Here is a 72,089-nt window from a genome sequence, read left to right on the forward strand (position 1 = left end):
TTCAAACACAGTGCTGTGCAGCACCTTTAAAAAAAATTAACAGCTTTGTCAAGGCATAATTTACACACCAAATAATTCATCCATTTTTAAGTGGACATTGGATAAATATTAGAAAGTTTACAGAATCATGCAACCATTGCCACAGTCCAATTTTTAGAACATGTACATCACTCAGAAAGATCCCTGTTGATCATTTGCAATCATTCCCTGTTCCCACTCCAGGAAACCACTAATCTACTTTGTATCTCTATAAATTGGCCTTTCCTGGACACTTAATATAAATGCAATCATATAAAATGTGATCTTTTGTTGTAGGCTTCTTTCACTTTAGCTTAATGTTTTTAAGGTCCATGCATATTTAGCATATAATAGCATCTTACTTCTTTTTAGTGCTTAGTGTTTTATTGTATAAATGTCGTTTATCCATTAATCAGTCGATGGCCATTAATGGTTTGGTTTGTTCCCACTTTTGAGGTATTACGAATAATGTTACTGTGCATCTTCACACACAAGTCTTTGTGCAGACATATGTTTTCATTTCTTTTGGGTAGATATAAAGAAGTGGAATTCCTGGTTAGTATGGCAAATTTATGTTTAACATTTTATATAGCTCCAAGCTGTTTCCAAAATGATTTTTCATTCCCAATATTCAGGATTACTCAAAACCTTCACATTCCCAAGAAAGATGTGTCATTAGGACTGACCCTTGGCTGGCTCTTGGGAGGTGAACTCAGTTCTTGGAATATTCTGTCCGATAAGGGTGTCTTTTTGTATGTCTGATACATTGAGCTATCAATTTGATGAGATGGTTTATGCTAGCAGTGTGATTTATAGAGAACATCTGTTTTTGCTCGGAGAGGGGTGGGTGCTGCAGTCTGAGCTGAGGTCAGTGGCACAGAGGTGGCATGCCAACACAGCTGATGTCCCATAAAAATCCCTGGACACCAAGGCGCAGGTGAGCTTCCTAGCTGATAACACCTCGCATGTGTTGTCACACGTCATTGCTGAAAGAATTATGTGTGTCCATGTGACCCCATTGGGAAAGGACACCTAGAAGTTTGTACCTGATTTCTCCTGGACTTCATCCATGTGCGTTATTCTTTTGCTGATTTTAATCTGTATTCTTTCCTTTAATAAACAGCAATCATGAGTATAACAGTTTTTTTAGTCCTGTGAGTCTTTCTAGTGAATCATCAAGGCTGAGGATGAGCTTGGGTACCCATGATACACAAACCTTTTCCCATTTTTCTTTTTTTTTTTTTTTTCAGTGAAAAAATTTATATTTAGAATTAGCCAGCTGAACTCAGTTTAGATGAGCCCAATTTTGTTGGCAATATCCAAAGCAGCATAGTCAGGAGCCAGTCGAACTTATGCCTGCTTCTCTCCATCAGGCCTGATCAGGTTGCTGACCTTGTCTCTGTCAATGTCATAGAGCTTCTTCATAGCCTGTTTGATCTGGTGCTTGTTGGCCTTGACATCCACGGTGAACACAAGTGTATTGTTGTCTTCCATCTTCTTCATGGCTGACAGGGTAGTCCGGGGAACTTGGTGATGGCAGAGTGGTCAAGCTTGTTCCTCCTGGGGGCGCTCTTCAGAGGATATTTGGGCTGCCTTCTGAACCAGTGTCTTGGGCCTTTGGAAGGTGTGTGACAAGTGGATCTTTGTGTGTGTGTGGCTGTGGACGTCTTTCAACTCTGCTTTCTTTGCCTTCAAAGCCTTTGCTTTGGCTTCGACTTTGGGAGGGGCAAGGGCTTCCTTGGCATTGGTCGCCATCTTCGTGAGAAACCTCCCATTTTTCTATTTTGTTTTTCATCTTACTCATCTTTTATAAGATGTTTGTAAGTAATTAAGAAACTTTGCTTCAGTCTGTGATATAAATTATAAGTATTTCTCTTATTTTTTTGTCATTTGACTTTGTTTATGTTGTTTTATTCAATGCAAGAACTTTTTACTTTTGTCGAATATAATTTATCATTTTTATGGCTTCTGTGTTTTGTATCATAATTAGGTCTTTCCCAGTCTGAATTTATTGAAAATTTTTGTATATTTCCTTTGTGCTTAAAAATTTTTTAAATCTTTGATCCATTAAGACTCTCTTTTGGTTATAAGGTATGAGGTAGAAATCTAAATTACTTGTTTTCAATATAACTAGCCTTTATTCCAAATTCAGCTATTGACTAATTAATCTTTTCTCCACTAATTTGACATGTCTCTTCTGTAATACATTACTTTTTAAAATGTATTTTGGCCTATTTTTGGAATTTCTTTTTGTTCCATTGATCTGTTTGACTACTCATGCCAAACTCTTTTAATATTTCACTTTATAATAAGTATCAGTATTTTATTGAGCTAGTTATCCCTCTCTTCTGCTTATTACTTTTCTGTTTCAAAAATTTACTGGGTATTCTTACTTTTCAAGTTTTTAAAAAAGTTTTAACCTTTGGTTGCATAGCTCCAAAACACATCCTATTGACATTATGAATTAAATTGTATTAAATTTATAGATTCACCTACTAAGATGTTGAATTTTCCTATTTAAACAAATGATATGCTTTCCATTTGTGCACATCTTTTTGTCTTTCAGAGGTGTTTTAAATTTCATTTCATATAACATTTGACATTTTTAGCTAAGTTTATTTCCATTTCCTTTTGTTAGCATACTTTATCTTTCCACAATGCAGATATCGTGTCCTTGACAGCTATTTAGCTTTTCTTTTTCTTGACCATATGATTGGTTACCTACCTAATCCAAGGCAACATTATTCTAATGAATTCTTTTGTAATTTTTTGTTTCTTCACTCATTTTCTTGCCTCACAAAATATTTACATAGATTCTATTCTACCCTTGAATGAGACGGGTTTTTTTCCTGGAGCAATTATTTTCAGGATTATTGAAGGGCGCGTGAGGAAGGGACCTGTCACATAATGTTTCATGTGTTATTCGGTTCTTTTAGACTTTTCTTTCCCCACAACAACTAAGACATGATTGGGGCTGCTAACAATGCAGAATACTTCCCCTTTATCTCACCTCAGTTTCTTACAGATGATTCGTCTATGTGAATCTTCACTTCCTACATCTCACTCATGCCTAGATCTTTCTTCCTAACTAGTTGGTCCAATGACTCCTGCTGCCGATGCACACACATTCTTCTACTATTGCCTTGTATCACTGTGAGAATTGTGCTTTGCCATAGTTTTCTGAGACCTACCATGTAATCATCCTTTCTCAGCAATCCCATCCTCTTCCCACAATCCCATTCGACCTCCCTCATATAGTATGATTTAGAATTAATGGTATCTCCAACTTTCAGTAGAGATGGAGTTTTCACTTTTATTCTTGTTACTTTTATTTGATTTCCAAGAGAAAAAGTAAAACTTGTCACCTTGATTTCACAATTGAAAAATGGAAAGTCGAGGGACTTCCGGAAAAATGGCGGAGTGAGGTGAGCCTCTGTAAAGCTCCCCTGGAATCTACAAAGAATCGAACAACAAAAACTCCACAAAGGACTCCCTGCACAGCAGACAGGCAAGACGAAGAGGCCCACTACCGACTGAAATCACCTACAGGTGGGAGATTCGCGCGAGTGGAGGGAGGAGGGAAGGGAGAAGTGCGCGGAGACGGAGCCGCGCGGGCGCAGGACGCAGACCTCGCTCAGTGCACCGAGCTCGCTGCTTCCCGGAACTACTGCAGCTGCGGGAGAGGGAAGAACTCGGACTGCTAGGGCTCCGCTTGTGGCCCACGGGGCTGAGGGGACAGCATATAACACGGCTGAACCCAACGCTCACGGCAGAGACCTCGGAGAAAAGACTGAGGGAAAAAGGCTGAAAACGGTAGTTTAAGCCGCACTGCCGAGCAGAGAATGGAGCCTTAGGCACTGAGACTAGCCGCCCCCTCCCTCCCCTCCCAGAGCTCGCCCCGCCCCCACCTGCCCGGTGCTAGAAGCGAAACAGTAGTAGTGTCAGATCAAAACAACAGAAAATTTGCTATTTTGAGAACTGTGTACCGCAGACACAAATTCACAGCCCAACTAGTTCCGGCAAAGGGGAGAGACCTGTGGAAGCAGGACCGGCTGTGGTGGTGGTCGCCGCCATTGCTCTGGGCCACCTCTCACAACTCACCCCGCCCCTGACCCCACCTAGCTGGGCGGATCCCTGCAGGAGTAAACAGAACTGCTGAAACATACGGGCTCTGAATCAGGAGCTGGAAGAGCTTTGGAACATCAAAAGCTCTCCGCATACCCCCCGGGACACTGCGCCCTGTGACCTAGACGAACTATAAATAGAGGAGAAGCCCGTCTCCCAGGGAATCCCCCCATTGTGTGAGAAGTTGGAATAGTGCAGAGAAAATAGCACTACCATGTGGGAGAAGAAAAATAAGTTGCAGTTGGAGAAATAATAAAACATTCTACCAACAAGTACTGGCAAACAAAAGAAAGACCGCTTCCTATCAACCTGTTGCAGAAGTCACTCCTGTAGATGTCTAGGAAGAGAAATAGTAAACCAGTAATCGCCATGAATAACCAAGGCAACAAGATAGCTCAGAAAGAAAGTGAAAAATCTCCAGAGAAGGGACTTAAAGATACAGAAATATGTGACTTAAATGACAGAGAATTCAAGATTGCAGTTCTGAAAAAACTCAACGAGATACAAGAAAACACAGATAGGCAGTTAAATGAACTCAGAAACTCAATCAAAGAACAGTATGAGCATTTTACGAAAGAGATTGAAATCTTAAAAAAGAACCAAATAGAATTTCTGGAGATTAAGAACTCAATAGAAGAAATTAAGAATGAAATAACCAGCTTAGGTAGTAGAGTTGACCAGATGGAGGAAAGAATCAGTGACATCGAAGATAGAAACCTGGAAATGACACAGATAGAAGAAGAAAGAGACTTGAGACTTAAAAGAAATGAAAGAACTCTACAAGAACTTTCTGACTCCATCAGAAAGAGCAATATAAGAATAATGGGCATACCAGAAGGAGAAGAAAGAGAGAAGGGAACAGAGAATATATTCAAACAAATCGTCGATGAGAACTTCCCAAATTTGTGGACAGAACTGGACCCTCGAATCCAAGAAGCAAATAGAACACCTAGTTACCTCAATCCAAACAGGCCTTCTCCAAGGCACATTGTATTGAAGCTGTCTAAAATCAACGACAAAGAAAGAATCCTCAAGGCAGCCAGGGAAAAGAAGACGGTAACATACAAAGGAAAGCCCATTAGATTATCATCAGATTTTTCAGCAGAAACTCTACAAGCCAGGAGGGAGTGGAACCAAATATTCAAACTATTGAAAGAGAGAAATCATGAGCCAAGAATAATATATCCAGCAAAGATATCCTTTAGATATGAAGGTGGAATAAAGACCTTTCCAGACATACAGAAGCTGAGGGAATTTTCTAATACACGACCTGCACTACAAGAAATACTAAAGGAGGCTATTCGACCACCATCAACAGGGACAATTTGTGGCAAACAAAACTCAAAAAGGGGGAGAGTAAAGGCCTGAACCGGAATATGGGAATGGAGAAAGTAAGCGTGCTGAAGAAAATGGAATACTCTAAATATCAAACTTTCTTTTACATAAACTTAAGGGTAACCACTCAAAATAAATCCAGAATTGAAATATATACTGAAATAAAAGAAGAAACAGAGGGAAACATCATAGAATACCACCACACAGAAATAATAGACAACAACAAAAAGGCAAAGAAACAATGGAGACACAGCCTTACCAGAAAACTAAAGATAGAATGACAGGAAATCCTCACATGTCAATAATCACCCTAAATGTAAATGGACTGAACTCACCAATAAAAAGGCACAGAGTAGCAGATTGGATCAAAAAACTAAACCCAACCATATGCTGTCTCCAAGAGACACATCTCAGCTACAAGGACAAGCATAGACTCAAAGTGAAAGGGTGGAAATTGACACTCCAAGCAAATGGTACCCAGAGAAAATCAGGTGTAACCATAATGATATCAGATGAAACAGACTTCAAGGTGAAAAAGATAACAAGAGATAAAGATGGACATTTCATAATGGTGAAGGGGACTGTACAACAAGAAGACATAACAGTCATCAATATTTATGCCCCCAATCAGGGAGCACCGAAATACACCAAGCAACTACTAACAGAACTAAAGGGAGAAATTGACCAAAACACAATTATACTAGGGGACTTAAATACATCATTGACAGCTATGGATAGATCATCCAAACAGAAAATAAATAACGAAATAGTAGCCCTAAATGACACATTAGATGAAATGGACATAATTGACATTTATAGAGCACTTCATCCTAAAACATCAGACTATACATTCTTTTCTAGTGTACACGGAACATTCTCAAGGATAGACCATATATTGGGACATAAAATCAGTCTCAACAAATTTAAGAAGATTGAAATCATACCATGCATATTCTCTGATCACAAGGCTTTGAAATTGGATATCAACTGTAAAAAGAAAGCGGGAAAAAACACAAATACATGGAGATTAAACAACATACTTTTAAAGAAGGACTGGGTCAAAGAAGAAATTAGAGAAGAGATCAAAAGATACATAGAAACAAATGACAATGAAAATACATCCTACCAAAATTTTTGGGATGCAGCGAAAGCAGTTTTAAGAGGGAAATTTATCTCACTACAGGCCTATCTCAAGAAACAAGAAAACTCTCAAATAAATAACCTCATGTTACACCTTAAAGAACTAGAAAAAGAAGAACAAGTAAAACCCAAGGTCAGCAGAAGAAAGGAAATAATAAAAATTAGAGCAGAACTAAATGAAATAGAGAACAAAAAGACAATAGAAAAAATTAATGTGACAAAGAGCTGGTTCTTTGAAAAGATTAACAAAATTGACAAACCCTTGGCTAGACTTACTAAGATAAAAAGAGAGAAGACACTGATTAACAAAATCAGAAACGTAAAAGGGGAAGTTATCACGGACACCACAGAAATACAAAGGATCATCCAAGAATACTATGAAGGACTATATGCCACCAAATTCAACAACCTAGAAGAAATGGACAAGTTCTTAGAAACATATAGCCTTCCAAGGCTGAACCATGAAGAACTGGAAAATCTAAACAGACCGATCACCAGTAACGAAATTGAATCAGTCATCCAAAACCTTCCCAAAAGCAAAAGTCCGGGACCAGATGGCTTCACTAGTGAATTCTACCAAACCTTCAAAGAGGCTCTAATACCAATTCTGCACAAACTCTTCCAAAAAATTGAAGAAGAGACAGTACTCCCTAACTCATTTTATGAGGCCAACATTACCCTGATACCAAAACCTGGTAAGGACAGCACAAAAAAAGAAAACTACAGACCAATATCTCTAATGAATACCGATGCAAAAATCCTAAATAAAATTCTAGCAAATCGAATACAACAATGCATTAAAAAGATTATTCATCACGACCAAGTGGGGTTCATCCCCGGGGCACAAGGATGGTTCAACATACGAAAATCCATCAATGTGATACATCACATAAACAAAATAAAGGACAAAAATCATATGATTATATCAATTGATGCAGAAAAAGCATTTGACAAGATACAACATCCATTTATGATTAAAACACTTAATAAAATGGGTATAGAAGGAAAATACCTTAACATAATAAAGGCCATATATGACAAGCCCTCTGCTAATCTCATAATTAATGGAGAAAAACTGAAGCCCTTTGCTCTACGTTCAGGAACACGACAGGGCTGTCCCCTATCACCTCTGCTTTTCAACATAGTGTTGGAAGTCCTTGCCAGAGCAATCAGGCAAGAGAAAGAAATAAAAGGCATCCAAATTGGGAATGAAGAAGTTAAATTATCACTCTTTGCAGATGACATGATGCTATATATAGAAAACCCTAAAGACTCCACCAAAAAGCTATTAGAAACAATCAACGAATACAGTAAAGTTGCTGGCTACAAAATCAACGCACAAAAGTCCATTGCCTTCCTATATACTAACAATGAAATCTCAGAAAAAGAAATACAAAAAACAATTCCTTTTGCAATTGCAGCAAAAAGAATAAAATACCTAGGAATAAACTTAACCAAGGATGTGAAAGACCTATATGCTGAAAACTATAAGACATTTTTGAAAGAAATTGAAGAAGACACAAAGAAATGGAAAGACATTCCGTGCTCATGGATTGGAAGAATCAACATAGTTAAAATGGCCATATTACCCAAAGCAATATACAGATTCAATGCAATCCCCATCAAAATCCCAATGGTATATTTTAAAGAAATAGAACAAAAAATCATCAGATTTGTTTGGAACCACAAAAGACCCTGAATAGCCAAAGCAATCTTAAGAAAAAAGAACTATAATGGAGGTATCACACTTCCTGACTTTGGCCTGTACTACAGGGCCACAATAATCAAAACAGCATGGTATTGGCAGAAAAACAGACACATAGACCAATGGAATAGAATTGAGAACCCAGAAATAAAACCACATAAATATGGACAGATAATTTTTGACAAAGAAGCTAAAAACATACAATGGAGCAAAGACAGCCTCTTCAATAAATGGTGCTGGGAGAATTGGATAGCCACGTGCAAAAGAATGAAACTGGACTGCTATTTGTCACCATGTACCAAAGTTAATTCAAAATGGATCAAAGACTTAAGCATAAGACCTGACACAATAAACTGCATAGAAGAAAACATAGGTACTAAACTTATGGACCTTGGGTTCAAAGAGCATTTTATGAACTTGACTCCAAAGGCAATGGAAGTAAAAGCTAAAATAAACGAATGGGACTATATGAAACTTAAAAGCTTCTGCACAGCGAAAGAAACCATTGACAAAATAAAGAGGCCACCAACTGAATGGGAGAAGATTTTTGCAAACAGTGCCTCCGATAAGGGGCTAGTATCCAGAATATACAAGGAACTCATGCAACTCAACAACAAAAAAACAAACAACCCAATTGAAAAATGGGCAGAGGACTTGAAGAGACATTTCTCCAAAGAGGACATACAAGTGGCAAATAGACATATGAAAAAATGCTCAACATCACTAATCATCAGAGAAATGCAAATCAAAACCACAATGAGATATCACCTCACCCCAGTCAGAATGGCTATCATCAACAAGACAAATAGAAACAAATGTTGGAGAGGCTGTGGAGAAAAAGGAACCCTCATACACTGTTGGTGGGAATGCAGACTGGTGCAGCCGTTATGGAAGGCAGTGTGGAGGTTCCTCAAAGAATTACGAATAGAATTGCCGTATGACCCAGCAATCCCTCTCCTGGGTATCTACCCAAAAAATCTGAAAACATTTAGAGATAAAGACACGTGTGCGCCAATGTTCATTGCAGCTTTGTTTACGGTGGCCAAGACATGGAAACAACCAAAATGTCCTTCGATAGATGAATGGATAAAGAAGTTGTGGTACATATACACAATGGAATACTATTCGGCAGTGAGAAAAGATGATATAGGAACATTTGTGACAACATGGATGGATCTTGAGAGAGTAATGCTGAGCGAAACAAGTCAGACAGAAAAAGCAGAGAACCATGTGATTTCACTGATATGTGGTATATAAACCAAAAACAACAAAAGAACAAGACAAACAAATGAGAAACAGAAACTCATAGACACGGACAATAGTTTAGTGGTTGCCAGAGGGTAAGGGGGGTGGGGGTGGAGGTGAGGGTAAGGGGGATCGAATATATGGTGATGGAAGAAGTGACTCTGGGTGATGAACACACAATGGGATTTATAGATGATGTAATACAGAATTGTACACCTGAAATTTATGTAATTTTACTAACAATTGTCACCCCAATAAATTTAATTTAAAAAAAAAAAAGAAAAAAAAAAAAAAGAAAGAAAAATGGAAAGTCTACCCTCCCTGTGAGTGCATTGTTTTAATACTTTAATAATATTTAAATATGTGCAAAGTTTATTTTTATTGGGTTGGGGAAAGTAGGAACTGAGGTAGAACCAATGCCATCTTCTGAGTTCACTTTAATGACCCAGAAATACTCAGGTGGCTTAGCTCATTATTTTTCTGGCAGGGAGCTCCCTTTTGCCTAAATGTTTCCAAATCTGAAAGCATAAAGCTTTCCTTTCTTTTTCTTCCTCGGTTATTAATCAAAACTCTCTTTAGCCAGTGAGATGAACTGGCATAAGTTAGCTTTTTCTACTTCCAGTAATTTCCTCTTTTGACCCTAATACTGCCCTCTTTAAACTTTAACAATCAATGTCTATCTCTGAAAACCTGTAACACACTCACCTGTCACCTGAGATATCTGACAACCCATGGGCTTTGGTTCCTTAGGGTGATTCTTAAAGTGGCACATTTCACTTTCATTATACTTATTGGCCAAAGCAAGAAGTCAGGTGACTAGTTTGGATTTTAATGGGAGGGAGTACTTTAACCCTCCCCCAGGAAGAAGAAAGGGAAGCAGATATTGGTAAGTAGCAATACAATCTGGCATTTTGACAAGTACTTCTTTTTTCTATCTATTAAATTTATTGGGGTGACATTGGTTAGTAAAATTATATACGTTTTAAGTGTACATTTCTTATAACACATCATCTATAAATTGCTCACCACGCAGAGTCAGTGGTCCTTCTATCACAATATATTTGACCACCTTTTCCCTCTTCTACCAGACATATCAAGGAGTATACAGACATTTTTATTTTTTGAAGTAATTCTAGATCATAATAACCTCAAAGTGATAGAGCCATGACATAGAAAACACAAATGAATCCTTGAGGTGTCTCAGTTCTGGATGGAATTATGTTGGAAGAGGCTCAGTTCAACAATAAAAGATAATTTTAAAAGCATTTTTTTTATTACTAGCAATTAACAAAGATCCAATTCAAAAGCTAGACTAGCAGTTTTTGAACCCTCCCCCCCCCACACACACACACAATTCCTCAGTTTTTTTATACACAGGGGAGGGGCATCAGAGCTTTTCACAGGTGAAAACTCAAAGGGTCTATAGCATCCAGTCTCGAGCAGTCCTTTTTTCCCTCTCCGCCAGTCCCATATCCCTCTTCTTGAGCTCTTACTAATGAAGACCAACCTGACCTCCTTCCCTTTTAGTGAAAACCCTTCCACTTTAAGAAAGGATTTGAGCGGAAGTTCAGGAAGGAAATTAGATTTGAGTTTGCAGGGTGCTCTTTTTCAGATTGTCATAGCAGCGGTAGCCCTTAATCAATCAGTGATGTCCTTTTTCCTCACATTTTGTCTGTTATGATGTATCCATTCTCATTGCAAAATCTATATGACGAAAACTAACTTTCTAAATCACGTTATACACAACAATAATGCTCAGTTGAGCCAATAGATTGCTGATCTAATGATAAAGACACTTTTAAAAAATACCAAATATTTAAGATTATTATGACACAGTCCACCAGAGGTCTGGCTCAAAGAGGGCCACTTTGTTAGGCAGGCTAGTGACATTATGTCCATGCAAGTGTTGAAAGAAGCACCTAGATCGCCAGATAACTAGCTAGCCTACTGCATGTTTAAATATTTGTTTAAATGTTTTATGGAATAAAACTATAAATGAGAACATTCTTGACAAGAGAATGTTCCTCAGTATGAGAGCAAATGCCTCAGGTTTGTCATTTTTATAAATATCATGCATTTTATTACAGCAGGGGAGATGGATGGCCCATTTCAAAATACTTTTCCATTGTCATTACTCCTTTAATTAGACTGGATAAAACTGGTCTTTAATAATGGGAGTGCTTGAGAGTTGTCTTAATTCTTGCTGTTTGTTGCTTTTTTATTCCACCCAAGTAAACTACCTCCTCACCCACAGTCAGCACATTCTCTGTATTTTCCACCCAGGAGATAGAAAAGTTTATTTTTTTGAATTTATCACTGTTCTCCATTGCATTATTTTATTTATTTTTTTATTAGTTTCAGGCATGCACAACATAGTGATCAGATATTTACATAACTCACAAAGTAATAAGCCCAACAAGTCTACTAACCACCCAACACTGTGAATAGTTATTAGAGCATTATTGACTATATTCCCCATGCTGCACTACACATCCCTGTGACTATTTTTTTAATTATAGTTGACATTCAGTATTATATTAGTTTCAGGTGTACAGCATAGTGGTTAGACATTTATATAATTTGTGAAGTTATCTCTCCAATAAGTCTACTACCCATCTGACAAATACATAGTTCATACAATACTATTGACAATATTCCCCGTACTTACTTTACATCCCCATGACTCACCTGTAACTATGAATTTGTACTTTTTAATCCCTTCACCTTTCTCACCCAGCCCACCAATTCTCCTCCCACCTAGTAACCATCAGTTCGTTCTTCATATCTATGGGTCTCTTTCTATTTTGTTTGTTCATTTATTTTGTTCTTTAGGTTCCACAAATAAGTGAGATCATACAGTATTTGTCTTTCTTAGTCTGACTTATTTCACTAAGCATAATACCCTCTAGGTCCACCCATGTTGTCGCAAATGTTAAGATTTTATTCTTTTTGTGGCAGACTAATATTCCATTATATATATGTATATCACTTTCTTTATCCAATCATCTGTTGATGAATATTTTGGTAATTTCCATATCTTGGCTATTGTAAACAGCACTGCAGTGAACGTAGGGGTGCATATATCTTTTCAAATTCGTTTTTTGGATTTCTTCGGATAAATACCCAGGAGTGGAATTGCTGGGTCATAAGGTAGTTCTGTTTTTAACTTTTTGAGGAAACTCCATACTGTTTTCCATAGTGGCTGCACCAATTTGCAGTCCCACCAACAGTGCACAAGTGCTCCTTTTTCTCCACATCCTCACCAACACTTGTTTGCTGATTTGTTGTTGATGGTCATTCTGATAGGTGTGAGGTGGTATCTCATTGTGGTTTTTATTTGAATTTCTCTGATGATTAGTGATGTTGAACATTTTTTTATATGTCTATTTGCCATCTGCATGTCCTCTTTAGAGAAGTGTCTATTCAGGTCCTCTGCTCATTTTTTAATACGATTAAATGGTTTTTTGGTGTTGAGCCATATGAGTTTTTTTATATAGAGATTTTTGGATATTAACACCTTAGCAGATGTATTAACACCTTAGCGGATGTATCATTGGGGAATAGCTACTCTCATTCAATAGGATGTCTTTCTGTTTTGTTGTTGATTTCCTTTGCTGTTCAAAACTTTTTAATTTGATGTAGTCCCATTTGTTTATTTTTTCTTTTGTTCCCCTTGCCAGAGGAGATATATCAGTAACAATATTACTAAGGGTAATGTCTGAGAGTTTACTGCCTATGTTTTCTTCTTTTTATCATTCCCCATTAAGTATGATGTTAGCTGTGGTTTCATCAAATGTGGCCTTTATTATGCTGAGATATGTTCCTTCTATTCCCAATTTGCTGAGAGTTTTTATTATAAATGGATGTTGGATTTTGTCAAATACTCTCTGCCTCTGTTGATACAATCATATGATTTTTATTTTTTTATTTTGCTTCTGTGGTGTATCACATTAATTGGTTTGTGGATACTGAACCAAACTTGCAGCCCAGGAAAAAATATCCCACTCAATTGTGGTTTATAATCTTCTAAAAATATTGCTGAGTTTGTTTTGTTAATATTTTATTGAGGATTTTGGCATCTATGTTCATCAAGGATATTGGCGTATAATTTTCTTTTTTTGTAATGTCTTTGGCATGGAATAAGAGTAATGTTGGCCTTATCAAATGAGCTTGGGAGGCTCTCCTCCTCTTGAATTTTTTGGAATAGTTTGAGAAAAATAGGTGTTAATTCTTTGGATATTTGGTAAAATTCACCCATGAAGCCATCTGGTCCAGGACTTTTATTTGTTGGGAGCTTGTTAATTACTGATTCAATTTCATTTATAGTAATGAGTTAGTTCAAATTTTCTGCATCTTCTTGATTCAGCCTTGGGAGATTGTATGCTTCTAGGAATTCATCCATTTTTTTCCAGCTTTTTCAAATTTGTTGGCATATAATTGTTCGTAGGATTTTCTTAAATTCTTTTTGTATATCTGTGGTGGCCATTTTTACTTCTTCTCTTTCATTTCTGATTTTATTTATTTTGATCCTCTTTTTTTATGAGTCTGTTTAAAAGTTATTCAGTTTTATATGTCTTTTCAAAGAACCAACTCTTGGTTTCATTGATCTTTTTTTTTTTTTTTTTTTTTTTTTTTTTGTAGCCTCCATTGTGTTTATTTCTGCTCTGATCTTTATTACTTACTTCCTTATACTCACTTTGGGCTTATTTTGCTGTTCTTTTTCCAGTTCCTTTAGGTGTAAAATTATATTGTTTATTTGAGATTTTCTTGTTTCTTGAAGTAGGCCTGCATTGCTATGAATTTCCCTCTTAAGACTACTTTCACTGTGTTCCACAGATTTGGGGATGTTGTGTTTTTATTTTCAGTTTTCTCCAGGTAGTTTTTGATTTCTTCCTTGACTTCATTGTTTACCCATTCATTGTTTAGCAGCATGTTATTTAGCCTCTATGTGTTTTTGTGTTTTCAGTTTTTTTTTTAAATTGATTTATAGTTTTTTAAATTGATTTCTAGTTGTTGTGGTCAAAGAAGACACTTGTAATTTCAGTATCCTTAAATTTATTGAGACTTGTTTTGTGGTCTAATATGTGGTCTATCTTGGAAAATGTTCCATGTGCACTTGAAAACAATGTATATTCTACTGCTTAGGGATGAAATACTCTAAATATATCAGTTATATCTATCTGGTCTAGTGTTTCATTTAAGGCTCTGTTTCCTCATTGATTATCTGGAAGGTTTGTCCATTAGTGTCAGTAGGGTGTTAAAGTCTCCTACTGTGATTGTGTTACTGTTGGTCTCTGCCTTTATGTTGGTCAATATTTGTTTTATATATTTATGTGCTCCTATGTTGGATGCTTAGATGTTTACTAGGGTTATATGCTCTCGTTGGATTAATCTCTTTATCATTATGTAATGCCTTCTTTGTCTCTTATTATAGCCTTCATTTTAAAGTCTATTTTGTCCAACACAAATATATTTGTACCCCAGCTTTTTTCTTGTTTCCATTTTCATGAAATATCTTTTTCCACTCCTTTACTTTTAGTCTATGTGTTTCTTTTAATTTGAGGTGGGTCTCTTGTAGACAGCATATGCATGAGTCTAGTCTTGTTTCTTTATCTATTCAACTACCCTATGTCTTTTGATTGGAGCATTTAATCCATTTACATTTTAAGTGATTATTAATGGGTACATAGTTATTGCCACTTTATTATTTATATTTTGATCTTCTTTTGTTTGTTTTCACACTTCTTCTAAAAGAAGTCCTTTTAACATTTCTTGCAATACTTACTTGATGGTATTGAATTCCTTTAGTTTTTTCTTGTCTAGTTGGGTAGAGTTATCTTGGTTGCAGACCCTTGTTCTTCATCACTTTGAATATTTCCTGCCACCGCCTTCTGACCTGCAAAGTTTCTGTTGAGAAATCAGCAGATAGTCTTATGGGAGCTACCTTGTAAGTAACTAGTTGTCTTTCTCTTGCTGCTTTTAGGGTTCTTTCTTTGTCTTTAACCTTTGCCCCTTTAATTATAAATTGTTTTGGTTTGGGCCTATTTGAGTTTATCTTGTTTGGGACTCTGCACTTCCTGGGCTTGTATGTCTATTTTCTTCATCAGGTTAGGGAGGTTTCTTCAAATAGGTTCTTGATTCCTTGATGCTTCTCTTCTCCTTCTGGTTCCCCATGATGCGAATGCTGTTACACCTGATGTTGTCCTAGATGTCCCTTAAACTATCTTTATTTTTTTAAAAATTCTTTTTGTTATTCCAATTGGGTGTTTTCTGCTACCTTGTTTTCTAAATCACTGATTCAATTCTCTGCTTCATCGAATCTGCTTTTGATTCCTTCTAGTGTGTTCTTTATTTCAGCTACTGTATTTTTTATTTCTGACTGGTTCTTTTTCATGGTTTCTATGTCCTTTATGCTTAGTATCTCTTTGTTGAAGTTCTCACTAAGTTCCTTAAACATTCTTATAACCAGTGTTTTAAAGTCTTTCTCTGGTAGGTTGATTGCTTCTGTGTTATTTACTTCTTCTTCTGGAGTTTTCTCTTGTTCTTTGATTTGGGACATGCTTCTTTATTTTGTCATTCTGGCTGCCTCTCCATGGTTGCTTCTGTTATTGGGTAGATCTCCTATGTCTCCCAGTCTTTGCCAGGTGGCCTTATGTAGTAGGTGTCTTGTGTACAGGTGTATAGTAGCTCAGTTTCTCTGATCACCTGTGCATGTGTTCCAGGAGTATCCTTTGTATGTGTTGTATATATTCTCCCATTGTAGTTGAGGCTTAATTGCTTTTGACACGTCAGTAGGTGGAACTGACTCTCAGGCTGACTGGCGGTGAAGATTGGTTATGCCCACACTGTATGAGCTGCTGTGTGGAGGCTGACTCCTCATAGGGGGATTCACCTGAGTGGCACTTGTACCTGTTGATACTACCCTTTGGGTGTGCCACTTGTGGGGCTAATTGGGTAGTGCTCTGGTGTGGTCTGAGGCCAGCCTCTGGGTGTCTTGTTTCTTGTGGCTCTTGAGCGGGGCTCCCATACAGGCCAATTTCAGCTTTGTCTGTGACTGGTCTGGAACTACCTGGTAGGATCTACAAAGCTATATGCAATTAGTTGTTGCCTATGTTGAATCTGGAGGCATGTGGGGGCAGTCTTGCTGTGAATTGAGGTCAGCTGCCACCAGTATTGGGCCTGGGGCACCTTAGCAACAGGTGCAGAGCCTCCTAGGCCTGTTGCCACCTGCCGGCTGTCCATAAGGCTCAGTGTCTGAAAGAGCGTCCTTAGGTGTGCAGTTCAGCTGGTTGACCTGGTGTTGACAGTGACCCCACTGATGACGCCTAGGTTGGGTGGGGTGGGGTCCCAGGGATTCATGGGGTGTGGCCATTGGTTTTCACAAAGTTAATACGGATTCAGTTCTTGTGCCAGTACTGAGCTTATGGACACTCCACAAAATGCCCCGAGAACACCGTGGCTAACTGTTATTTTCCTGAGGCCCACAGAACCCCAGAAGCCACCCCAGAAAATATGCATTGTGATCTAGGGCTGACCAAAAGCTTCCTTGGCCACTGCAGGCCGAACACTGCTGTACAAGCCTCCTGTAGCTTGCCTGGTGGGACTGGTCTCCCAGGAGCTGAGGGTGCCTTGGGTGATGCCACACTAGCTGGGTCAGGTCCAAAGGAGTCACCGAGATGGTGCACACACATGCAGATTTTACCAGACCAATGCAATCTCAGATTTGGCCATATGGGAGTGGTTTCAACATAGGAAAGATGGCATCCTCCTGTAGGTTACACCTGAGGGGGGCTCCACAAAGGGATAATGGCAGCTTTGCTTTCAGGCCCCACCCTGAAGCCACACAACTCAGTGTTTCTCTGTATGTTTCTGGTGCCTCTCGAGTCACCATCCCTCCTCCAAAGCCCAGGGTGAGTGCCTATGAGTGATGGACTCTATGCATGGGCCCTTTAAGAAGACGTCTGATTTTCCAGCTACCTTCTATCTCACCAGGATGCACAGACAGACTCTTCTTTTATTTTTAGTGCCAGATGTGGACATTCCTCTTCCTGGCATAGGACCCCTGGGCTGGGGATTCCCATGTGGGGCTGGGATCCCTCACTCTTCCAAGGGTCCTCTGCCACCCGGGTGTCCCTTCCAGTGCTCAGCCACTACCGGCAGGTTTGGGGTCAGCACATTTCACATCTCCATCCCTCCTACAAGTCTCAATGTGGCCTTTTCTTTATATCTTTAGTTATAGGGGTTCTATTCAGGTAATCTTCAGATGATTCTCAAGGTTTATTGTTCTATAATTTAGTTGTAATTTTATGTGATCCTGAGAGGTGGCAGGCATAGCATTTACATATTCTGCCATCTTGGACCTTCTGTCCATTGCTTTATTGTTTTAACAAAACTTAGCTAGATTTCAACACCATGAAGATTTCAGTTAGAAGGTTTCTGTTTTACCTTCACTAACATTAGCCTGTTTTGATAATTACATGGTTCATTACAAAGAAGACAGGCTTTGTTTGATTGCTGTGTTTTTACTTATTTGCTTTTATATTCAGTACACTTAAAAGGAACTTTATTATCCTGATGTTCTCAGTTACCTAGTGAATTAGCATGCAGTTTGTTTTCTAAGGATTGTTGGTTATTTTCTGTAAATGCAGTCATTAGAATGTATTCTCTGCTACTTAATTGGGTGGAAATTGTATTTCTGGTTATTTTAGTCTAAAGATTACTTTTTAATGTAGCTTGCAATGTTTTTCTGTTTTGTTTTATTGTGTTGTCGTTGTTGTTTTTTTGTTTTGTTTTGTTGTTTTTGGGGGGAACTACTAGATATAAGCCATTCTACCATGAGGGAAAAGCTGTTGTAGAACTCTGAGACAGCTGGTAAATGAACTTGTGAAATTTCAGGGGAATCAAAAATATCATTGTCATACAACAGGGCTGAGTAGTAGAAACATGCTCAAGGTCTAGGTTATGGAACAGGATTGCCCAGAATACAGAAAAGACCCATGTATCTGATATTTACAAAACCAGTACAGAACTTTGGATGCTATATTGTTTATAGGTAAGTGATGTTTGAAAGAATAACCTTGAAGCAATTTGAATGTTTCAGGAAATTGCCAAGAAAGACTCAAGTATTTTGCACAAAACTTGTAAGGATTATGTTTTGTTACATTCAAATTCTTTAAATCATACATTACGTTTACATCTACACATACAGTATATTTTATATACTAACTCTCAAATAATGAAATGACTGTATCTCTTAGTCACTCGGGACAAATTAGTTTGCTGTAATGAATATGTCTGTAATCTAAAAGAGTCTTAATCTGTGTTCTACTGAATTTTGCACTATAACAGATGGCATCTAGAGTGAGTTCCAGTTTATTAAACACTCATGCCATGATAATTGTAACAATTAATCATTACTATTACTATGTATTTTAAGTTTGGATGAATATGAATTTAATTCATTAAAATAGTAGAGGACTCACTGACTTTGCATTAATTTGTTCTTAGATTAGTAATTTCCTGTGGCTATATGTTCACATGCATTGTTTTGTCTGCACTTATCCACACATGATTGATATCTGGTCCTTTCTGATGGCTAACTAGTATTGTGAGCAATATTGAGAAATGAGCTAATTAACTCATACTATACAGTCATGAGCAGCTGAAATCAGCTAGCTGTATAGGAGAGACCGGCATCTTCAGACTTCTCTGAGTGCTGCAGGTTTGTGTGGAAATTTCTTCTTTTGATTAGCTATATTTCTTGAGTGACAAGATGGGATTTCAAGTTTATATATATTTGTGTGTGTTGTGTGTGTGTGTGTGTGTGTATGTGTGTATGTATGTATGTATGTGTACTTCTGTGTATTTTTTGGTGGGGTCTCAACATTATTATACATAGCTATTTTTAAAATATTATTTCTATTATGTAACTAATTTTCAAACACAAACACATTTTCAGAAATCTAACGAATAAATGATAGTGTGCTGCTCCAGTAAAAAGTGGCTTTCTTATGGGGAACTGACATGTTAAGCAAACCCAAGCAGCAAAAAATTAATTATTCATGTAATAGCTTTACGCTGAGTGGCAAATAAGCATTTTGTGTTGATGCAATTAGATAAACACAAAAAAGAAAGATTACCTATTCTTTTCTTAAAATTTTAGAGATTTAGCTGTATTTAATGAAACTGAACTTGATTGATTTTTTAAAAATATAACACACCCACTTTTAGCAGAATAGAGTAATATTGTCCAGTTTTCTTTATGATGAAAACTATGAAGACTAAAAGTAATAGGATTATTATGTGATGGGCCTGATGAACAGGCGCTCAATAAATGCTTGTTGAATGAACGAGCTCACCTGCAGCCAGCTGGCTCACTCAGCCATTGCAACATTGTCTGGAAGGTGTCAAACACACATGCCCTAGAGTTCATTATGTTCTTCTCTAAGAGAAGTAGTCTTTACGGTGGCTAATTTAATTAGTATATCATATTACTCCATTATAATTTTAGGATCTGGGCTACTTTGGTCAGGGAGTGAAGTAAATCCATTTTAGCTTGAGCTGTGAGGAAAAAAAATGTTCTAGGTTGATTTAAAGCATAACTTTTGACCTCTGAAGGGAGCTTAGGAACTCAGGCTTTCTGTATCACTTCTCTCCAGCCCCTTTGCTACCCTAAGGGGAGTCCAAGACCCTGACTGTGCTTACAGCGGGTGGAGATTGAGGACGGCTCCTATCCATACAACCCAAGCTTAGATGCAAACTCCACTTGAGGTGTGGAGGTGTTGCAGGGTAAGTGACAAGTCAGCTTTGGTTAGAAGCTTGCACTGGCTTACTTGGTATAGTAAAAAGCTGCCATCATGGCCCAGTCTAAATTATATTGGGTATTTGGGTCCAAATTCTAGATGTAAATAACACGTTATTTTAATTCAGAGATTTCACAGGTAGGCAGATTACTAGACCAAGTCAAGATTTCAATACGTATTGTTGGGCCCATTGGTCAAATAGCATTCTAATTTCATCTTAAAGTCACCATCAATCCTTATAATAACAAACCCAGGGAGATATTTAACTATTTGAGAAATATTATTGTAAGCACAAAATAGCACCTACTTCTATTCCATATCTAACAATGATATCTAGTATTCATGTAGTACTTCAAACACTGTGTTTTACACAGCATACTTTATCTTCAAAACAATCCTATCAAGTAAACGTTATTACTCCTATTTTATAGATAAGGAAACTGAGGCTTATAGAAGTACCTGCCAAAATTTCCACATCTCAGTAAATGATACGGTATCACTATTTATCCAGTTACTGAAACCAGAAATCCAAGGGCTAACCTTGAATACTCAGTTTTCCTCACCCTGCATCCCATTCATCACTAAATCCTGGTGATTTTATCACCAACAGATTTCTTGGTTTTGGCCTCTTTGCTTCACCTTTGTTCGACCATCCTGATCTTATACCCACATTATTGGAACAGACTTCTCACTTGGTCTCTTCACTTCAATGCTTGCTCTTCTCCAATCCATTTCCACCAGCAGCAGAAGTGGTCTTAAGGTGCAGATGGAATTATGTCAATACTTCGCTTAAAATCCTCCTGTGGCTTCCCATAACAAGGAAATAAAATCCACACTGTGTACAGAGCCCACCATTCCCATCCTTTGGCCCCTATTTATGTCTCCACTAACTTTGTTCCCATTTCACCATCGTCTAGTCACATTGGTCATCTTTCAGCTCTTTGAATGTGCCAAGTACATTCCCACCTCAGGGTTTCAACATAAGATCTCTTCTTTGAATGGAATGGTCTTCTCCCCACTTGCCACATTGCTAATTCCCTCTATCCTTTCAGGTTTCAGTCTTAAATATTACCTCCCCACAAAGACCTGCTCTGACCTAACTATCTAGTTCCCCCATTCTCATTCTTGACCTTAGTCCCTTCTTTGTTCCTTTTGTAACATAAATTAACATGTCATTTTATTCATATATTTACTTGTCTTTTTGGGGGAGCATTCTGTGTCTTCCCCTAAAATATGCATTCCAAAAGAGCAGGTACTGTCGCTGTCTTCTTCCCCATTGTTCCCTCAGCAAAATCTAGTACCGAAGAAAAGATACTCAATAAATAATGTTTGGATGTATGAAGGTGAGTTGTTCCCAGATCTTGAATTTTTATCAATGTGATATTTAAAACAGGAATTTGTGAGAATGAACATTATGTTATTGAATATACTTTTTACCCAATAGTAACATAACATTAAAACATACATACATATATATATATATATATATATATATATATATATATATATATATATATATATATATGTGTGTGTGTGTGTGTGTGTGTCTGTATATATATATATATATATATATATATATATATATATATATATCACTATATTTTTGTTATTCATGATATTTGTTTTCTATAAAGTTGCTGGGAAAACTGAATTAGCAAATATTGAACCATTGCTTTTAGGGAAATTACAAGGTTAGGTTCCTTCAAGCCCTCTGGTCACAACACTTTTATCAATTAGTCATACATAATTTTTTCTCACGTGTTTCTGATTAAGGACACCTTATTTAATATATTTGTTATTTTGCTAACATTGAACTCACAGCCAACAGCTCTGTATCTCATGTCTGAATAAAGCATATCTAACGCATGTATTTTCTTCATAAGGCACATCATAACCTCATTGTGTTTAGAAACACTAGTTGAGGTGCTTAGGGGCAATTTTAAACAGCAAAATCATTAACAAAACCACAAAAATACAATGGAACTAAATGGACTGCAAAAAGGACATGTTTATTGTATGAGAGCTGAAACAGGAAGGCAAAGCGTGGCCTTGTTTGACATCAATGAGAATGTGCTCAGTGAGTGATTCAAATTTTTCTTGGCTCCATGCAGGGCTGCGCATTTTGGCATGCAAGACAATGCATAAAAATGGAATCCATGAGCAACGAGGATAGACTGTGTGCGTATGGTGGGGAAGGGAGCTACTATCATTGTCATTCTTGAAAACAAAGAAAAGTTTGAAAAGTTAAGTGAATTCATGTTCACATAAAGCTTGTCACATTTTCCTTATTTTTCTCATTTGACCATGAACCCATAACAGCTTCATCCTGTAAGGATGGGGGAAGCATTGCTCTGGGTGAGAATAACTAGCAACTTATTCTCCACCAGATTTATTGAAATGTAACAAAAACTTATGTCTGTGATGTTCATGGTAAATACTGATAAACATAGAGTGATTGTAAGAGATTATCGTATTCTGAAAAAACAAAACGATATCCACCTGGAGTCCTAACATCCAGCAACTTCCTCCCTTATATCTGGTCCTTGCCTTTGACAAAAAAATTGACCACATCACTTGACTGCATGAATACATAAAACAGATATCTTTTATTGCAATATCATAACCGGAGTGCAGGCTTTTACTTTTTACATTTTTCTTATAAGTAATATTTGTTCACCACAGAGAATTTTGAGCCAAAAAAAAAAAAAAAGTTTAAATTATCAGTCACCACCCCTTTCTAGCACACAAGGATCACCAGTCACTTAATTTTTCAGTGCATGTCTTTCAGTATAAAACTCGCCTACACATGCTAGCTTTCCCCTCTTTAACCATCACTAAAGTCTGTCTATGTTAGACTGGAATTTTGTAACATTTCCCTTTTTTCTAGGTAATTCTTTGAGGATATCTCATTGTCTTCTCTTTTCTATGTGTGGTCAGGGGCAGGAATACTTCCTTGTTTTCAACTTTCCACTGGAGAACTCACTATAGTTCTCTGGTCTGATCTGACTACCCACTTGCCAGGGTGGGGTATTGGGGCACTGACAGAGATCAGTCAGTCTGGACCACCATTTTCAGATGGATTCCTGAAAAAAAAATTCAGTGTCATATTTAAGAGGAAAATGATACATAATTTTCCCTTAGAGCTAGGACTCTGACAGTCAGTTTGTGTCTTCAGCTTGTATTTGTTTTCAGTTTACTTCTTCATGATGATGGATCTGGAGATACAGCTTGTGTGCACACTTCTGAAATGCTAGGGGGAAAAAAGCACTAGACAGCTGACACAAGTAATCTGTTCTTAGAAACCAGGGCCAAACACCAACAAGTTACCAATAGAAGACATCAAGGAAAGTGACTTAAAATAGCAATACAATTTCTCATCTAGGTGACTGAACACTTTCTGACCTTAGCATATGAAATTCATATAGAGGAGGCATGTAATATGCATATGAGTGAAGGTATTTTTCAAATGTCTAACTAGATTCTGTTCTAATACATTTTGAGAAAGTATGAGGAAGACAAGCCGGCAATTTTATATTCTATTAGGCTGTCTCTTCAGCCTCCCCAGTAATAATTTTATAAAAGTCAATTACTGAGCCAGAATTAAGTTCCTGAATGATTTGATGATATTAACTTCAGGTAAGTCACATTTTGATATATCTAATAAGGATGTACATACTAAAATGCATTCTTGAAGGCTGCTGGAGATATCGATTACACATCAGGAATGCATTTAAACTAATTCGTGAAATTTTTATCAAATTAGTGGTCTGATATGATAAAAAAATAAATGATGATTGATTAGCAAGCATCACATTTAAATATAGAGAGTCTCCCCTAAAATCCCTTCTGTTACGTTGTATGGACATGCTGCCTTGATGAAATAGTACATCGATTTGCCCTTAATCATGATGTTTGACTCATACATAACATAGACAGGACTGGTTATTCTTGTGCTGTTCACCAAGTTGAGCCCAGGTGACCCGATTTATTTATGTCTCATTTACTTTTACTTCTAGCAATGGCTATTTACCATCTTGCAAAATACAGAAGTACATAAACTCTCTGTTGATATTATATGATTCTGCACATCTTTGCACTTTATAGATTTTATTTTCACAACCACTATTTAATTTGATAAATTTAATAATCACATGGAATAGAGATTCAGATACTTTACATAATGAAAATTGAAATTCTAAAGGATTCAATGACATGGTCAAGCTATTAGGTTGGTGCAAAAGTAATTGCGGTTCAAAAGGTTAAAAATAATTGCAGAAACCGCAATCACTTTTGCACCAACCTAATATCATAATTAGTAAGTTTTAAATCCAGCTCATATTACTTTTATGCTAGAGTATTCTGTCTGTATTATATTTCATCATTTTGTGCTTAAGGGGCTAATGAAAACTAAAATAAATTTTGAAAAACAAGATAATTTTACCAAGTGACCAAATCTCTTATGCTCTTGAGGGTAAAATAATTTTTAATGTCAGATATAAAAATGTCATGGAAGTTATTATTTTGAGCCAAATCCTAAAATAAACAAAACATTATAAGTTTACCTGTATTATAATAAAGAAAAAAAAAACACACAAGAATATCCATTATTGAAAAGGCTTTCACACAAAAATAATTGTAAATATGCTGTAAAATGATGAATTCTATCCAATTAAAATATAGGAACGTTCAGTTAATTACCAAGGTGATCCACAAATAATGGAGTTTGGAACTGGTTAAGGTAGTAATTAGGAAGTTCTGAATAACACAGACAAGGTCTGCATGAAATAGAATGGTTGTAACAGGAGCTAGACAAACCGATAAACTTCTCTGGTTAAATTAGCCATTTGCAGTCCTGCTTCTGACACTTTAGTTATCTGAAGGGATGCTGCTAGATTCTCAGGAAAGAAAAGCTTTTACAACCTATTTTGTTTCAGTTTACTGTAATTATTCAAAGTATACACATACACACATATTATTGCATATCTGTAGTAAGTGTTGCAAACTCAAAACAGTGATATATCTTTCCCATTCCAGACTGGATAGGAAGCACAACTTGATATCTTGATGTGATGCACGGATACTCACCCAGCCTCACTTCAGCAGAGTCTCTCTTATATTGTAAAGAAATCCATCCCCTCCTAGAGGAATCCTGGAAGACCTCCTTGCTATTTCTCTGAAGATGCAAGCTGTCCCTTCCCAGCCGTGCTCCTTCCTAGAGAATCAGCCCCTAAGCCCTACCTGCCCTGTACCCTGTGACTTTTTAACACCCACCCAGGGCCATTGCTAATTAAACCTGAGCCAATCAGATTCAATCAAGAATCTGAATGACATGGAGTCTAAATCAGTCTGGCATACTAGTTTGAAAAGGACATTATGCATAGCTGGGAAGGCCATTTTCATTTTTCTACCAGGTAAGCTCTACAGCAGAGAAAGTGGACACCAGTGAGAAGCAGGAAAGGAAACCAAAGATTACGTATCACTTTTACCAGAGACATGAAGAAGGAGTTCTCAACGTTCCAGTTCCCAGTTTCCCTGTTGGGAATTCCTGCCCAGGGGTTCCCTCTGATTCAGTAAGATATCTCTGTATTACTTGGCTAAGGCATGCTTAAGCTTGCTTAAATGATCCTCTGATCAAATGGATCCAAAAACAGTAACAACTCTGTGCCAAGGGAAATCTCCTAATGGCCATGATGCCTCAGACAAGGTTTCAATTGAATTGAATGCCAAGTCAGCCCTCCACACAGTTCACTCAGATTGATAACCTTTCAGCAGGACTTGAAAAACAACACCGGTATGTATCTTACTCTCTTACTTATAAAATTGCAGCATTTTCAACCTGGAAAAAAAAGCTTTAGGGATCAAATCCAGCATCTTTGCTTGATAAATGAGAAAAACTAAGAAGCAGAGAGGTTAATTGCTTAATTCAGGGCTTGGGAAATTCTTTGGGTCCAGATTTGTTCACCTGGACTCTCTCTATAGAGCCAGTCTATTGATAGAAGAGTCTTTTAAGTTTTCTCCCCTTGTGAAAAATTGAAAGGTCCAGCTGCCCATACAACTTCTAGCTAACTTTATGTCTCCAGTTAGAATCATGTTCAGCTGCATAAAACAAAAAGTCAGAGAGAACAATGGCTTAAACATATGAAGACGTATTCCATTTTCATCCCACATAAAATCAGTTTGGAGATGTGCCATCCGGGGTGAATGTGGTGGTTCCACGATTGTCAGGGACCCACCTTCCATGTCTATTTCTGCTTTTCCATTCTTAGTACCTGGCTTCCATGTTCAAGCTCCTCATTGGTCCAGTATGATGTGTACAGCTCCAACCATCATATCTGCCTTCCAGGAAGCTGGGTTTAATAAGGGAAAGGGCAAGAGGCACACCCTAGCTGCCTGTCTTCTCCACCTAATAGCTTTTGCTGACAGCTTACTGGCAATAGCTCGGTTATATGGCTCCTTTAGTACCAAAGGAAACTGAGGAATGCATTATTTTAGCTGGGCACCTTGCCACCTGAGTAAAATTGGAGGTTTCTTACAAAGAAAGAGTAAATGGATGTTGGGACAGTAACTAGAAATCTATGCCACGCCTTCCTAGAATTTTGTCACCAATTCTTCCTCCAAGGATATCTTTAATGAGTATCTCAGAATATCTCCATAATGAGCAGGCATCCTAAAACTGTAAGGTTCAAATCAATCCTTCCTGAGCTCTCTCCTTTAGTTATAAGAATCCCCCAGTATTATCTGAAGTTCTGCCTAGTTCTGGTCTCCATTCACTATCAGCTGACTCTTTTAATCCTCTCCTGGCAGGGATTTTGCTGCAAGGCATATTGACACTAGCAATACTAAAGTGTATACCTCAGATATGTTCTACCTACTGTTGAAACTATTTCACGTGTCATTGTAGAATCCTAACTCAGGGAAAGAGACTCCTAAGTCAGTGGCAAAGCAGTCTGTACCCTTTATCAAAAAATTATCTGCAAATGGCGTATAAGAATGGTTTCGACCTCATAAGATTTTTTATGTTGATTGAATGAGTTAATACATGCACAAAGCACTTAAGACACTGTTTTGGAGCAAAATCAGTGCTTCATGAATGTTGGTAATTGTTATTATTCAGTATTATTATTTTTATCATCATCATTGCTACATGATTTTTTTTTTATACTGAGGAATATTTAATGGGAAGCTAGGAAGAAGATGTTTTTGTCCCCAGAACTGAAATTGCTCCTAGGAGAATCACTAATGGGTCTAGATGACAAGGAAGAGACATTATGTTCAGGAAGCCACTACTCAAATGGCTACTCAAATACATAGTTTATCAAGTCGCTCAGTTGGTATGACAGTCCCTTATAGTGTGAGTGCTGGGAGACATGTTTCCTATAAAGGAAGTTTCACATCTCTGGAGGATGGTACCTGAGCCAAGGATGGTGATGACGTGGCTAGGAGGATGTTTTAAAGACAACAAATGCACCAAACCAAAAGGGAGACATGCTAAAGTTATCTTCTTCACAAGTTTGTATAAACCCATTCTTGGTAAATTGGGTTCCAGATGTCTCTGGATGAAGCTTTTGCTGACAATTTAGTTTCTTAACTGCTTTCCAATAATCCACATATAGTTTTGAGGGCTGAATGAAATTTGAGTGTTGTTCTAAGTAGAGAAGAGAATAAGAATGTGTTAATTATATGTCACAATGAACCAAGTGTAAAAGCTGAAATCTTTAAGTTTATTCTTTGAAGCATACTCCTAGTATATTACAAAAAAATGAAAGGAAGGGAATGATGAAACAACTTAGTGCCTGAAAAACCTGTCACTATTAGAATTGTACTTTGAACGCTGTTAACTTATGTAGTTGTTACTGAGAGGCCGATGTGCCCTCGGTAGTGATTATAATTAAAGCCTCTGATTTGGGAGTCTTTTTTCTTCCTGAGATAGCTCTAAGAGTGTGTGACAAAATTCTGAGGATTGACATTTTGAAAGAAGCCGAGTGACTTTCTCTAGCCTGAATAAATCACTTCCAATGAATAGTGAGAATTAGAGACAATGGCATTAACAAACAGTATAAGAAAAAGAGGATCTTGGGTGAAAACGAAACATATAATTCCATCAAAATCATTTATACTGACATGTTATTAATACAAAGGCCCATATTACCTGGCAATCACTTTTTGCAACAGGTCTAAGAGAAAAGCTTCCATGAACTGAAATTCACTTTGGACACCTCTTTGGCTCTTCTTTATCTGTAGTTCACTTGGGAGTGTGTAAAAATAGATCCTGGAGTAAGAGTCACCATTCCCCATTGTTGGTTAAATGACAGTATCTCACATGAAGAAGACTAACATTAAGCCCTTTTTAGTTGAGGAGAAAGAAGGCAAAGATTATCAAGGAAGATCTCCAAAGACCATGGAATTGGAATTCAGGAAGTTAACTTGACTTCTCCTTAATTAACTGCCTTTCTTTTACTCTGTGGCCAAGTCTCTCTCCTGCTTTCTCAGAGGTGATTCAGGTTCCCCAACGAAAAATGAGAATCATTCTTACCACCTAGTTCATCTATTAGAGTCAAATAAAGGTTCAATAGGTAGAAGGTGCACATGTCTTTTACATGTCAACATAATGACATAATCTGCTGATCTTGCAAATTTCCAGCACAGTCTAAAAGACAGGAATATAGATATAAATATAAATGGTATAGTATGCTTCATAATCAGTGTATTATCAAAGTCTGATATTGGTTAGTGATCATTTACTAGGTAGTAACCTAGTTTTTACCTAATCGGTAAAGATAGTTTAGGGAGCAGGTAGAGAGTTACATAGCAGCGCTCTGCCTTTGAAGTAGAGAGAGAGAAAGACCAGAGAGATGCAGATGGTATTGAAGTAGGACTATTTCTTTGTGCATCCCCAAATTATGTAGGGGACTTTTGAGTGAGTGAGTGCCGGGATCCTGTCTCGTGAGAATGAAGACTGGAAACACGGACCCAGGAGAGGCAAAGAGTTTTAAAAAGAGGACAGTTTTATTGAAAGCAAAGGGTCAGAGCTCCTGAGTGGGAGGAGGTCCCGAATAGGGGTGCCCAGTGAGTGAGGCAAAAGCTCTTACTTTTATATCTTCCCTTGCCTGTTTGGGGAAGGGGAGCTGGCGCCTTTTAATGAAATTCATCTACCAGGTTTGTTCTGCTTGTCCATCCTGAAGGAATTAGCAAAATAACTCAGTGGGGACAGAGCCCCAGAGAGCAGTTTCCAGGCTCTCGGCCTCACATAGAAAGGTGCTGGCTCAGGTAGTAAATGGCCATCAACTGTGGCTAGTTGGCCGTCAGCTGTAACCAGTTAGCCATTGGCCACTAATATAACTGTCGTGGCTATGCTAGCAGAAAATGGGGGGCTAGCAAGAAGATGGTGGCTGGCAAGCGCGGACTGCAGTTAGCATGGCGGAGTGTGGGTTGCAGATTGCAGAGAAGTGGACAGCAGGTTGCAGACAGTGTGGCTCCTTCTTCCTGTGTCTCCAACCCAGCCGCCAGCAAGACTATAGTGGTATGACTCCCCTACCTATGGCTCCGTGGGTGTTCCTTTTTGGCCTCACCATATCCTGCATTCTTATGTGGGGAGCAGGCCCCACACATGTGGTCTATGTGCAGAGACCCCGCAGGCCGTCCAGCATGACAAACTCACTCTTATCTATCAGATCTGCTCCATTTGTCAGGCCAAAGGGAATTTTTTGGTTAACCTCAAGGCGTTGTTACATTTTGTCTGGGAGCGAAGGAGTGATTTTAAAACCTGGAGTTTTAGGATATGGCTGTCTTTGTTTATTCCACCAGGGACCTCCCGTCTACCTAGCAACATACTAACTAACCTGTCTCAGTATCAACAAACTGCATTTGGATTCTGAACCACAGTTGAAGATACTGAGATAAAGAGTCTTTCCAAAAGGAGGGAAGCATTCCATGAGGGCAGAAACATGCAAACTTGCTGGCCTGCCATCTGGCTGGGGAGGAGGAAGGTAAACACCACTCAGATGAATCTCTGAATTTATAGAAGGAGCAAGTATCACATGAGAGGAAGGAGGAAGTTGTAGGATGTCTCTGATGAATCATCAGGTTAAGAAATGGCCTGAAATAACACCTAGCAGAATATCCATTGCCGGTATACCAGTCACGGAGCCTGGGTAATATTACCAATAAAGAGTTTTTAAGATAAAAAAGCAGGACAATGTGATTTTGTGGTCACAGTTGAGACTTGGTGGGATAGTTTCTGTCTGATCTTGTTGTTAACTGAGACCCTCTGACTGGAGGCAGAAGAGACCTGGCTTTGCAAGGCACCTTTTCTTGGAAGCTGGATCTGCCCAGTTTCCCCTTGGCACAGGCTGGGGCCCATTTAAATTACTTTTAAAAAACTGGTTCAAAAAACAGCTTCATTATTTCTATGAGCTATTACAAATGCTTATTATAGGGGGTTCAGGAGATTTGGGGGCTGATTAATGTCAAAGATATGACCATGGGAGGCAGTAGGAAATACAAAACAAGCTTTACTGGGCAGCCCTTGGACAGAGTTATGAGAGGGGAAGACCTTCCCAGCAAGAGAAGTCCAGAAGTTTAAGGTGAAGGGGCCACCATCCAGAGGGAGGAGGGCGAAGGGACTCCTGTGGGGAGGAGAGGATCAGAGAGGGAGATTACACATCTATATGCCATTGCTCAGCACCCGCAGGAGTCTCAGGATCTAAGAGCTCCAAAGAGCCACAGCAGCTTGAGAGTCTTATAAACCACATGGCTCTGGTATCAATGGTAACATCTCTCCCGGGGAGGTTATACAGGATATGCAAAACAGGCAGGCTTTAAATGGCTAAACATCTGCTCGCTTTTTTAAAAACAACTGGTTGTGTCAAAATTTGAGTTTGGTGCTGGTGGGCTTTGACCTAATGAGTCTCAGTCTGCAATGAAGAAATAAACAAGCTGACCTATACACAGAGGCCATCGTTAGCTTATTTGTGTAACACTTGTGATAAATGCTTAAATAAAACATTCAAATAATACAACAAATAAAAAGAAGAAAGCAAAAACTGCTTCATATTCTTCAACCAATAAATTAGTACTGTTAACATTTTGGTCTTTATTCACATTTTCTCTCTCTCTCTCTCACACACACACACACACACACACACACAATTTTACATAAATGGAATCACATTCTAGTAACAACCAACCAGTCTCTAACATTTCTTCATTCAACAATATTGTTGTAGACATAAATATAGATCTATATCATAATTTTTATTTTTCATAGAATTTTTTTGTGTGTATGTTCACACTACAATTTACCTTTAAAAATCCCTATTGGTGTATATTTAGTTTTCATCCATTTTTTCATTAACATAAGCAATTCTTCAATTACCAACTTTGTGTATTGTTTTCTAATTTCCATAAATTTATAGACGTGGGTTTACTAAATCAAAGTTATAAACATTTAACATTTTTGATACCAATTGTCATATTGCCTTCCAAAATGTTATCAATTTACATTCCCATGTATATTCATGAATTTTAGATTAAGTTAAGAGGGATTGTCAGGAAGATTAAAATACAAAACGAATTGAGATGTGTAAAAGTTGCTATGGGCAAAATTATGTTCTTAAAATTGTATTTGGAACAAGAAGGTGATCACAGAAATATTCACTGTCTCTTCACTCTTAGCAAATGATCCACCCTCAGTGTCTCAGAGAAGGCAGAAGCCTCCCAGCCTTCAGTTTCTATTCCTCAACCTCATTTCCATTCAGCATCACCTGCTGCATATGAGAAAGGTATCTGTACTTCTTTCTGAAGTCTTGGTCTCACTATTTTATAGATTTGTCATTCTCTCACTCTCTTTCCATCAAATACTTTAAACCTACACACCTGTTCAAAACACGCTTATCCTAAAAGCAGTACCCTTAACTGCCTTCTTGTCAAGTCTTCACCTAGGGAAAAAGAAAAATGGGCCAAGTCACAAACATATGCAAGGGCATATGAAAATATCCAATACAGTCCTAAGCCTGACAGATTATTTCTGGGACTCTGTAATACTTTGTCATGCTTTTGTGATGTAAAGCAGACTAATGATGAATTCCAAGAGATAATTTATCATCCTCTCCTTAACAAATTAGAATTTAATGCATAGAATAAACTTTTTTCATATGGAATAAACTCCTTTTCTAGCTTTGCATCTGGTGCTTCCTCTGTCAGCTTGTCTTCATGGTTCACCTGTGCTTGGCAAGGAAACAAACTCAATTCTGATTTGCTCTGGTGATCTTTCTGTTATTGACTCCACTCTCCTCCATTTTACTGCAACACTCAAAACTGGTCTACAGGTCTGGCCTCTACTTGCTTTCTTTCCACTTATTTTTCAACCCACTGAAATATTGTTTCTGCTTCTACCAAACTAAACTGGAACTGTTTTGGTGAAAGTCAACAAAAAAAAATGTACCCCTAATTTACAAAGCCAGTGTTTTATTTTTACTTTGAATTTTGAGTGATCGCCTGTGTAGAATTAGACCATTTCTGTCTTGAAATTTCTCTCAATTCTGGTTTCTTCATTATGATTTCCTCATTGTTTCCCTCCTACCTCTTATTTATTCTTTTTAGTCCTCTTTTATGCTTCTGATTTCTTTACCTTAATTGATCCTTTAAACATTATTTTTCCTCAAAACCTCTGTATTAGTCGATTTTCTATGTAACAAACCACCATGAAGCTCAGTTGTATAGAACACTTTATTCTACTATCATGTCTGCAAATTGGCTGAAGTTCAGCTGATCTAGAAAAAGTTTGACTGGGCTTAGTTCCAAAAATGCTTGGCTCTAGGTCTGCTCCATAAGTCTCTCATCTTCTTTTGACTAATAAATAGCCTGTCTGGGGCATAGTATTTTTATGCTGGTGCCAAACATACAAGAGGGCAAGCCCAACCATGTGTGCACATTCCAAACTTCTGCTTACATTGAATCTGCTGACATCTCACTACCCAGAGCAAAACACATAGTTAAACCCCAATCAAGGGATAAAGAAGTACGCATGTTTATCATGAAGCCATGACAAGGGGCAACTAGCTGCATAATGCTATTATAGGTGAGGGAAGAATTTTTACTAGTAATTTAATCTATTAAATACTTCTTATTGCTTAGAAGGCTTTGCATGATCTGACTTTATCTCTTCAATCTTGTTTTTTTTTCTTTTTTCTTTTGATTCTTTTCCTCTTCATGGCAAAATTCCAGATACAAAGCTGCATTTCAGTTCCTCTAACACTATGCTTCCTTTGCTTAGTCTACACAATCTTCAAGCCTCAGTATGAATGTCATTCTTCTAAGAACTCCAGATTAATTCAGATTTTCCTGTTGTATCTTTCATTCATTACTACAATTTTTCTTTGTTGCACTTACTATGCTTTTGATAGAATAATTTTTTGTGTGTATTTATTTGATACCCTTTTCCCTCCCTAGTATTTAAGTTTCATTGTGATGGGAATTGTCTTTATTTTGTTAACCGTTATATTCCTAGTGCCTCTGTTTACCACTCATATAATAAATGCTCAATAAATGAGGAAGTTAATGAATCTATGTGTTCTTTCTAGGCAATTTCATTCATTTTTATGACTTAAACTTCCACCAAAGCTAAATCTAGAGTCTTAAAATATTTCCTGGATTCCAAACAATATTTCCAATTGGGTGTTCCATGCAACTTCATACCATGCATATCTAGAAGTCAAGTCTTCCGTCTCCTGATAGTGTAGCAAACTCACAATTCGCCTGACCATATGGAATGATTAATTTTAGGGGTCAACTTGGCTGAGCTTCAGGGTGCCCAGATATTTGTTAAAACATTATTCTGGTGTGTCTGTGATGGTGTTTCTGGATGAGATTAACATGTGAATAGGTAGACTGTGTAACGAAGATTGCCCTCCCCACTGTGTATGGGTTTTGTCCAGTCTGTTGAAGGCCTGAATACAACAAAAAAGCCAAGTAAGGGAAAATGTGCTCTCTCTGCCTGTCTTTGAGCAGGATCATTGGTCTTCTCCTGCCTTTGAGTTTGGACAAGGACTGGGACCTGCACTATCTGTTCTCTTGGTCCTCAGGCCTTCAGAATCAGGCTAGAACCATCAGCTGGTACCAGTGACTGTCCTGGGGCTCCAGCTTGTTGACTGAAGATCTTGGAAATTCTCAGCCTCCATAATCATGTGAGCCAATTCCTTAAAATAAATCTCTTTCTCTCTTCCTCTCTCTCTCTCAATATAGATAGATAGATAGATAGATAGATAGATAGATAGATAGATAGATAGATAGATATAGATACACATATATAATATGACATATATAAACATATATGTTATATATTATATGTGTTCATATACTCGGATATTTATATATGTTTATATAATATATATGTTTTTATATATTTATATGTTTGTGTATATTTACATATGTTTATATATTTGTATATGTTTATATATTTATATATGTTTTTATATATTTACATATATATTATATGTTTACATATATATAAATAAATATCTCTATACATATATCCTATTGGTTCTGCTTCTCTGGAGAACTCTTGACCAATACACCATCCAAAGTCCTGGAAATTGTCCCCAGCTCCATACTTCTCTGAACATTCACAAGTAATTTGTCTTTAAAACCTAATGTGTTTTACTTCTAAAATATCTTTTTAGTTAGCACTCTGATTTTTCTTTTCTATCATGAATAATATTGGCACCAAAAAGTGTAGAAAAATATTGTTGGGAAGGACAGGAAATCCAAGATGGGATAGAACAATGTGAGAAAACACTTAGCCATTCTAACTGTGTTCCAAGTTTTGAATCATATCCTGGAGAGTGGAGAACATACAAAATGATGCCTCCACGATCGATTGTTGAGGAATTGTCAAAAACAACAAAAAACAAGAGCTAAAGCAGAAAAGTGGGGGCAGGGGTTTCAAAGGTGATTAAAGGTCTCAGTTGACACTGGGCTATTGCAGGGTCTTAAGCTACAATGCTCCACTATCTGCCTTGGGGCCAGGATTTCCAAAATATCTCTTTGCAGAGATAGTAAACATGAAAGTGTCAGCATAACAACTTTTGATCTTTCACAAATAAGTAGTGATAATACCTAGGGATAATGATAATGAAGGAAAATAAAAGATATATGTGTGTGTGTGTGTGTGTTTGTGTGTATACACACACACACACATACATATATATGTATATTTATAAAATATAATTTTTATTAGGAATACTAGAACATTTAGCATTTAGACATTTACTTGTTGATTCTTCTGTGGGTGGAGGATGACAATATCCCCTCCTCTAGTTTGACAAAGTGTAGCCCACTGTCAGCACTATGACATGTTTATAATGTTTGCTTACATTGGATATAGATAAAATTTATGAGCATGTATCTTTATTTATAAACATTTATCTTTACCTAAACAATAACTAATTTATCTTTACCTAAACAATGATGTCAAAATACATTAAAACTAGAGTTTTTGTATTAAAAACAATAGCCTCGGGAACACAGAAGTTAAGTGTGTCAATGTGCTTAGGTCTACATAGTGTGTGTGTGTGTGTGTGTGTGTGTGTAGGGTGTAAATATACACTTAGTGCTCTTAGTGCCTTTCTGGGATCTCATTGTTCAGTCTACATTGAAATGTTTGCCTGAACTGGAAATCCAAATAAACTTTTACTTGTCAAATCACATCACAACAAACAGAAGCTATGAGTAATGGTAGACATAATAGGGCACAAAGAGAAGGAACACTTGTAAATATGCGAACAAGTGAAAGTTTAGAATAAAAGTCATAACTGTATTGCTCTAATATACTGGTGGGGGTGAAATACAGTGTCTTTGAAAAATAATTGTCATAACAATTAACTAGTATGAGGATCCCAAAGTAAATTATTTTCCCAATCATCTCTGTTCAAGATCTAGAAATCAAGCTTCTGATTCCATAGAACCCCTGCTTCCATTTTTATTAGCAAAAATAGTAATAAATATAAATCATTGCCAAAATAACATGGAACAACGGGTGATGGAACAATGAAAAGAGAAATCCTTATTTTAAAATTATGTGATTTCATTACATTAAATGATTATAAGTGTATTTTAAGGACTAATGCTCTCCAGCCACTATTTAGTACATTTGTCCATCTTCCATGATTTTTCTCTTTCTTATTTCATTTGTTCATTCATTCATTAAACAAGTATTTATCAGATGTTCCCTCCATATCAAGTACTGTTTGACACACAGGGGATAAAGTAATAAACAAAACAAAAATCCCTGCTGTCTTGGAGTTTACTGTCTAGCAGGGAAATAGACAAGGCCAGGGATGGGCCTCACTAAGATCTTTATGTAAAGCCTGGAAGGATGTGAGAGAGCAAGCCTCATGGATATATGGAGGGAAAAATGTTTCAAGGAGAGAAGTAACTGCAAAGGCCCTGGGATGAGAATGCTCCTGGGGTGCTGGAGAAATAGCAAGGAGGCCAGTGGAGAGGAGTGAGCATGGGAGAGAGTAACAGGAGTTGAGATCAGAGAAGTCCTGATGTGTCAGAATGCATAGGGCCTCAGGGACCGTTGAAAGGCCTTTGGTTTTTATTTGGAGTGACACAAGAAACAAATGGAGGTTTTGTTTTTTTTAAATAAAATTTTTGTTTTCAAATAATTCTAAATACAGAGGGTGCCAAAAAATGTATACACATTTGAAGAAACGAAAAAACTGAATTAAAATTACACTTGATGGTAACCACTTTGAGCACCTCTTGTAATTGCAGAAGTCAAACATGACTTGTATTCATCTTTTGTTATTGCTATATATTGAGTATTACAATTTTAATAGTTTTTTTTTCCTTTCTTAAAATATGTATACATTTTTTGGCACTCTCTGTATATAGAAAAATTGCCAAAATAATATAGAGATCCTGTATACCCTTCACCTAGGTTCCCCTAATGTTAATATCTTACACGAGGTCTGACAATTAAGTTCACGAACTTTGTTGCAAGGATGTTGTTAACTTTTTTTGATATCAGAGGGATTATTCATTATGAATTTGTATCAACTGGGAAAACAGCTAACCAAAATTACTATTATTTGGAAATGCTGAAAAGGCTGTGTAAAAATGTTAGACGATCTGAACTTTTCTCCAACAATTCAGGGCTCTTGCACCATGACAATGCACCAGCTCACACAGCACTGTCTGTGAGGGAGTTTTTAGCCAGTGAACAAATAACTGTATTGGAACACCCTCCTTAATCACCTGATCTGGCCCCCAGTGACTTCTTTCTTTACCTGAAGATAAAGGAAATATAGAAAGGAAGACATTTTGGTGACATTCAGGATATCAAGGGTAATATGACAACAGCTCTGATGGCCATTCCAGAAAAAGAGTTCCAAAATTGCTTTGAAGGGTCGACTGGGCTCTGGCGTCAGTGCATAGCTTCCCAAGGGGAGTACGTGGAACGTGACTGTAGTGATATTCAGCAATGAAGTGTGTAGCACTTTTTCTAGGGTGAGTTTGCATACTTAGTTGTCAGAACTTGTATGACCACAGTGCATTTTGACATTAAGTAGAAGCAACCCGTTGATTCCCAGCAGGTGTAAACCAAAATTAATCTTAAACTACAATAAAGAATAATAAGCATTTATTCGAGCAAAAGGAGCTACAGCTTGGGAGACACAGATTCAGGTAGCAACCTAAATTGTATTTCACCCAAAGGGGAGATCACCTATTACAGGCAAAGTTCCCACCCAGTTCTCAGTTAGGTCCATTTTACGTAAATGAGGTATGCAAATCATAAATTAGGTACCCAGTTCTGAGTGAACAGACCAGGTCTCGGTCCATTGGTAGAAAGAAGAAACCAGGGTTTCCCTGCAGTGGTTGACTCAGACAGTCTAAACAAGCCAGGCATAGTGAGGGAGGCTGAGAATTTAGACTAATTTTCTTCCCGTATACAAAGTATGTCAGCAAATGCCACTAGACTCTCATTATTCATAAAATTTGGGCCCTCAGTTGACCACGGTGTGCCCACCTCAACAGATAAATTTCTTCTCTGGGTTAACATCAAATGAATCTTTCTTCCCTGGGTCCACACAGGTATTAAGGTAAATCAGCCATGCACTTGAGAACATACTTAAAGAAGCCCTTATACGTTCAACAGAAGAAACTATGGTTCAGAAATAGGATTGTTGTTCAGGAGTTCAGTTAGCTCCATGACCCAAACATGGCCCATAGAAGAGAAAAGTTGATCTTTGGATTTTGCTTTTATGTTCATGTTACAGGGTATAATTGGGTCAGTTTATTTGGGATCCAATTAAGTACTACTTCACAGTATTGTATAGTGACAGACTGTTTTCACAAGTATTCCCATAACTAATAAATACAAAATACACTACATCAAGCATTATCTAGAAAAAATTTTGTATCGCAGACTTATGTGTGCAGAGACAGAAAGTCAGGGTGCTCTGATCAACAAAACGTCTGAATCACACAATTTAAAGCACCATGTGATCCAACCACATGTTTTAAGTAATTACCTTTATATTTGGGTTCTGATTAATTTAATTTCACTGTTTCACAGCTACCTTGTTATCATTTCCATTACTATTATATTAATAGGCAGTTCCGTTTTTCTGGTAAATTTACTTAGAGACCACATAGTTGTTCAAATAATAGCTCCCATTTTTCCTTAACATTTCATGTTGAGATTTATTAGTCTTTTAATGAATTCCATCAACTGTCAGGAAGACATCTAATGATAAGGTAAATAAAGAGTTACCTACTAAAATGACACACATAGTATCCTATTAAATGTGTTTAATTAATATTATTTGCTTTACATACTGTTGGCATTTGTGCAATTTTACTACCAATTTTAGATGATATATTTTTAATACTATTAAAGGAGAATTCTCCTGAAAATAGAGTATTTTCCTTTTTATTAGGGTATTTACTTACATCTTAGCATGGTGACATATTTTTACCTTTTTAGTATGGAAATCTCGGAAGCTTCTTCTCTTTTGAAAGCTAACCTATTAAGCACATTTCCTCCCTCTTAAATATTATTTTAATGGTGGATTTAGCATTCTGAGATTCATCTAAGACAAATCTCCTAAAGAAAGGAATAGAATATAGATTTGTATAAGAAATATCAAAATTGCTTACCATTTCTTAATTTTGGTAAAATTACCAAAGCAGTTCTTTGGAAGGTATTATCATTGGATAAACAGCCTGAGAAATGATGGAAAGGAGGTAATTGAAACAAGCAATATGTTTTATGCAAATTTTACATAGATTTACAAAAAAATCTGTTGTTACTCAGGTTGGCTATAGAGGCCATTGTCCTTATGAGAAGTGTTGCTACATTGAAAATTGGATGATGTCCTTTTTTGGGTAAATGTTACAAGCTAATATTTCACAGTGCTTAGTTAGAAGGCCTTTTCAACTTTTGATTTGCATAAATCTATCAACCTGAAATCCTTCTCTCTCATTGTACTACATTCACTCTAGTGAAAGGATGCTGTGAGTTGTTAATCTGCCCTGCCAGATGGTCTTTATGCACTGGTACTGTGTTTACTTCTTTTTTCTGAATAGACCGGTACTCTGATTAATTGTCTAATAGAGTTTAAACAAATTGAAGCTTAGTTAGCTCTCTTATAAGATTTTAACATTTAAAATTATACATATAACTGAAATCACAATAACTTCTGTAGCAAAAATGCATATTGAAAATTGTGTGTTTCGCATTACGAGTACCATGATCCTTTGATAGATACTGGGCGCATCTACTAGGAAATCTGCAAATAGCAAACAGAAGAGAATTCTTTCCTCTCTGTTACTGTAAATATCTTCTTAAGAAAACTATCCATAGAATATGTCACTTCAAGATAGCGTTTTCCAATAGGATCATCTCCCATAGATACAAAAATAGTTCAGTTTTTTAGTGGAAATGAACATGTGTATTTAGCTGCCAACATCTATCATATGTTATAAAATTGTAGCCGTTTATTATCATTGTGTATAACCCTTCATTTATGAAGTTGGTATTATTTGCTATTCATAGGAACTGATCTTCTGGTTATCTTTAAAGTAATCTATTGTGTAATAGTAATAATGATAGCTAATATGTATGTAACACTGTGCTAGGTAACTTGCTGTTTACTTGTATTTATATGGCTGAAATTATTGACACTGTTTTATGCCATTCTTTGTGATCAATGAGACATTTTAGAAATAGTCAGCCAAGCTAAAGCAGACAGCTGTAAAACATAGAAAAATTATATATAACTCAATGGGAATTCTACCTTGTAAGATTCCTACCCATGATATTGAACACATTAGCATCATCTTTTAATTTTAACCAATGGTGCTTACTGACCCATAAGTCATTAAGATCCTCAGACTTAAATACACAGATTCATAGACATACCATAAATATATATGCAAACTAGGATCTCAGTGTGTTTTATGCTCTATGAAAGCAACTTTTGAGATAGAGTTTTTAATATCTGAAACAGACCAAGACGTAACTATTTTTTTATGTGCATCTAGCTGTATAACCAATGATTTGAAAAGCCATGGCAAATGATCAACTTCATATACAAATCAGAAACCTGCTTAAGTCAGCACAGTTCTGAGAGTCTTCCACTTCATTTGCCTTACACCCCAGCACTTTATTAAAATTTATGGGCTTATTTGCCCTAGAAGTTTAGGTTCAGTACTTGCAATAAACTTTTAGGGTAATACCCTTTTCGTAAGCCTCACATATTCCACACGCTAACCACAAAGTTGAACCACAGAGCAGTTGCTTCTTGATTGCAATAAAAAATTAATACTAACTAAAATGAGAAAATGTTTACACACAAGTAGGTTTAAAGGCAAATGGACCACAATTCTCTGGGAATTACATTTAGTTCATATTTACATATATTTGCAATACAAATAAGCACATTGTTTTCTGTTTAAAACAAGTAATGTAAACCTGAAAATGAACAAGGAAATCCAAATGTTGGAAAATTATAACTGCACCATTTATTTTCAAATATAAATTGTCGTTGTGAGAAGTTCCAGTATCAGCCCTCCTTCACCACCTCCACTATCTTCAAACCTAGACCAAGTCATTTCTTTCGATGCTGCAGAGAAGGATTCAATGATACAACCACTATTATGCAAGGAGCTAATGTGTGAGAGAATTTGTATAGTTTATCATCTTTAGCAAAAATTCAGATTTCTCAAGACTTCTTGCTTCAGGACTGGTTTCAATATTCCCATTTAATCTTTCATCACATTTGAGCAATTAGTCACAATTATTTCTTTACATTTTACATCTTTTCCCAATTTCTTTTCCTGAGGTAGGGGTGCAAACAAGTAAAGAAGTGGCCTAAGGTAAATAACAGTGAAAGGAGGATAAAGAAATGCTTTTCTAATTTGAAAACACTTAATTATATCTGAATTATTCTTGTTACACTGTATTCCTTTGGATCTTTCTGGAGATTATAATATATATATAATCTCCACACAATACTAAAATATAAAAAATGTTGCTAACAGAAAAGGATTGGAATGTGTTTAAATCCCATTCTTACATATTAGTGATCAGAAAAATCCATTGAAATAGATTAGGTAGCAGGCTGTCATATAAAAATTTCATGTAAAGGTTACTTTGACATTGGGATCGATATGATCTTCTATCCAATACTTGCCTCAGGCTTTTGTTACTACTTAAAAAGCAGAAAATAGGAGATACCCTATTCACTGTCAGACATTTAATAGCTTTCCTTAGTGGACATCTTAGATTTGAAAACTTGTATCATAGTTTAACCCGTATTTGGACTTTCTACTCACTTCTACTTGTAAAACTTTCAAATAAAGTTTCTAGTCTTAAGGAATACTATGCCGTCTTTGAGATTATAACTAATGGCTTGCTTATGTATAGTTGTATTACTGCAATGTTATCGGAGTAAATAAAGGAATTATAATAGTTCAATAGATAAGATCGTTTTTCTGGAACATTCCACTGTTCCATGTGACAGGGATGAAAGGTAAGCATTTTGTCTGACAAGAATACTAATTTTCACATACTATATATAGCACTTTCCCCATTAGTAAAATTTCTTCAATCATACAAATATTTACTGAGCCCTTATGATGTGTCACAGCAGTTATAGGCTCTATAAAACTACAATGTACTTTAAATATATTACTTTTAAAGACCTATTTTCATTTGAAAGCCCTATTTAACAGTAACTCTTCTTCAGCTATTAGTCCCACCTGTAGATGTTCACCACTTATAAGTGTTACAATCATCTACTGGATGTGAAAATGACTTTTCACTTTCAAAAGTCAGAAAGAACTCTACTATTTTAAAGAAAATCCTTGGTTTGCTTTTCATATTCCATGCAATGAGCACAATATGATTCAAAATAATGTTTGCAATAATTATATGGAAATCCTCCAGAAACTTCTCCAACTTTCTGTGTGTTTTAATAGCAGTTTAGCAACTCCTTAGGAAACCCCTATAAGGGAAGTAAAGGATGGTACCAAGGAAGCCCATTTATAAATGAGGAAGTGGTAGTTACTTATCCTGGACTCCGGTTCAAATCGGAAAGTCAGGACAGAGGCATCTGAGTCAGCCTATTGTTAAAGCTGTAAAAAGGTAATGACTTCTTTTCCAGCATGTTTTTCAGATTATTGATTCATCCCAAGGTCATGTAATAATTTTTTGCAATTTCCCTTTAGCTTTGTGCCAACAGCAATTGCTATCTGTCACCAGCCTTGGGAAGGGATCAAGAGGTTAGAAAGGAGGTATATGGATGTTTTAAGTGAACTGCAAGAATACTAACGATATAATTGTGTGTGAGTGTGTGTGTTTGTGTGTGTGTGCGTGCGTACGTTAACTAATCACAATCAACACCCTAACAAGAAGCTAAAGAATTTATAATAAATCATATTAAAGAGATACAAGAATACATTTAAGAGAGTTGCTTGATTTTTCTTTTATCCAAGACCTTTTAGAATTATTTTCAAAAGTCATTATTAAGATTCGATGCTTTCTGCCTTTCTCTTTCAGTCCTCCAAGGGAAGATGATACAATATTTTAAGATTAATATTAAATACTACCTTTAGGGACACAGAGATGGAAGGTAAGAAAGAATCTAACCAAATGGGAATATGACTTATCATTTATGTATGTAACACTTGCCTCATGTGTAAAATTCATTCAATTCAACAAATCTTTCTTGACCCCCTACTATGTGGCAGATACAGTTCTAAATAGTAGATGTTATCAGTGAACAAAACAGACAAACTACTTACCCTCATCCAGCTGTAGTTCCTTCACAAGGTTGTGTAGTAATTGAGACGTGTAGTATATTTAGCATAGTGCTTGGCACATAAAAACTACATAAAATGCAGATTATTTTTAATAGAAAATAGGACAAATGGCAACATTCCAGGTAGAGCTAAATTTAATCATCGTTTGTCATTATTGTAGTAAATATTGTAAAAATGAATGATTTAAATTGATACTTTCTAAGTCACAACATGACTAAGTATATCCTTAGAGTCAGTTGTAAAATGACATTAATCTGACAGTTGATATTCTGATTTTCACAGCAATATTCTAGTGTGAATATTAACTTAATCCTAGCATAATTTACAAAATTTAAGTATTAGTTCTGTTACAGCTGCCTTTTTCCAATTTTGAATAATGCTGAGATCTCATCCCAAGTGTATATGTTTTTTCCTGACAGAAGATGCACATCTGATAAGAAGCATTCTGTGAAATATTTTTAAATGCTTAAAAAAAGAAAAATTTAGCAATTTTCCATTATTACAAAGTGCCTTAAACTTTCAAGCAATGTTTTCATTTTTGCTGAAAATGAGACTCAGTTGAAAATCAGGTATTCAATTGCCTTTTGATCTTTAGAAATTGAAGATATCTGATAACTTGTAGGATTGTAAAGTGTTCCTTTTTTAAAAGTTTAACACTTTTTATAATAACCACTTTACTTTGTATTAAAATCCTCAATAATGTAACAAAAACATTATTCTTTATTGTGTAAGTAATCACTTAATGGGAATACAAAGACCAGAAAATAAATCATAGTTGAAAGAATCATGAGATTAGTAAGCATTATCAAACAAAAAAGAAAAAGGAGCCTAATAGAACTTAAGCTCTTTTTTTTTTAATGCTTGGAATATTACAACTGTAATGCAGTCAGAAGACAGGCAATAAACACATAGCAAGAGACAATCCACATTAAAATTTAAAATGCATTATAATATTAACTATCAAGGAAAGAGTTCATCAAATGTATGGTGACCTTATGAAATTAGCACTGGTACCATTTAGTAGTGGTGGGAAATTTCCTTAAAAAGTTCTTTTGAATGGACATTCCTATCCATTATGAGGCCATCTGGTACACAAAACTGATCGTAAGAATAGAGATCTTCTATTTGTGTGTGCTATTCCTTTTGACTTCCAAATAACACTTTTCTCAAAGATCTCTTAATCTTTCTCTATATGAGTTTAAATTTGTTTTAAAATATCTCAACTCATTACAAAAAATCCAAGATGACTCTGAGCTTTGTGAGAAGGGCAGTGTCTTGGATTTTTGGTGCCCAGGTTTCTAGACTTAGCCAATGGTAGATGATTTTGTTTATTTGTCAGAATCATTGCAAACCTATAGAACATTACCAGACAATCAGTGAACCCTATGATGATTCAATGTGCATAAATGTGACACATATTTAAGACAAAACAGTTGCGTTCTTTCTTTTTATATGCAAACTCATTTTACGAAGACTTTTGTAGTAAGTTGCAACGTCTCATTAACCTCATTCTACAGATGGAAAAAAAAGAGGAAGGAATTGTCTGTTTGCCTTTTTACTATCTTCGGGTTGATATAATGGTTTGTGATTTGTCTGACAGAATCACTTTAGCAGTTTAAAATGGAGCGTAATCTCTCAGACTCCTATGAACAAGTACAGGTCGTGGTTAATGAAACTTTCTTCAAGGTAATTAGAGGGATCTTGCAAACTTCTTCAGGGAAGCTAAAACAAAGTGTCATTTTGTAAAGAGATGGTATTATATCCAAGATTCTGAGACATTTTCTCTCTGATACCACAGTGAAGGATAATATAACCCTGAGGGTGCGAGGGATAATTTAGCAGGTCTTTGGAGAGGCCTTCCCAGTCACATGACCACATCATGCTACTTCAATTCTCTGCAAAGCACTTACTAACGTTGATATCTTTATTTGTTTATTTATTGTCTGTCTTCCTTCACTAGAATATAAAAAAGATGCTGCTTTCTGAGCAGGTAACATTTAAACAGAGATTTATGTGATAAGAAAGAGTCTGAGAAATAACAGGGAAAAACATTCCAGCCGAAGTAAGAATAGCTCATTCCAAAGCCCTATATTGAGAATCAGTTTGGCATATTTGAGGAAAAGAAAGGACCGGGTGTCTAGAGCATAGCAGGGTGAAATAGTATAGAATGATTTGGGGGAGGTGGACAAAGGCCAGGTAGCATGGAGCTTGATACATCAGAATTAGGTGGTTGTAGTATACTCTGATGGCAGCCCTGGGGGTGTTTCAGCTAGATTGATGATATCTGTTCTAAAAGAGATCTAACTTTGGCCTCTGTACCAAGAACAAACTGAGGGAAATGGGGTAAGAGTAGAAGCAAAAAGGTAGTTAGGAAGGCTGGAATATTCCAGTTGAGATATCATTGGCTTGAACTAGGAAGGAAGCAGTGGAGATGGAGAGAGGTGGATGGATTCAGAATATGATTTGAAGATAGAATCTCTTAGATTTACAGATGGATTGGATATGAGAGAAGAGGGAAAGAGAACACTCAATCTCCATTCTCCCCACTCTCCATAAGCACTGTTTTTCTTGTACTAGTTCTTCTGTTTTGAAGTAAATTTTATATTCACTACAGTAACCAAATATTAGATGACCATCTTGTTGACATTTTGTATATGTATATGCTTGTGTAACCAACCACCAAATCAAGACATAGATACTGTCCCACACCCCAAAAGGCTACCTTGAGCCCCTCCAAATCAATATACTCAACTCTTACCCACTCTTGATATTCTTCCCCAAACCCTTTACCACAATCCGTTTTGCATACTATAACCAGATTAATTTTCTTAGACTGCTGCTTTGTTCATGCTATTCTTCTATTTGGTAAGTTTGATGGTGCCCCACCGCAACAAAATATCTAAACTTATTAACTTGTAATTTCAAAACTTTCCATTGATTCATCTTAATCCCTTTTCCTACTTCTTCCCTTGTCATAGATAGAGTGCATTTCTATAGAGTGCATTACTCATTACTCCCTTCTAGGTAAGTCTCGCTCATTTTCATCTTCTATAACTTTGCATATATCAATCTCCTAATCTAAAATCTTTCTTGGGTCGGCCTGGTGGCTCAGGCTGTTGAAGCTCTGTGTTCCTAACCCTGAAGGTTGCCAGTTCAACTCCTTGACTCCCACAAGGGATAATGGGCTCTGCCCCTTACAACTAAGATTGAATACAGCACCTTGAGCTGAGCTGCCACTGAGCTCCCAGGTGGTTCAGTTGGTTGGAGCACATCCTCTCAACCACAAGGTTGCCAATTCGACTCTTGCAAAGGATGGTGGGCTGCTCCCCCTGCAGCTAACAACGGCAACTGGACATAAAGCTGAACTGCACCCTCCACAACTATGATTGAAAGGACAATAACTTGACTTGGAAAAAATCCTGGAAGTACACACTGTTCCCCAATAAAGTCCTGCTCCCTTTCTCCAATAAAATCTTTAAAAAAAATACTTTCTCTTCTTGGTTTTACCCATTCTTTAGAGCCTCAGTTGGTCTTCCATGAAAATACCAGGATAATCCTCTATCTCTTTAAGGTATATGGCATCTAGGTTAGCTTCAATGTCTCCACTGATGTATCATATTTTGTTCTTTGAGAATATGGAGCATCCATATTACTTTAATATTTACACTGCTGCCTCCTCTATTTTGTTGCTTTATGTTTCCATCATCTCTAGCATAGCACAAGTTTACCTGGCACAAGTTTAGTGTCCAATACACATTTGTTGAATATATGATGAAATAATTAACTCATGTGCGTTGTTAGTTATCTTTGACATCTTTGTCCTATCTCCCCATCTAGATTGTAGTATGTTCTCTACAGCAAAGACCAGGTCTTATATTTCTTACACTATCATTCATAACAACTAGCAAAGTCACCTAGAGAAAATAAAAGACAAAAAAGTAAACAGCTCCTGTCTTTCCTAAACACATTTCTTTGCCTCTCCTAATTGACTCAGGTAACAGGCATTGATTTGGGTAACTTTGAGAGGTGTGGGGGGAGGTGACAACAGATACATCATCTGCGCTCAAATCTGGTGTCTCAATTGTGGAATATGTGATTCAGATATCGGGTAGAACCTTCTGACAAATTCAAACCTACAGATGCATGTAGGAAACACTTTCTGCAAGTTTGGAAATGTAGCAAGCCTACTCTGATAAGTAGATTTTATGCCTAGCAGCAAGATTGGGCTATTTTTAAACACTTCCAATAAATGGGTATGTGATAGACATACAGATAATTTCTATGTAGTAAAAAACATGAAATTAAGAATAATCCATTCAGTGCTCTCAGGAATTTTAATGAGGGAAGTGAACTGATTGCAAGGCAATTTGATTATTTTTTACAATCAGTAGTAGGCAGCCATGGTTTAGTGTAAAGGGCATCAGAATATGAAATGGAGGACCAAGTTCCAATTCATTTGTTAACCAAATGTGTGACTTTGGAAGAAGTTCCTTAAATTCTCTGAAATGTAATTTCTTTATTGTCAAAGTGGATATGACTAGAAAGTCTGTAAGGAGAGAATGAGATAGTGCATCAGAAGATCTTTGAAGGTATACAGTTCATGTATTTTAATAATAAGGTGGTAAAAAACATGATTTAAGAGAAAAGGAAAATGTACATGTAGGTCCAGTAAATTACAGCCATGTTGCATTTGTTTTCAATTGCTTATTGGGCATGCACTCCTCTGAGAAATGATCCATTTCTGGCTGACTCCTTTCACACTGGCAATTGTTGTCATGGTTCTTGTCTCAGACCCCAGAGAGCTGTTTTGAATTGTCACTTAGATTCATCCGGGCACCCTTCCATTAGTGTTGGATTACAGTGGTCATGGAAATTACAAGTTGTCCTGCTTAGTGTGGCAGCTGGTAAGCAAATAGCACCTTCAATTTTATGTCAATAGCTCTTGACACTTGGGAATTGCCAGATTAAAAACTTCAATTTTAATTATTGAAAAAATTCAATCATTCACTACATTGTCATAACAGCAAGCTACCAGTGAAGTGTCTAGGAGAGATTTGGTATAAAAGTACTTATAGTCTTGATATCTCAGCTGCTGCCTATCATAAAAGAGCAATTAGAATTTCTTCCTTGTAGAACAAAAAAATTCAGTAGGTAAACATTTTTTTAAATGTACACAGAAAACAGTTTAGTAGAAAACTACACCAGAAGAGTAAAACGTGTTATTCCAGGTATTAATTATATGTATATTAATTAGTACATAAGATGATATTAAGTTTAGAAATGAGATCAAGATTAATTTTATTACCAGGTGCCCTTGTCCCTACTTATTTAATAGTAAAGGATACATAATATGTCAAAGTAAAAAAGAAAGTTTAAAGCAATTTAACATTTCTGTGACAAGGTCAAAAATTAAGTTTTCAGATATTCTTTCCAGAGTAAGTACAATACTATGACTTTAATAACAACTAAAAATAAATGTATACTTTTGAGCAATTTTTTTTTTCTGAAGGAACACAGAACATTGAAAATACCTTGGGAGAAATTACTAACCTCTCTGAAAATTAATGAATGCTTATAATATCCTTAAAGGTTATGGAATGTTGTCTAATTCTGCATTGCTGGTGGAAAACCAAAGAGCTTGACCAATAGTTTCCATTTTCAGGGATGGACTGACCAGAACTCTCATAATGCTCTTTCTTTTTCATTTTGTCCATTATTTGGCCTTGCCTTTTTTTCTTTTTTCTTTTTTTAATTAAATTTATTGAGGTGACAATTGTTAGTAAAATTACATAGATTTCAGGTGTACAATTCTGTATTACATCATCTATAAATCCCGTTGTGTGTTCATCACCCAGAGTCAGTTCTCCTTCCATCACCATATATTCGATCCCCCTTACCCTCATCTCCCACCCCCCACCTCCCACCCCCCTTACCCTCTGGCAACCACCAAACCATTGTCTGTGTCTATGAGTTTCTGTTTCTCATTTGTTTGTCTTGTTCTTTTGTTGTTTGGGTTTATATACCACATATCAGTGAAATCACATGGTTCTCTGCTTTTTCTGTCTGACTTATTTCGCTCAGCATTACACTCTCAAGATCCATCCATGTTGTCACAAATGTTCCTATATCATCTTTTCTTACTGCCGAATAGTATTCCATTGTGTATATATACCACAACTTCTTCATCCATTCATCTATCGAAGGACATTTTGGTTGTTTCCATGTCTTGGCCACTGTAAACAAAGCTGCAATGAACGTTGGAGCACACGTGTCTTTATCTCTAAATGTTTTCAGATTTTTTGGGTAGATACCCAGGAGAGGGATTGCTGGGTCATATGGCAATTCTATTCGTAATTTTTTGAGGAACCTCCACACCGCCTTCCATAACGGCTGCACCAGTCTGCATTCCCACCAACAGTGTATGAGTGTTCCTTTTTCTCCACAGCCTCTCCAACATTTGTTACTATTTGTCTTGTTGATGATGGCCATTCTGACTGGGGTGAGGTGATATCTCATTGTGGTTTTGATTTGCATTTCTCTGATGATTAGTGATGTTGAGCATTTTTTCATATGTCTATTTGCCATTTGTATGTCCTCTTTGGAGAAATGTCTCTTCAAGTCCTCTGCCCATTTTTCAATTGGGTTGTTTGTTTTTTTGTTGTTGAGTTGCATGAGTTCCTTGTATATTCTGGATACTAGCCCCTTATTGGAGGCACTGTTTGCAAAAATCTTCTCCCATTCAGTTGGTGGCCTCTTTATTTTGTCAATGGTTTCTTTTGCTGTGCAGAAGCTTTTAAGTTTCATATAGTCCCATTCGTTTATTTTAGCTTTTACTTCCATTGCCTTTGGAGTCAAATTCATAAAATGCTCTTTGAACCCAAGGTCCATAAGTTTAGTACCTATGTTTTCTTCTATGCAGTTTATTGTGTCAGGTCTTATGCTTAAGTCTTTGATCCATTTTGAATTAATTTTGGTACATGGTGACAAATAGCAGTCCAGTTTCATTCTTTTGCACGTGGCTATCCAATTCTCCCAGCACCATTTATTGAAGAGGCTGTCTTTGCTCCATTGTATGTTTTTAGCTTCTTTGTCAAAAATTATCTGTCCATATTTATGTGGTTTTATTTCTGGGTTCTCAATTCTATTCCATTGGTCTATATGTCTGTTTTTCTGCCAATACCATGCTGTTTTGATTATTGTGGCCCTGTAGTACAAGCCAAAGTCAGGAAGTGTGATACCTCCATTATAGTTCTTTTTTCTTAAGATTGCTTTGGCTATTCGGGGTCTTTTGTGGTTCCAAACAAATCTGATGATTTTTTGTTCTATTTCTTTAAAATATGCCATTGGGATTTTGATGGGGATTGCATTGAATCTGTATATTGCTTTGGGTAATATGGCCATTTTAACTATGTTGATTCTTCCAATCCATGAGCACGGAATGTCTTTCCATTTCTTTGTGTCTTCTTCAATTTCTTTCAGAAAAGTCTTATAGTTTTCAGCATATAGGTCTTTCACATCCTTGGTTAAGTTTATTCCTAGGTATTTTATTCTTTTTGATGCAATTGTAAAAGGAATTGTTTTTTGTATTTCTTTTTCTGAGATTTCATTGTTGGTATATAGGAAGGCAATGGACTTTTGTGCGTTGATTTTGTAGCCAGCAACTTTACTGTATTCGTTGATTGTTTCTAATAGCTTTTTGGTGGAGTCTTTAGGGTTTTCTATATATAGCATCATGTCATCTGCAAAGAGTGATAATTTAACTTCTTCATTCCCAATTTGGATGCCTTTTATTTCTTTCTCTTGCCTGATTGCTCTGGCAAGGACTTCCAACACGATGTTGAAAAGCAGAGGTGATAGGGGACATCCCTGTCGTGTTCCTGAACGTAGAGCAAAGGGCTTCAGTCTTTCTCCATTAATTATGAGATTAGCAGAGGGCTTGTCATATATGGCTTTTATTATGTTAAGGTATTTTCCTTCTATACCTATTTTATTAAGTGTTTTAATCATAAATGGATGTTGTATCTTGTCAAATGCTTTTTCTGCATCAATTGATATAATCATATGATTTTTGTCCTTTATTTTGTTTATATGATGTATCACATTGATGGATTTGCGTATGTTGAACCATCCTTGTGCCCCGGGGATGAACCCCACTTGGTCGTGATGAATAATCTTTTTAATGCATTGTTGTATTCGATTTGCTAGAATTTTATTTAGGATTTTTGCATCGGTATTCATCAGAGATATTGGTCTGTAGTTTTCTTTTTTTGTGCTGTCCTTACCAGGTTTTGGTATCAGGGTAATGTTGGCCTCATAAAATGAGTTGGGGAGTACTGTTTCTTCTTCAATTTTTTGGAAGAGTTTGTGCAGAATTGGTATTAGATCCTCTTTGAAGGTTTGGTAGAATTCACTAGTGAAGCCATCTGGTCCCGGACTTTTGCTTTTGGGAAGGTTTTGGATGACTGATTCAATTTCGTTACTGGTGATCGGTCTGTTTAGATTTTCCAGTTCTTCATGGTTCAGCCTTGGAAGGCTATATGTTTCTAAGAACTTATCCATTTCTTCTAGGTTGTTGAATTTGGTGGCATATAGTCCTTCATAGTATTCTTGGATGATCCTTTGTATTTCTGTGGTGTCCGTGATAACTTCCCCTTTTACGTTTCTGATTTTGTTAATCAGTGTCTTCTCTCTTTTTATCTTAGTAAGTCTAGCCAAGGGTTTGTCAATTTTGTTAATCTTCTCAAAGAACCAGCTCTTTGTCACATTAATTTTTTCTATTGTCTTTCTGTTCTCTATTTCATTTATTTCTGCTCTAATTTTTGTTATTTCCTTTCTTCTGCTGACCTTGGGTTTTACCTGTTCTTCTTTTTCTAGTTCTTTAAGGTGTAACATGAGGTTATTTATTTGGGAATTTTCTTGTTTCTTGAGATAGGCCTGTAATGAGATAAATTTCCCTCTTAAAACTGCTTTCGCTGCATCCCAGAAATTTTGGTAGGATGTATTTTCATTGTCATTTGTTTCTATGTATCTTTTGATCTCTCCTCTAATTTCTTCTTTGACCCAGTCCTTCTTTAAAAGTATGTTGTTCAGTCTCCATGTATTTGTGTTTTTTCCCGCTTTCTTTTTACAATTGATATCCAATTTCAAAGCCTTGTGATCAGAGAATATGCATGGTATGATTTCAATCTTTTTAAATTTGTTGAGACTGATTTTATGTCCCAATATATGGTCTATCCTTGAGAATGTTCCATGTACACTAGAAAAGAATGTGTAGTCTGATGTTTTAGGATGAAGTGCTCTATAAATGTCAATTATGTCCATTTCATCTAATGTGTCATTTAGGGCTACTATTTCGTTATTTATTTTCTGTTTGGATGATCTATCCATAGCTGTCAATGATGTATTTAAGTCCCCTAGTATAATTGTGTTTTGGTCAATTTCTCCCTTTAGTTCTGTTAGTAGTTGCTTGGTGTATTTCGGTGCTCCCTGACTGGGGGCATAAATATTGATGACTGTTATGTCTTCTTGTTTTACAGTCCCCTTCACCATTATGAAATGTCCATCTTTGTCTCTTGTTATCTTTTTCACCTTGAAGTCTGTTTCATCTGATATCATTATGGCTACACCTGATTTTCTCTGGGCACCATTTGCTTGGAGTGTCAATTTCCACCCTTTCACTTTGAGTCTATGCTTGTCCTTGTAGCTGAGATGTGTCTCTTGGAGACAGCATATGGTTGGGTTTAGTTTTTTGATCCAATCTGCTACTCTGTGCCTTTTTATTGGTGAGTTCAGTCCATTTACATTTAGGGTGATTATTGATATGTGAGGATTTCCTGTCATTCTATCTTTAGTTTTCTGGTAAGGCTGTGTCTCCATTGTTTCTTTGCCTTTTTGTTGTTGTCTATTATTTCTGTGTGGTGGTATTCTATGATGTTTCCCTCTGTTTCTTCTTTTATTTCAGTATATATTTCAGTTCTGGATTTTTTTTGAGTGGTTACCCTTAAGTTTATGTAAAAGTAAGTTTGATATTTAGAGTATTCCATTTTCTTCAGCACGCTTACTTTCTCCATTCCCATATTCCGGTTCAGGCCTTTATTCTCCCCCTTTTTGAGTTTTGGTTGCCACAAATTGTCCCTGTTGATGGTGGTCGAATAGCCTCCTTTAGTATTTCTTGTAGTGCAGGTCGTGTATTAGAAAATTCCCTCAGCTTCTGTATGTCTGGAAAGGTCTTTATTCCTCCTTCATATCTAAAGGATATCTTTGCTGGATATATTATTCTTGGCTCATGATTTCTCTCTTTCAATAGTTTGAATATTTGGTTCCACTCCCTCCTGGCTTGTAGAGTTTCTGCTGAAAAATCTGATGATAATCTAATGGGCTTTCCTTTGTAAGTTACCGTCTTCTTTTCCCTGGCTGCCTTGAGGATTCTTTCTTTGTCGTTGATTTTAGACAGCTTCAGTACAATGTGCCTTGGAGAAGGCCTGTTGGGATTGAGGTAACTAGGTGTTCTATTTGCTTCTTGGATTCGAGGGTCCAGTTCTGTCCACAAATTTGGGAAGTTCTCATCGACGATTTGTTTGAATATATTCTCTGTTCCCTTCTCTCTTTCTTCTCCTTCTGGTATGCCCATTATTCTTATATTGCTCTTTCTGATGGAGTCAGAAAGTTCTTGTAGAGTTCTTTCATTTCTTTTAAGTCTCAAGTCTCTTTCTTCTTCTATCTGTGTCATTTCCAGGTTTCTATCTTCGATGTCACTGATTCTTTCCTCCATCTGGTCAACTCTACTACCTAAGCTGGTTATTTCATTCTTAATTTCTTCTATTGAGTTCTTAATCTCCAGAAATTCTATTTGGTTCTTTTTTAAAATTTCAATCTCTTTCGTAAAATGCTCATACTGTTCTTTAATTGAGTTTCTGAGTTCATTTAACTGCCTATCTGTGTTTTCTTGTATCTCGTTGAGTTTTTTCAGAACTGCAGCCTTGAATGCTCTGTCATTTAGGTCACATATTTCTGTATCTTTAAGTGCCTTTTCTGGAGATTTTTCACTTTCTTTCTGAGCTATCTTGTTGCCTTGGTTACTCATGCCGATTACTGGTTTACTATTTCTCTTCCTAGACATCTACAGGAGTGACTTCTGCAACAAGTTGATAGGAAGAGGTCTTTCTTTTGTTCAGCAGTTCTGTTTACTCCTGCAGGGATCCGCCCAGATAGGTGGGGCCAGGGGCGGGGTGAGCTGTGAGAGGTGGCCCAGAGCAATGGCGGCGACCACCACCACAGCCGGTCCTGCTTCCACAGCTCTCTTCCCTTTGCCGGAATTAGTTGGGCTGTGGATTTGTGTTTGTGGGCCACAGTTCTCAAATATAGCAAATTTTCTGTTGTTTTGATCTGACACTGCTACTGTTTCGCTTCTAGCACCGGGCAGGTGGGGGCAGGGCGAGCTCTGGGAGGGGAGGGAGGGGGCGGCTAGTCTCAGTGCCTAAGGCTCCGTTCTCTGCTCGGCAGTGCGGGCTTAAACCACCGTTTTCAGCCTTTTTCCCTCAGTCTTTTCTCTGAGGTCTCTGCCGTGAGCGTTGGGTTCAGCCGTGTTATATGCTGTCCCCTCAGCCCTGTGGAGCCCTGGCGGAGCTCTAGCAGTCCGATCTCCTGCAGCTGCGGTAGTTCCGGGAAGCAGCGAGCTCGGCGCACTGAGCTGGGTCTGAATCCTGCGCCCGCGGAGCTGTGTCTCCGCTCACTTCTCCCTTTCCTCCTCCCCCCCCCTCCCCCCCGCTCAAGCGCGCGAATCTCCCACCTGTAGGTGATTTCAGTCGTAGTGGGCCTCTTCGTCTTGCCTGTCTGCTGTGCAAGGAGTCCTTTGTGGAGTTTTTGTTGTTCGATTCTTTGTAAATTCCAGGGGAGCTTTACAGAGGCTCACCTCACTCCGCCATTTTTCCGGAAGTCGCCTCCTTTTTTTCTAATATAGAGTGGGCACATAATAAATATTTGTTCTTTGTTTTGGAGTCTTATATCCATCACCGAGATCCCTGGGCATACTCTCTGGACTATTTAGAACTAAATGAAAAGCTTAGTTTCTAGTACGTAATATTGTACTTTTATTTCCAATTATTTAATACCCAACCTGTAGGATTATATATCCCCACATATGGTCATATTATACACTAACATCAGTTTGGGCCATGTGTCTATTTACCCAATGGAATATAAGCAGCAGTGGCATACACTACGTCCAAGCAGAAGCTTTAAGAGCCATAGTGTGTTTCAGCAATTTCTTCCTCTCTCTGCCATGGCAATAGTATGCCTAAAATGGAAGAATTAGGAAAGATCACCAACAGTAAAGTTGTATTATTAGAGCCCAAGACTAAGATCATTGTCACACTCATATTCCCAATTATTAAGTTGATGCAAAAGTAATTGGGGTTTTTGCAATTATTTTTAACTTTTTAAACCTCAATTGCTTGTGCACCAACATATGTATGGATGCTGAAGTTGGACAGTGAAGAAGGCTGATAGAAAAAAAGTTGATTTGTTTTAAATATGGTGTTGGAAGAGAGATGTGTGGATACCACGGACAGCAAGGAAGACAAACAAGTGGGTCCTAGAGCAAGTTAAGCCTGAAACATCCCAGGAGACAAAAATGACAAAACTGAAGTTGTCCTACTTCGGACACATCATGAGAAGGCAGGGTTCTTTGGAAAAGACAACAATGCTGGGAAAAACAGAAGGTAACAGGAAGAGAGGAAGACCAAACATGAGAGAGACTAACTCCATAAAAGAAGCTGTAGGGCACCAGGAATCACAGCTGACTCATGGCACATAACGCACACCGGAAATGATAAGATAGGTAGAGTGGAGCTACAGCTAACCACAGATGAATTATAACATGAATAAGAAATAAATCTTTATTATTATAAGTCACTGAGATTTTGCAGTTGCAAATATTCTAGCAAAAGTTGCCAATACACAGTTCTTGCCACACTGTGATAGATTTAAAATAAATGACCATTTTAGTTCTAATTCATAGAAGCAAATATTCAGTTGGAAATTTACATAAAAGCTTGATATTTGCATTTGGTTCGTTGTCATTGGATTTTCATCTTAATTTTGGTATTGTCCAGGGCTTCAATAAAAGAACCTATGTGTCCATTATAAAAGAGACAAAGGTTAAACTTCAGTTTAGCACTCCACTGTAAAAAGGCACATAAAGTTCAGTAAGCTCTTAGCATTGATGGATTTAAAATTGACCACTTACAAGGGATTGTTAAATCTGTGACAGGCAGTGATTTGTAATTTTGCTGAGACATCTATTTGAATGGTGAATCTGTGGTGGGAGTCTGCCGCTGTACACGTCACGGAGCTCGTGGGAGGCCTAGCCCACTGCTCCTCAGAGCTTAGTCCCAGTACCATCAGCATCAGAATCACTTGGGAGCTTGTCAGAAATGCAAATTCGCAGGCTTCACTCTGAACCGGCTGAATTTTCTTGGGTTGAGGCTGAGCAATCTGTTTTAACCAGCTCTCCAGGTGACTCTGGCACTCGCTAAAATTAGAGAACCACTGGCCGTGTCATTTTCCATGAAACCCTTTTCTATTCTTTCTTCCACATAGTGGGACAGGACCCAGGAAGTGGCATTTGAAAAAACTTCGTCATTATTTCTGATACAGGTGGCTCATTTTCACTGGCTTATATTTTAAGAGGTGATAGAGCTATTCAAAATATAACTTTTACAGTATAATAGTGGAAATTCAGAGAGAGTAAATGTCAAGGGTCTCATGCACATGCAATTTAAGATAATAGATTGATGTTCAAATATTCATTATCATAATGAATATTGGCTTTTATAAAATGGCAAAAACACAATATGGTCCCACAGTGTCTCCTAACGTCCACAAAGAGCTAGGCTGCTATAAAGAGCATAGAACATGCCACTTCAGTCCCTGCTTTTCTCAACCTCACGTTGTCCCTGCCTGCTCATCCTGTGCTGCTGGCAGCCCTGAGGGGCTAGGAAGACAGGAGACTAAGAACAAGAAGTTTGGAAAATAGCTTTCAAGGGGTCAGAGGCCTTCAGTTAAAACATTAAGGCAGAAATCAAGGTCAAGTTGTGGAAGGTAGCTCTGGTTGGGGTGTGGGTTAGGATGAAGAGGGATCCTAATAGGAGTCCAAAAAAGAAAAAAAGGAAAAAAAAAAGACAGCAAGAAAGACAAGGAGGGGAGGGGAAGGGAGGGGAGAGGAGGAAGGAAATTAGTTGTCAATCACAGTCTTTTAAGGGCTAAGGCTAACTTCCTATCTTTTGTGCCAATATTATGCACATATTAAATCAGCACCCAAAGACCATAATCTGCTGCTGGTCTTAATGTAGTAGAATTATGTCCTGTGGTTAGAATGTAAGTGCCATGGGCGCATGGACCTTGTCAGTCGTGTTACCAATCAATGAGGTGCAGAGGCAGCTTTACTATGAAGCTAAGCCTCAAGTTTCCTCCCTTGCATGGGTCACTTACAATATACAATTTATTTCTGTAATTTTGTATTATTTTTCTTAAAGAGGACTCCACAAATTGTATTAACTTCAGCTCTCCTCAAACATGGATCCACCTCTGGTTAGAAGGCAATAACCTGATGGGAAATACGCTTGGAGAAATGTGGTAGTGGGAACATTAAATCAATACATTTAAAAGGAAATCAGTTATACCTGGTGATTGACTGGATTGCGGAAGGAAGGGGAAAAGGAAATAAAGAGTAAACAATGCCATTTCTTTTTTTGATGGCATTATTAAGTTCAAAGATAAGTCATTTATAGCAGAAAGAATAGCTGAATATCAATTAACATAAAAAGGCATCTCAATGATACATTTCTTGTCAAAATGGAGAAATAGTTAAATTCTACTATGATTAGGTAAATTACAAACTAGTTAAGTGGCTGTACCAAATGACACTGATTGAAAGGTCAACATAAATCTGGAAATTTCTAGGGTGTGTCAAATGCTTAGATCTTTATACCTCTTCTTTTCAATATATTTGTAATGATTAGAACCAAAGTATAAGCATATGCTCAACTCATTTACCTATGTAATGTGATTCTGAGAGGAACAAAAGATAAACTGAAAAGGTGGCAGATTAGATTCTAAATCATTTTAATTGGCATACATGACTTATCAGTAACATTGTTAAAACTAACGTTGAGGTTACAGTTATCCCTGAATTTACTTAGTGTCAAATGTATAATGTTTACCACAAAGGCTAATGTCATTCTAGGTCACATTAATAGAAATGGTTTCTAGACTCTAGAATGAAGGAGGAGTGGTAGCCTCACTTGGTTCCACAGTGTTCATTGCTGTCTTCAAAGAGTGGATTGTTGATATGTTCCATCTAATAAGACTGGTTCTATTTAACCCCCTAACAATAACACTAGAATGAATGTCAGTAGGTTTGATTTTATTACAATAACTTTTAGCAGAAATATAAAAGATAGTAGTGTGGTAATGATTTGCTTGTTGTATGTGTTAAATTATAGGCTGGAAGCCAGCCATTTAGTAGGTATCTTAGGGGAGATAAGCATTAGGTAGTTGTTATTTCATGTACTTTCAGGTTCTTTTTAAACTCAGGAGTTCTCAAGATTCTGTTACTCTCTGACTCCTTGATCATTTTTATTTAAATTTCAGGTTGTTGGCCCAACTCCTTCTGAGTTGTCCTTTTAACTGCTAATCGAACTGGCAGCAATCCATAACACAATCCTTTCTGTGTTTTCAGTTTCATTTCATGGACCCAAAAGATAAATTCTTTATTGGAAACTCATTTACTGTTTATTCTTCTGTTTAAGCAGAATTCAGTTTATTTATCTATAGTAAAGCTTAATAAAGGGTAGTCTCTAGCATAATTTAAAAAGTTAAATAAGTTATCTTCACAAAATAAAGACAATGTATGGTAAAAGACCCATTCAGCTTATAAGCTGTAACCTGATCATTCTAGATTTTCAGCTCAAGTTTTCTTGAACAAGACTCATAGTCATATTCAAGAAAGTTTTCAGCTAAATAACTATTCAATTAGCATTAATAAATCATAAGATAAACTATCTTTTGTCTAAAGAGTTATGCTAGAAAATATTCTTTTAAAGATTATTGTTCTATTGATGCATAAGCCCAATTTTCACAGTAAATATATTTGAGGTCTTATATTACTTGGACCCATTGCACTTAATTAATTCTCTTAAAAGTCAGTAAGCAAAAAGGACATTTAACAACAAAAGAGATAGCAAAATTAACTTTAATGAGCAGTTCGTATTACCCAAACATTTTTAAATATAAAATATCAAATAATAGATGACCAAATTTAGATTTAATTTTGTTTCTATGAAAGAGATAAATTAATTCTTCGATATAATCACCATAATTAAAAGGGAAAAAACTCCTATTGATTAGTTGAAGTTATTTAAATATCATGAAAAGTCATGGGGAAAGGTAAAACAAAAAGTCAACATGAAGAAAAAATAATCATGTTCAGAAAAGAACCAAATCAAATGATAAATCTAATGGAATATAACCATTATAAAGAGGGATGAGAAGTAAAATATAAAAGTGTTAGTATGGCATTTAGACTATATTTATTTTTTGTCTCCCAACATTTTTGTAAATTAGAATTTGCCTTATTATTTCACCAAAGTCTTCACAGGAAACTTGGAAATGTACGAGTGCAGTTGGCCTCTAGATTCCACCTGGCAGTTTATTCTTTGCACCTGAAACTGTCATTGCACTATCCAGGAACAAGTGCAATCTAAATGCAGTTTTCCAAGTAACCAGTAGAGAAAGATATACGAGTATTCATTAAAAAGCAATAAGGTTAAATGACTCACCCTTAAAATTATCCATCATACCCGTCAAAGGCTGTTATTGAGCTGTGGTCTACCATATTCTGTTATAATCAACATGTGACAAACTCTGAAGAAATTACTAAAATTTACTTTTATAGGAAAAATAGTACGAAAATATGTGGAATTTGGGGGCCTAGTGAAGTATCTAAAAACAAGAACAAATTGTGTACTTATGATAGGTTTAAAAAATTTATCTTCAGAGTGCCTTTTATTGTATTCGTATATCATCATCTCCACCATCATCATTATACTATTATATTTAATTACTGTCATGTAACCTAATGTTGATCTCATATTTCACCTGTAGTGCTACAAATCCAGTATGGTCTCAGTCATAGAAAGTCTTACTAAGTTGTCGGATAGACCCTTATTCAGATATAGGGCTTCAGTTCATTGTAATGTCATTAGCAGGGCTCGAGAATATCATCAGCAAGACAAATAAGCACTGTAGGAGTTAGTGAGTCATTCCAACAGGTGTCATAAGTCATTTGAAGCACAAACTAGTGTCTCTGCTCCAATACCACCTTCTTTGAGAAGGCTTTCCTGATCACCCATCTAAAATAGCCCTTTCATACTCACTGTATAGCTTACCATAGTGTTTTTCATAGCATTCACCATTACCTGATACTGTGTAGCATGTTAATTTGTTAGTTTATTGTCTCTCTCCCCTTCTGGGACGTAAGCTCCATAAGGACTGACATGTTGTTTGATTTGTTCATAGTCCTGCAAGCTGAAACAATGCCAAAAACATTAGTGACTTTTAATAAACATTTGTTAAATGAATGAAACCCAGGGGAGGTAGACTATCTGCCACTGGATGAAAAACAAAATTCTTCATTGAAATACTGTGTTATAGGCATCTGGGATACTGAACAGTGTTTACTCTGACATTGCTAAAAGTGTGTGAAAAGTCGTATAAATCTTTCTGAACCCAATTTTCTCAGTGTGATAGTAGGAGCCATAAAGAGTCCAAAAAAACCTATAAAGCTTCCTTATGAAAAATAATTATGCTCCAAATTCTATACATAAACAGAGTCCAGATTTTTTGCAGTTTCCGTCTTCTATTTGAATAGACAGTAAGAAGAGCCCAATCACTAATGTTAAAAGAATTGGATACACCACTATCAGAGATATAGAAGGAGAATATTCTAAGCAATTAGAATGCACTTATAGTCCATTGCTCTTAAGAGTGAATTAAAAAAACAAATTCAGAAATATTCTGGGGATAATTAGCACCAGAGAAGATGAACTGAATGTAGAAAAAAAGCATTTATAATACATGAGGTACATTGAATATGTTTATGAAATTTTCAGCATTTATGAATGTGTTGGGGTTGTTTATTTTGGCAAAGGAAAGGATGTGAGTACTGTAGCAGTAAAGCCACAGGAAGCTGTTTCACCTCTATTTAGGGTTCTCAGTGAGTTCACAAAGTGCTTGGAGGACTAGCAAGCTTCAGTTATTTATCTCTTGGGATCCAGAGCTGCTGGGAGGACCCACTAAGGAGGATTGTTGGTTCTCACATTCTGTGTGGAAAGGGAAAAAAGACATTTAATGTCTAAAAGTAGACAATGCACCGAACATTGAAAGATTATCTGATAACAACTGAGGCAAAACCAGAGACATTTTTTTACTGAAGTCGTGGTGTTTGTAGTACTAACAGCCAATTTGAATTAAGAAATGGAAGTAGTTCTACTTTCTTTCTGTGAAGCTAATGGTACTGTTTCTGTTTTTCTTGCCTATTAGTCCTGCAGTCATAAAGCACTAGTTGTTGGAGAAAACTTGGTAATAATTCTATCCTCTTAATTTTTATTTGTAAAGACAAATTACAAGTAATATGTCATTAAAAAACAAAAAAAACCCAAAAAACTATGATGGACTATTTTTGAAGTATAGGTGATGACAGTTCCCTGAGATAAGGGATGTTTTTTCATAAGCAATCAAATATCCTTAATGACACCATTGCAGGACTTCTAACACACTGACCCATTTTGAAATTCAATGAAAATGGTAACTGGTGCAGGCAGTGTAAATTCCAATCCCATCAGCATTACTCTGTTTGTTTGGTTCTGTTTACTTATGCCTTTTAGCCTTTTGCTTTTAAAGCACTGGTATCTTCATCTTTTCTTAGTTCCATTTAATTTATTCAGCAGTGTGCGCTTTTGTTATATGCAAGAAAAGCTCATTTCCCCTCTGTATCCTATTTACTTTGCTGTCTCATTCAGTGTCAACAAAACAGTCTTGTTTATAAAAGAGGTAACTCAAATCAGCTTAGGACATGCAGTGGGGAGTTTCTGAGTTCCCATGCCCAACACTTGCCTCTAACGTACTTTTCTTAATAACATTCCCTATTTTATATAAAAATAAGCTTCATATTTAATGTCAAATAGGAAATAGAAAACCATACTGTGGTATAGCAATTTAGAACTAGGCATTATTATAAAAAGACACTCTTATTAGAGTTTTAACGAGAAAGCATTAATGCTTGCCCATTTTTATACCCAAAGCCCGAGAAATAATTTGCATATTTAAAGAACATACTAATGAAAGTCTTGCTTTGATTTTTCAACTTGTCTAATTTTTTAGCACATTCTAGCTGTTTTTGCGTATTTTGTTTTCATTTTTGGTGTCTCACTTTAGTAGTCTTTTATTTGACTTCATACTTCATTCTTTTCCTTCCTTTTCATTTTCCTGATTAAAACTTGGTATACGCAAAGCAGGAAATGAATAAGAATAGCCTTCCAGGTTATTTCCTGAAGATAAAATTCAGCTTCGAATCCAAGGAAAATAAAACTGAATTTCAATACCCAATTAAGGATTTGGAACAGCAGAACAATCTGAGAAGTTTTCCTTTTGTTTTTCTTTTATCAAACCATTTTACAATGCCTAATTATTTTTTAAAATTTGTTATCTGGCTACTCACTAATGCTCTGTGCTTTTCAGTTCACTGAGTCACTTTTGAATTTTATTAACTGAAGGTTGATAAAGATTTTCAACATTGTAATTTTTCTACAACACTAACACTTTAGATAACAGGAACAGCACTATTTGTTTTGTCATGGGTTTCAAAACTTACCTTTCTTGTATTTTAATCAGGCTACACACATCTTCAGGATGTCATACTACTAAGCCTGAGTCAGCCACCGTGCTGGCTTTCTTCCCTCCCTCCCTATCCTCGCTTGACTCCTCCTCATTCCCCACTTTCCCTCTGTTCCTCAGCAAACTCCTCCACATACTCACAAAGCAGAAACTAGACATGGAATCCTTTGGTTAAAGACAATAACTTTCTGGTGCTGCAGACCACGATGTGTAGCCTGCTCACAGAGTGACACCCACACGTCCTAACGTCTTGCAGATTCCATGGAGAGAGAGAGAGAGAGAGAAAGAGAGAGAGAGAGAGAGAGAGAGAGAGAGAGAGAGAGAGAGAGAGAGAGAGAGAGAGAGAGAGAGGAGGCAAGGAATATTAAGCACTCTTCACAGCCACTCCATGAAAAGGGTAAATACTTAAGAAAAAATATTTCTTCTCCAAGTGGGGTACAAAGTAATTTAATAAGAGAAGTGGTAGGAAGGGCTATAGGGCAACAGATAAAACACAAACTTAAAGGCTAGAAGGATGGGGAATGGCAGAACAGAAAGGAACTGATGCTGGAAAATTAATGGATCTAACATGGTTCAGGAACCTGTTCTGTCTACATTTCTTTTCCAAACTCCATACTTCATGGCCAAGGAACATTATGTATTAATTTAAGACAATTATTTTTAAATAAAACTTTCCTTCCTGGCCTTGGGAATAATTGTCAACATGATTTCAAGGTTAAAATACTAAAATTATTAAAAAATGTAAACATCTAGTTTGTTTTGTTTTATTCTAAAAAGTATTGGGCTAAGACAAATTAGAAATGTCTGAGCCTTGCTAAAGCAATAGACTGTGCTTCAATAAGTCTTAGACATATCGAAACTGGTGCTTGTGAGATTATCTAGAAATTGGGTTGCCATTAGGCAAATAAAACGTCCAATTCTTGCACAACAGAAAAGGAATCGGGTGTGCTTTGTGTACTTAATAGAGAAGGCACAAATCAAATCACTTTATCAGATCTTGGAAAATAGGAACTATTTTATTTTCCTCCCTCCCTAGAGCCTGGGAAAAATGGGTTCTGATTCATTGATTTATTCATTAATTCATTCAACAAATCTTACCCAAATGTTTGCTGCCCAGTAATGATTGTTGAGTAAATGACAGAATAAAGAATTATTTTATCATCTGAAAAATTCTTTTTTTGAAGATTTTATTAAAATATAGCTAACATACAATACTATATTAGTTTCAGGTATACACCATAGTTATTCAACATTTATATCCCTAAAGAAATAAGTGCAGCAACCATCTGACACTGTACCACGCTATCACAATATTATTGACTATATTCCCTGTGCTGTACATTACATCCCCATGACTTCTATGTTTTATATCTGGAAATTTGAATCTCTTATTCCTCTTCTTCACCGTTTTGCCCCCTTTTTTAAATTTTCAATCACAGTTGACATTCAATATTGTTGTATATTAATTTCAGGTGTACAGCATATGGTTAGACATTTATATAATTTAAGAAATGATCCCCCTGACTAGTCTAGTACCCATCCAGCACTATACATAGTTATTGCCATATTATTGACTATATTCCCTATGCTTTACTTTATATCCCCATGACTATTTTGTAACAACCAATTTGTACTTCTTAATCCCTTTGCTTTTTTCACCCAACCCCTCAACCCCCCTCCCATCTGGCAACCATCAAAATGTTCTTTGTATCTGAGTTTGTTTCTGTTTTGTTTGTTTCTTTATTTTGTTCTTTAGAGTCCAAAGTGAAATCGCATTGCACCTTTCTCTGTCTGACATACTCCACTTGGCATAATACTTTCCAGGTCCATCCATGCCACCACAGACGGCAAGAACCCATTCCCTTCCATGGCTGAGCAATATTCCCCTGTACATATGTATCACCTCATCTTTATCCATTCATCTATCGATGGATACCCAGGCTGCCTCATCTTGCCACCTTTAGCTTTTTCTTGTCGGGAAGTTCTTTATCTATCTTTTCATTCTAAATGATAGCCTTGCTGAGTAGAGTAATCTTGGTTGTAGGTGCTTGCTTTGCAGCACTTTCAATAGTTCCTGTCAATCCCTTCTGGCTTGCAAAGTTTCTATTGAAAAATTGGCTAACAGTCATTTTTGTGTTGTTGTTTTTTTCAATGTTTGAGAATACAATTATTATTTATTTATTTTATTAAAGTTTATTGGGGTGACAATTGTAAGTAAAGTTACATAGGTTTTGGGTGTACAATTCTGTAATACATCATCTACATATTACATTGTATGTTCACCACCCAGAGTCAGTTCTCCTTCCATCACCATATATTTGACCCCATTTACCCTCATCTACCATCCACCTCCCCGCTTATCCTCTGGTAACCACTAAACTATTGTCTGTGTCTATGAGTTTTTGTTTCTTCATTTATTTGTCTTGTTCCTTTGTTGCTTCAGTTTTATATCCCACATATCTGTGAAATCAGATGGTTCTCTACTTTGTCTGACTTATTTTGCTTAGCATAATAATCTCAAGATCCATCCATGTTGTCTGACAGTCTTATGGAGCTCCCTTGTAAGTAACTAACTGCTTTTATCTTGCTGTTTTTAAGATTCTTTGTCTTTAATCTTTGGCATTTTAATTATGATGTGTCTTGATGTGGGCCTGTTTGGGTTCATCTTGTTTGAGACCCTCTTCACTTCATGGGCTTGTATGTCTATTTACTTCACCAGGTAACAAATGTTTTCAGTTGTTATTTGTTCAAATATGTTTTCAATTTATTGCTTTCTCTCTTCTTTTTCTAGTCCTCCTGTGATGTGAACGTTGGTATGCTTGATGTTGTCCCAGAGGCCCCTTAAAGTATCCTCAATATTTGGATTCTTTTTTCTTTTTGCTGTTCTGTTTGGGTGTTTTCTGCTACCTTATCTTTCAGATTGCTGATTCAGTTCTCAGCTTCATCTAACCTACTGTTGATTCCCTCTGATGTATTCTTTGTTTCAGTTATTATAGTCTTTATTTCTAACTGGTTCTTTTTTATGTCTTCTATCTTCATTTTTATGTTTCCTGTCTTTTGTTGAAATTCTCCCTGAGATCAATGAGCTTACTTATAACCAGTGTTTGGAACTTGGCATCTGGTAGATTGCTTGTCTCCATTTTGTTTAATTATTTTTCTGGAGTTTTGTTCTGTTCTTTTATCTGGGCATGTTTCTTTGTCTTCCCATTTTGGCTGCCTCCCTGTATTTATTTGTGTGTATTAGTTAGGGCTGCTATGCCTCCTGGTCTCACTAGAGTGCCCTTATGTAGTAGGTGTCCTGTGGGGCCCAGTGGTACAGTCTCCCTGGTCACCTGAGCCAGTGGCTCTAGGTGTGTCCCTTATGTGGGTTGTATGTGTCCTCCTGTTATTGTTGAGTCTTGGTTGCTGTTTGCAGGTCAGTAGGAGGGATTGACCCTTGTGGTGATTGGTTGTAAGGACTGGCTGTGACTACAGTGGAGGAACTATTATGCAGGGGCTGACCTTATGGGGCAGGAGTCATTTAAGTGGGACTCTGGTGCCTGCCTGGTCTGCCCTTTGTATGTGTTATCTTTGGAGGCAGCCAGGTGATGCTTCTGCTGGGTTTGAAGATTGCCACTGGGCATGCCATCTCTGGGGCCTCCAGGGTGGGACCCCACTGCAGGCCAAGTTCAGCCACAGACTGTTTCTTGCCCAGGGCCACCTGGCATGGTCCACAAAGCAATCCACAGATGACTACCACGTGTACTGGACATGGAGGTGCCTCAAGAGGCCAAACTGTGAACAAAGGCTGGCTGTTGCTAGTGTCAGGCTTGGGACTGCTCAGCCAGAGATACTGGGCATGCCGAGACCAGATGGTACTTGTTTGGGTTTTGTGAACTTTTAAGTCTTTTTAGGAAAATCTCCAGCATGAGCCAAGACTGACTGTTTGTATGGAAAAGCCACTGGAAGTGGTTTGGGTGTGCCTGCAATTTGGGTGGAGGAGGGTCACAGGGACTCACCAGGGCAGGGCAAACAAACAGTGTCAGCAGGTTGATGGAAACTCAGCTATGGCAGACGCCTGTGTCCACACGCCAGCAGCGGGGAAGTTTCAGCAACTAAACAATGGCTTCCTTCAGTTCCTTCATCTGAGAGACAGCTGCTGCTCCAGCCCTTTTCCTGTAGCCAAACAATGCAATTCCTCCCCATATGACACTGGTGCCTTTCAAACTGCTCCCCAGCACTGGAGCTCAGAGCCAGTGAGTCCATCAGTGAGTAAATCCATGAGTGAACCCTTTAAAAGAATCATCTGGTTCACCACCCAGCATCAGTTCTCCTTCCATCACCATATATTTGACCCCATTTACCCTATTCTACCACCCCTTCCCCCCATACCCTCTGGTAACCACTAAACTATTGTCTATGTCTATGAGTTTTTGTTTCTTCATTTGTTTGTCTTGTTCCTTTGTTGCTTCAGTTTTATATACCATATATCAGTGGAATCATATGGTTCTTGACTTTTTCTGTCTGACTTACTTCACTTAGCATAATAATTTCAAGACCCATCCATGCTATTGCAAATGGCACTGTTTCATCTTTTCTTATGGCAGAATAGGCAGAATAGTATTCAACTGTATATATATATATATATATATATATATATATATATATATATATATATATCACATCTTCTTTATCCTGTCATCTATTGAAGGACACTTTGGTTGTTTCCAGGTCTTGGCCACTGTAAATAAAGCTGCAATGAATATCGGAGCACATATATCTTTATGGATAAATGTTTTTAGATTTTTTTGGGTAGATACCCAGGAGAGGGATTGCTGGGTCATATGGTAATTCTATTCTTAATTTTTTGGGGAACCTTCACACTGCCTTCCATAGCAGCTGCGCCAATCAGCATTCCCATCAACAGTGTATGAGGGTTCCTTTTTCTCTATAGCCTCTCCAACACTTGTTAGTATTTGCCCTGTTGGTGATAGCCATTCTATGTAGATGGTGTATTACAGAATTGTACACTTGCAACCTATGTAACTTTACTAACCATTGTCACCCCAATACACTTTAATTTATACACACACACACACACACACACACACACACACGTTTTAAGAAAGGAAAAAACCATTAAAATAGTGATGCAATGGAAAAAAAAAAAAGTATCACCTGGGACTTCAGCTGCCCTCCATCTTACCCAACCATAATCTCTGCTGGTTTTCACAGGCTGAAGTTATGGAGACTTCTCAACACTGGATCCCTGGACTGGGGAGTTTTGTCTGGGGCTGGGAACCATCACTCCTCAGGGGGCACCTCTGCAGTTGAGATATCACTCCCAATTTTTAATGGTCACATGTGTGTGGGGGCTGAAAAATTCTTGATAAATTTGGTAAAGGGCTTAGTACAGCACATTGTTTAGCCCTACCCTTCGGTAGGTTTGGGGAGGGGGGCGAAGAATTTGCAGTTCTAACAAGTTCTCAGTGTACTGAAGCTGCTGGTCTAGGGATCATGCTTTGATAACACTTGTCTAAGTCATCAATGACTGTTATATAGATTGCATTTTAATTGGTTGAGGCATTTACTTGCTCTGTCTATGTATAAATATATTGGTTAGTTTGACCAAACTGAATGTAAAAAAATAAAAATAAAAAGTAGTTGTTTCTGCCAAATGAGAAATGTCCAGCCTTCCCCAGATAAAATTGGGGAGTAATCAGCCAAGTGGCCCAAGTATTGTTAGTTTGTTAGGTTTTCTGCTGCAGTAATATTGCACCGCAAGGCCTGCCCCAAATTCAGTAGATGCACCTGGACCCAGTTCAAGTGATGGATGTAGGTGGAAAGGTCAAAGCCTTCAGGGCAGGAATCTCTCAAGAAAATAAGAGTTGTGTGAATTTAAATAAGCCCTATTAGATGAGAGCTGAGGGCTACTCTTCCCTAGAGCTGCATATATCTTACTGAGGAGAGGTTGCTGAGTTGCCCTCACTCCTCTTCTTATCCTCCATCAGCTATCCTTGCCTGATTGGAGCACCTATTTCATGGGTAACATAGCTTTTTCTTAGTTGTCTTTTCCCTGACCTTTCTATAACAAGTCATTAATGAGTACATTTTCTTTCTTTCTTTTTTTAATAGACTTTATTTTTGAGCATAGTTTTCCACAGCAAAATTGAGTGGAAAGTACAGAGAATTCCCACGTAACCCCTGCCCCTACACACACAAACACACAACCACGCCCATTATCAATGTCCCACACCAGAGGTACAGTTGTTACAACTGATAAACCTACATGACACACCATTATCACCCAAAGTCCGTACTTTACATTAGGGTTCATTCTTGTTGTTGTACATTCTACGGATTTGGACAAATGTAGAATGACATGTATCCAACATTATAATATCATACAGAGCAGTTTCAGTGCCATAAAAGTCCTCTTCCTCTGCTGATTCATCCCTGCCTCCCCCCAAACCCCTAGTAGCCACTGATCTTTTTATTGTCTCGTTACTTTTCCCTTTCCCAGAATATCATTGTTGGAATCATACATTATGTAGCCTTTTCAGATTGACTTCTTTCACTTAGTAATATGCATTTACAGTTCTTCCATGTCTTTTCATGGTGTGATAGCTCCTTTCTTTTTAGCACTGAATAATATTCCATTGTCTGGATGTACCACAGTTTATTTATCTATTCACCTACTGAAAAACATCTTGGTTGCTTCCAAGTTTTAGCAATCATGAATAAAACTGCTATCTGTGTGCAAGTTTTTGTGTGGACACAAGTTTTTACCTCCTTTGGGTAAATATCAAGGGGCATGATTGCTGGATTTTATGTAAGAGTATGTTTATAATACTTTGTAAGAAACTGCTAAACTGTCTTCCCAAGTGGCTGCACTATTTTACATTCCCACCAGCAATGTATGAGAGGTCGTGTTGCTCCACATCCTTACCAGCATTTGGTGTTGTCAATGCTATGAATTTTGGCCACTCTAATTGGTGTGGATTAGTCTCATTGTTGGTTTAATTTGCAATTCTCTATTGACATATGACTTTGAGCATCTTTTCATATGCTTGTTGACATCTTCTCTGGTGCTCCCATTACCTGTATGTTATGCCTCTCATAGTTGTCCCACAGTTCTTGGAAATTGTGTTTTCTTTTTTCAGTCTTTTTTCTCTTTGCTTTTCAGTTTTTGAAGTTTCTATTGATATATCCTCAAGCTCAGAGATTCTTTTCTCAGCCATTCTGCTAATGAGCCTATCAAAGGCATCCTTCCTTTCTCTTTTATCTGTATTATTTATTTTTTCATTCTGTCTTAGAATTTCCATCTCTCTGCTTACATTACCTATCTGTTCTTGCATGTTGCCTAATTTTCCATTAGAGTCCTTAGTATATTAGACATAGTTGACTTAAATTTGTGGTCTGATAATTTCAACATCCCTGCCATAACTGGACCTGGTGCTTGCTCTGTCTCTTCAAACTTTGATTTTTGCTGTTTAGTTTGCCTTGCAATTTTTTTTGTTGAAAAGGGGACATACGTAAAAGGAACTGACAGGCCTGTAATAATGTGGCAAAGGCATTGGGAAAAAGGAAGCATTCTATAGTCCTATGATTAGGTTTTAGTCTTTTAGTGAGACTGTGCCTCTGAGCTGTGAACTTCACAAATATTTCTCAGATTTTGTTCTGTTTTGTTTTTCACTTCTTTAGGTGGGACAGGATGACTAGAGGTTGCTGTTTGGTATTTCCTTTCTCCCACATTGAAGGTTAGAGCAGGATGGAGTTGGCTATTTCCTTTCCCCCAGGCTGGTTAGGCTCTGATAAAACCCTAGCTGGTTAAGCTCTGATTAAATACTTTCTCCTACTAGCAGCCCTTGTTAAACGGAATGTTATGTCCTATTTCAAAATGGTTTCTTTCTTCCTCCTCCTATACAAGCACAAGATTTTTCTCTGCTCTTCATTGTGAGATCCTGGTAGAATTCCTGCAGGTAAAACTCACAAAAGTGTAAAGGCCTCCCAATAACTGGGTCCGCATGGAGTTTTCATCTCTCAGGTTTATCCACACTGAGCCTCTAGCAATTCATCAATTGCAGTACAGATATTTCCTACCCCAGCATTGGTTCCCATGCTGGTTTCCACTCATGGGTTTCTGTTTAGGTGATTGTGATTCTATTCTCTGTATCTACCTGTCTGTCTCTAAATTTGGAGGCAGTGATTTACCCTATGACCCCACTTCTCTGCTAGAAATAAGAATAATTGATTTTTCAGTTTGTCGCCTTTTTACTTGTTGTTAAGGTGAAATGGTGGCTTTTAAGCTCTTTATAAGTGGGACTACAAACTGGAAAGTTTTCTTTTTGAAATTTTCCTCTCTTGGTTTCCAGGACCCTGTATTATACATATTGTGCTCAGATTTCTCTGTCCTCAGCTTCTGGCTAGTCCCCAAAGTTCTGCTTGTTGCTTCT

The sequence above is a fragment of the Rhinolophus sinicus genome, chromosome 3 (genome assembly GCF_057876585.1).
Source record: "Rhinolophus sinicus isolate RSI-liver-muscle chromosome 3, RSI-T2T, whole genome shotgun sequence".
Classification (NCBI taxonomy): domain Eukaryota; kingdom Metazoa; phylum Chordata; class Mammalia; order Chiroptera; family Rhinolophidae; genus Rhinolophus; species Rhinolophus sinicus.